This window comes from Malus domestica, chromosome 17 (genome assembly GCF_042453785.1).
Source record: "Malus domestica chromosome 17, GDT2T_hap1".
NCBI lineage: Eukaryota > Viridiplantae > Streptophyta > Magnoliopsida > Rosales > Rosaceae > Malus > Malus domestica.
Window position 1 is genome coordinate 27,676,349 of NC_091677.1, and position 64,306 is coordinate 27,740,654.

The window sequence follows — 64,306 nt, forward strand, 5'->3', positions numbered from 1 at the left end:
GATACTTGTGCAAAATCCTTTTAAAAGTTTTAGTGGAGTCAAGATTCAAAACTAAACTAAAAGTTGGCCCTTTTCATTTTCAGTGATGCTATCCACACACTCATTTTACATTCACAAATCTTCTCAATTTTCGCCGTAGGATTGAATGAATTAAAATAATATTTATGGACAAAAATTAATAAGAATGTGTAAAAGATAAAATAGAGTGTGAATATCATTACCCTTAAATTTTTTTTTATTGATTTGTCAATTTTTTGGTTTTACATGGAAACTGGGAAGATAAACGACATAAGGAGTATAACGCACGACGTCGTCCTCTCCAGCAGCACAGCACGCGCTGGTTTTTTCTTGGGGTCAGTTCGCCAACGCTCTTCTTCTTCTTTTTCTTCCCCATATTGGCTGAAGGCTGAGGATCTGGTTAGTTCTTCTCTCTTCGCTCATGTCAATTTAATTTGGATGTTTATTTGTTTGTGTTTGAAATTTGTGCCATCGGATCCGACTGAGTTTTCCATTTCAATTGATTTGGGGATCTTCTCAACTTTGTAAATCCTAAAGTTAAATAATTGGATTCACTGTGAGTAATTTGCAATATCAATATCATCAATCGAAATCGCCCTTAAATTTTTATTTTTATTTTATTGTGAAAGTTGTGGAAAACCTAATTTTATATGATCGGCAGAGACATAAGTAACCCTAACCCCAGATGGAATGATCCAAAATTAGTACAGAATATAGAGCGAGCTTTGCAATTAGCCCTTTTTATTCAAAAAATTCAACCATTTTCTTTTTATTCAAACAATTCAACCATTTTTCCTTGATTTTATTTTATTTTCTTGTTAATTAGATTAATTTTAGTTTTATAGCTGTCTCTTTGAGCAGCTAAAGATGAAGCTTTTCACTTTTGGAAAGGTTGGTGATTGATCATGCGGTATGAATAGTAGAGGGACTCTAATTTGAATTCTACTTATGATTTGAGCCTTTGCTCGTCCTCATTGTGTTTTGGATAGTCACAGCTTCGTATTGACGTTGAAACGCTAACTGCAGGGTGTATCATCTCCAGGGGAAGCCAACAAACCACTCTCTTCCTACCACTAAAATCAAATCTCGTATCTCTTTCCATCTTAGGAGTATAAAATATGGATGCGGAAACACCTGATCCCCAAACTGTAACCACTAACTTGGAAACCCCAAACCTCTTCACTGACCCATTGACGGACCAGTTTGGCTCCCTCAACGACGTGGCCCATGAGCTCGCTTCGCTCCAGGACCTCGCCACCCGTGGCTCATGGCGTTCCATCCTTGACAAGGTCGCACGGGCCCGAGCCCAATCCCTCCTTCACAAACCCCATGACCACCTTGTTTATTTCACCTACAATGTCCTTGCCTTGACTAAACTACGTAGTTTCCCTGAAGCCTCTGCCGAGATTGATTCCTTAGAAGACCTCGACAGCTCTCGCTACCACTATGAAACCTATCCAAAAGTGTACCCAAATCGGGTTGGCTCCATGGTACCTTTCTCCCTGAGGTGGCTTTATTCCCTATTGCCCATCAAGTTGGGCCAGCGACAAGAGGGACTGGATCGGCTGTACTGCTTGTTAGATTTCGTACGGAGCAAGATCAAAGGAAAAGAAAGAAATGTGAGTGTCTCTGTGTGGAAGAGAAGGGAGGTGTTTGTAATGAATGGTATTATAGGGGTCCATTTGAGTCAGAAGGAGGTATCTGTGTGCTTGAGCTTGATGAACGACTTGCTTAACCGTGATTACACAGACCCCATATTGGTGTCAAAACTGGGTTACATTCAGATGCAAATGGGGGACTTGGAGGGAGCTAAGGGCTCCTTCAACGTGGTCCAAGGGTTGGTGGAGAAGCAGGGTGAAGCGAGCAACGAGTTTAAGAACCTAGTAAGCAGGAACAAGGCCTTGGTGTACGTGGTGGGGAAAGACTACGTGTCAGCAGTGAGGGAGTATGAGGAGTGCATTGAGAGGGAGCAAAACGACGTCGTGGCCATCAACAACAAGGCGCTTTGCTTGATGTACTTGCGTGACTTGTCCGATTCAATCAAGGTGTTGGAGAATGCCCTCGAAAGGGTGCCTACGGTGGCATTGAACGAGACTGTTGTGGTGAATTTGTGCAGTATGTACGAGTTGGCTTATGTTAATCATGCTGATATTAAGAGGACTCTCAATAGCTGGATTGCCAGGGTTGCTCCCGATGATTTTGATTCGTCATCTACGAGGATTTGATTCAATTTATCTTCTTTGTTGCAGATTCCCGTATTATCTGATTGCTAATAGGTTCTGTTAAACAATCACTACTTGTTTGCTTGTTTCAGTTTATAATGAACGATTCGCATTTATGTAACTATTTGAGTGTAATTTTATTCGTTCATCATTCTGTTCCTTGTTCAAGTACCTTCTTTGAAATTTGAGGAAACAAACTGGCTGCAAAAGTCGTCTGCTCGATTTGGAACATAAAATATGAAAGAGAATACGAAAACTTCCAGAAAACGAAAGAGAATAGAAAACTTGCAGAAAACGAAACAAGTTCTTATTTGATTTCAAAAGAGGCTGAAAGATACATCGGTAATAATATTATGCAAACCCTCCCTAATTCCTACAACTATGGCTATGCATTATTCCACACACACTAACTCAACATAACTCATCATACAAAGAGTAGAGTTCAAGCTTAATCAACCTCTTCAATCTTAGGTCCGGCTCCTGATCCACCACCGGAGCTAGCGTTTCCAAATCCACCTCCAGGCATCTGAGCACCACCGCCCATCGGCACATCCCCACCAGCACCTTGATACATTTTGGCAATAATCGGGTTGCACAATCCCTCCAACTCCTTTTGCTTGTCCTCAAACTCCTCCACCTCGGCCAACTGGTTCCTGTCTAGCCACTCAATTGCCTCGTCAATGGCCTTCTCAATCTTCTGCTTGTCTGCAGGGTCTAATTTTCCTGCAACCTTCTCATCCTTGACAGTGTTCCGCATATTGTAGGCGTAGTTCTCGAGTGAGTTCTTGGCATCCACCTTCTTCTTCACCTCCTCATCTTCAGCCTTGTACTTCTCTGCCTCCTGCACCATTCTCTCGATCTCTTCCTTGCTCAATCTTCCCTTGTCGTTCGTAATAGTTATCTTGTTCTTCACTCCAGCTGTCTTGTCTTCCGCCGACACATTCAAGATACCATTTGCATCAATGTCAAAACAGACATTGATCTGAGGGACACCTCTTGGAGCCGGAGGAATGCCCGTGAGTTCAAATTTACCGAGGAGGTTGTTGTCCTTGGTTCTAGCCCTCTCTCCTTCGTACACCTGAATTAGCACTCCTGGCTGGTTGTCGGAGTAGGTAGAGAAGATCTGCTCCTTCTTGGTAGGAATGGTTGTGTTTCTCGGAATCAAAACCGTCATGACACCACCTGCAGTCTCAAGACCAAGGCTGAGAGGAGTGACATCAAGAAGCAACAGATCTTGGACCTTCTCATTTCCTTCGCCGGTTAAAATTGCAGCTTGAACAGCAGCACCATAAGCCACGGCTTCGTCAGGGTTTATGCTCTTGCACAATTCCTTGCCATTGAAGAAATCTTGCAAAAGCTGCTGAACTTTGGGAATTCTCGTCGACCCACCAACCAAAACAACCTCATCAACCCGACTCTTGTCGATTTTGGAATCCCTCAAACACTTCTCAACAGGTTCCATACACTTCCTAAACAAATCCATATTCATCTCTTCAAATCTCGCCCTAGTAATTGTAGAATAGAAATCAATACCTTCGTAGAGCGAATCGATCTCAATTGTGGTCTGAGCGGTGGAAGACAGTGTCCTTTTCGCCCTCTCGCATGCAGTCCTCAACCTCCTCAAAGCTCTGGCATTGCTACTAATATCCTTCTTGTGCTTTCTCTTAAACTCTTGCACAAAGTGATTAACAAGCCTGTTGTCAAAATCCTCACCACCAAGATGAGTATCGCCAGCAGTAGCCTTCACTTCGAAGATGCCTTCCTCAATTGTGAGCAAAGAAACATCGAAAGTCCCTCCACCAAGATCGAAAATAAGAACATTCTTCTCGCCACTCCGGGATCCCTTCTTGTCAAGACCGTAAGCAATGGCAGCAGCAGTAGGCTCGTTGATAATCCTCATCACATTGAGCCCGGCGATGGAGCCAGCATCCTTTGTGGCCTGCCGCTGCGAGTCATTGAAGTAAGCAGGTACAGTGACCACAGCGTTGTTGCAAGGGTGACCCAAATAAGCCTCGGCAATCTCCCTCATCTTAATCAGCACCATTGAGGAAATCTCTTCCGGTGAAAACTGCTTCTCTTCGCCTTTGTAATTTACCACAATCATGGGTTTGTCGCCAGGGCCAGCTACGACCTTGAAAGGCCAGTGCTTCATGTCGCTCTGGACAGAAGGGTCGGAGAACCGCCTGCCGATGAGTCTCTTGGCGTCGAAAACGGTGTTTTGGGGGTTCATAGCGACCTGGTTCTTGGCTGCGTCGCCGATCAAACGCTCGGTGTCGGTGAAGGCGACATAGGAAGGGGTGGTTCTGTTGCCCTGGTCATTGGCTATGATCTCAACGCGGTCGTTCTGCCACACCCCGACGCAGCTGTAGGTGGTACCGAGGTCGATGCCGATGGCCTTACCTTGCGTCTTTGAAGCCATGGACAATAAATCAGTAAGAAACTATAGAATAATTGGTTTGAGAAAACAATGAAAAAGGAAGCAAAATCTGGTTGCTCTGGAAATTTGAATATGTGGTTGGCTGAAATGCTTTTGGTTTGATGGTGAGGTGGGGTTTGGGGGTTCGAATATATATGGGTGAGTAAGGTTCTTGGAGGGCTTCATTGGAGGGGAAGAGAAGGTGGTGGAAGGGACTAGGAGGTTGTGAGAAGAAATCAGTGGGAGAATTAGAACGTCGAAGGTCACACGAGAGACTTCTGGAGGGTGGTTGAATTTTTATGGAGTGGCTGAGTTGGCTTGTTTGCTTTTTCTCTCTTTGGGTGATGGGCTTGGGCTCGTATGTATTCTTATTTACTCTTAGGGCGGTTGGGTTTCTAATTTTTCCCTCTCTTTTTCTTTTTGAAGGAACAAAAGGAAGGAAATTTCCGGTGGTTTTTTATTTTTATTTTTATTTATTTATGAGAGATTAAATGTTCAGAACATAAAAGGATATACTAGGTGTCATGATATAATTGGTGGGATATTTGAAAAATATATCCTCGGATGGTACGTATCAATTATTTTGTTCATTAACTACTTTGGGTGAAGTTAATGAATACTTTTAATTAAAGAGTTCCAACTACTTAGAGCACTTCCAGTGTTTGCTAGGCTTCCCCAGCATACAGACAACCAATCCCTTTTATTGTGGTAATTATATTTTTATATTTTTTAATATTTTATAATTTTTTTATTAGTGGCTAACGTCAACCTTGTGTCACATCCCTTAAGTGCTGTGCTCGTAGATTTCTACCTGGTGGAGAGCCCAAGCTCACCTGGAGCCCAAGCTATATGAATGGGCTAGAGCCAATTGTTGGGGGCATTGGGTCATTCAACGGCCAATTCCCAAGAGAACTGCTACACGTTAGAAATGCTCTTACAACTCTCTTGCAACGATGTTTTTTGTTTTTGGCTAGTACCGTGGTTTATGTGTTCGAAAATATTAGTATTTTAGCTCTATTTAATTATTTGAGTATTTTTGTTAGTTTAGGATTTTGACCTAGTATGCTGGAATTTGTGATTTGTTATGAAAATCTCATCCGTATAGAGACGGGAAGTATTCAAATGCTATTCTTTATAAACCCTAACATCAACATATATGTTTTGTCTGTTTTGACTTTGTTTGCGTCTAAAATCTGCATGGTTTTAGTATCCGAAAATCTACAATCTTCAACGGCAATCTGCATCTGGATTTCTGTTGGCAAACTTGTGTATTTGTTAGATTATAAGGGTTAGTCTCTTACGAGGATAACAAATAATACAATGAGTTCTTTGTGGTCATACAAGTACGTTGTCTTACTGAAGAGACACCAGATTTGGTCGAAATCTTCAAGCATACTTATTGCAAAGGCCAAATCTGGTCTTGGGCATACATTAGACTCCCAACAATTGAAGCATAAGGTATGTTTGACATTCCTTGCATTTCTATCTCATTATTAGGACATTGAGACTTGTTTTACTTTTCTCCCTTGCTCATTGGAACCTCTCCTTTCGAACAGCTATGCATGTTAAACCTTTTTAACACTTTTTCAATGTGAGTCTTCTGAGAAGGACCCAAAAGACATCTCTTCCTAGAACAAAAATAGCCTCACCCATGTCCTTCATTTCGAAGGGTTTTGACAGTAATTTCTTTGTCTCCAGTGACAGATTGAGATCATTACTTGCCAACAAAATGTCATCAACGTACAGTATTAAAAATAAATAAAACTTGAGCCCCATACCTTGAGGTACAAGCAATTGTCAATTTTGCTTTCTAAGAAGCCAAAACTTGTCACTTTCTCATCAAATTTTAAAAATCATTGTCTTGAGGCTTGCTTCAACCCATAGATCAACTTTCTTAGTTTGCAAACCATTTGTTCTCACCCCATTTCAGCAAATCCAGGTGGTTGGACCATGTCAATATCTTCATCTAAAACTCCATTAAGGAATGCAGTTTTTACGTCCATTTGGTGAAGTTTGAGGTCATAATGAGCAATCAAAGCAATGATGATTCTTAGTGAATCTTTGGAAGCCACTAGTGAAAATGTATCGGAGTAATCCAATCCTTCTCTTTGAGTATACCCTTTGACAACTGATCTTGCCTTATATCTCTCAACCTTCCCTGTGAGGGCTTCTTTTGAAAACCCACTTACACCTTATGGGTTTGACAGACTCATTTGATTCCGCCAATTCCCATACTTCATTGGAATACATAGAATCCATCTCTTCTTGCATGGCCATTCTCCACCGCTCAGCCTTCTCACTTGCCAAGGAATACATAGAATCCATCTCTTCTTGCATGACCATTCTCCACCGCTCAGCCTTCTCACTTGCCATTGCTTGCTTGAAAGTAATTGGATCATTTTCAATACCTTCTATATGTTCAGTTTCATTTGCACTTCCTTGCTAAAAAATAACTGAATCATCATCATCTCCCTGGAGTTGCTCACTTTCTCCCACGTATTCCACGAAATCACCTGAAATTGGTGATTTCCTGATTCACTATAAGACTGCCTCCTTGATATTGGAATAGCTTGAATGATTGCTGAACACTGATAGATTCCAACATTGTCTTGTGGCTGCACGTTGGGGCTGCTTGCATGGTTGCTGCATGCTGGAAATTGGTGATTTCCTCAATCTCACTTGGAACCATGGTGTCATTTGACTGGTCTTGTACTTCCAGCGTCCCAAAATCAATGTTTTTGAAAGGCATCGCCTTAGGGTGAGAGAACGAAGATGATACCACTGCCTCAATTTCTCCAAACACAAAATCTCGAGACACTTCATCACTCAGATTCTTCCACCTCTATAAACCTGGCATTAGTTGTTTCAAATATCCTTGTATTCAAAGTGTGAAAAATCTGTACCCTTTGGATCTCTCTGGAAAACCAATAAAATTGCAACTTATTCTTCTGCTTCTGCCTTGCAACCCCACTCGTGAAGGTGATTCAAACTTGGCTTCCTTGAAGTCAAAACCTCAAAATGAGTATTGTTCACTGATTTACTTTGAGACTATTGGATAAGTAATTAGCCACCTTGAGTGCCTCTCCCCACAAAAACGTTCGAAGGTTGGTTCTGCTCATCATACACCTTACCATTTCTTTCAATATCCTATTCCTTCTCTCGGCTACACCATTTTGTGGTGATGTTCCGGGAGTGGTATATTCAGCCTAAATCCCATTTTCTTCCTAAAATTTAGGTATTGCACCCTTTCGTTGTCCGTCATCAGTATATCTGCGATAATAGTCCCCTCCATGGTCTGACCTCAAGATTTTAATTGACATTTCAAGTTGCTTTTCCACTTCATTTTTAAATGGTTTTAAAACAACTAAACACTTGAATTTTCTCAAATATTAGATAAACATATGTATATCTAGAAAAATCATCAATGAATTTCACAAAGTAAATTTTTTTGCAAATCGTTTGGATACGAAAAGGGTTACAAACATCTAAGTGTATAATTTCTAGAAGCTTTTGACTTCAAGTTGATCCTTAACCAAAACAATCCTTTAAATCATCAAGATTCAACATTGGCAAAACGTTTTCCATAACCAAAAGTTCTAATCTTCCTTTATTATTATGTCAAAGCCTCCTATGCCAAAGCTTGGAGGACTGCTCATTAGTTAAGGACCTTTTAAGTGGCAAAACACTACTACAAAAAAATATTTTGCACGACAAAATAAGTTTGTTGCACAAAGTACAATTTCGTCACGCAAAACCTTGCACGACGAAATTTTGTTTGTGCATGGTTCGTCGCGCAAAGCTTATGAAGATAGGGTTTGCACGACAAAAATTAATCTTTGTCGCACAAAGACTAATATCGTGCAAAGATTTTTGTTTTTTATTTATTTTTTTAACTAAAATAAATAAATTTAAAATTTTGCGCAATGAAATATTTTGTCACACAAGGTTTTTGATTTTTTTTTGGGTAAAGTACAAAAAACTACCTTAACTATTGGTGTCACGACACTTTCATACCTTATCTTTTAAAATTAACAATGTCATACCTCATCTTACGAATTTGTGCCAATGTCATACCTTCCGTCAGTTGTCTGTCAATTCCTCAGTTAAATACTGATGTGGCTTGTGGCGTGGCACACTTTATATTAAAAAACTAATAAAATATTATTAAAAATAATTAAAAATATTTTTAATAATTAAATATTCAGAAAAAAAAAGTTTAAGGGATCCGGCCTTCCCTTTCCTCCACCCGCACTACTTCTTATTCTTCTTCTTCTGGGTTGCAGGGGGTTGGGGGGATGATTTTTTTTTCTTCCTTCTTCTTCTTCTTCCTCATTTTCTTCTTCTTCCTTCCTTTCTAGGTTGCAGGGGGTTGGGGGGATGATTTTTTTTTCTTCCTTCTTCTTCTTCTTCCTCATTTTCTTCTTCTTCCTTCCTTTCTAGGTTGCAGGGGGTGAGGGGACGTTTTTTTTTTTCTTTCTTTCTTCTTCTTCTTCCTTCCTTTCTGGGTTGCAGGGGGTAGGGGGGACAATTTTTTTTTCTTTCTTCCTTCGTCTTCTTCATCTTCTTCTTCTTCTTCTTCTTCTTCCTTCCTTTCTAGGTTGTAAGGGGTGGGGGTGGGGATGAATTTTTTTTTCTTTCTTCCTTCTTCTTCCTCTTCTTCTTCTTCTTCTTCCTTTCTGGGTTGCAGGGGGTGGGGGGGACAAATACTTTTTTTTCTTCCTTCTTTCTTCTTCCTCCTCCTCCTCTTCTTCTTCTTCCTCCCCCCCCCCCTTCTCTCTCTTCTCTCCATCATCATCTTTTTCCCCCTTCCTGCAACTGCAACCCAGAAAAAGAAGAGAGAAACAAAAAACCAATTTGTCTTCCCCCCTCCCCACCCCCTCTTCTCCCGCACCCACTCTCCGCACCCAACCTCCCCACCTTCGCACCCAACCTCGCACCCACTACCTACAACAAAAAAAAAAAAAAACCTAGATCCCGTTGAGGTGGAATCGGGAAACCTTCGCCAGGCCGATTTCGAAGGTTGAGAACCTGGGCATTGAGAAAATGGGGGAAATAGGTGTGAAGGGAAGATGGTGGGTGCGGCGGGGGACAGACGAACTGGGTTTTTTTTTTGTTTTTTTGTTTTTTTTCTTCTCTCTATTCTTCTTCTTCTTCCTCTTCTTTTTCCTCCTTCTGTCTGGGTTTGTTGAGGGGGAGAACTGGGTTGGGTTGGGGTTTTTTTTTGTTTTTTGTTTTTTTTTCCTTCCTCCTCCTCTTGTTCTTTTTGGGTTGCAGGAAGATGGGGGGGAGAGAGAGAGAGGGGAAGGACGAACTGACCTTAGGTTTTTTTTTTAACTTTTTATTATTATTTTAATATTTAAAAAATATTAAATAATTTTTTTAGTTTTTAATAATATTTTATTAATTTTTTAATAGAAAATGGGTCCCGGATCAAGCCACATAGCATTTAATTGAGAAATTCACTCCAACCCTAACGGAAGGTATAACATGGCACAAATTCATAAGATGAGGTATGACATTGTCAATTTTAAAAGATGAGGTATGAAAGTGTCGTGACACCAATAGTTGAGGTAGTTTTTTGTACTTTACCTTTTTTTTATTATTTCTCTTATATTAATTTAATTATATTAATTGTTTACGCAATGAAATATTTGGTTGCACAAGATTTTTCGAATTTTTACTTTTTTAATTTAATTTAATTGTATGATTTTATTTTTTTAATTAATTTAATTTAAATTGACATATGAAAAATAGTGATCAAATTATCCAATATATATAATATATTCAAATGCACACATAAATTAACAAAGTACAATAATAAAATCTTAATACAAGTCTATTGTGGTGGTGGAAATGTTTCGATAGCGTCCTAATCCTCAACTTTAGCCATCAAAGTCTCGACAATTCCCTAAAAAAAAAAAATAACAAATATGGTCAAATAACAAAAAAAAAATAATAATAATACCAAAAAATTGGCATAATCTTCCCTAAATTTGGTACACTTCAAACTCCACTCCTCACCCTATACTCAACCCCAAACCCCTCACCAAACTCAAAACTAACTCCAAGAACACATATTAATGAAAAAAAAATTAAAATTTGGGGAGAATATACCTTTTGGCAAGATTGAGAGTGAGTGAGAATGAGAGGGAGGAGTGAGTGTTGAGAGAATTAGAGGAGATAGTGAGAGAGAGAGATGAGAGATTGAGTGAGAGTGAGAGATAATGAAGAAAGAGAAGAGAGATTAAGTGAGAGGAGCGAGTGTTAGAGAGAGGGTCGGATTTGGGGAGAGGGAAAGAGAGATGAGAGGTAAGAGTAGAGAAAGACATTGAGAAAACGGTGGAGAAGTTATTTTGGTTTTAAAAACCGTGCGCGACGAAATATTGGTCTCGCAAAGTCTTAAATTTTTTTTTTTAAATTTCCCAAATCCTATTTTTGGTGCCCGCTAGAGGTGGGTTCGATTCTGTTCGGTTCGGTTTTTCGCCGAAATCGAAAACCAAACCGAAATTACTGTTTGGTTTGGTTCGGTTAGGTTTTTCTTCGGTTTTGGGTTTTTTTGGTTCAGTTTTTCCATGAATTTTTTTTTTCTTTTTAAATCTGGAGGTAGAAGAACCCAGAAGAGCAAAGGAGGAATTGTTGCCATCTTGGTCTGTCAGAGAGCGAAATCCCAATAAGGAACCGTGCTTGCTCTTCGTTCATCATCAATTTCAATTGGTTTTCTTTTCTCACAAAGAAATCATCAAACAATAATTATAAAGAAAATCTAAAGGAAATTTGCTACCAACAAATCATCAAACAATAATTATAAAGAAATATGTTCTTGCTTTGTTCCTGAGATCCCTCTCTTGCATCAGGAATAAAGATGGTGGATTGGGGGCAGCTTCCTCTCCTTGATGCCAAATTGAAAGATTATAATATGCAAAACCCCAACAAAATAATTAAAAGAAAAACCAATTTTAATTCAGCAAAATCACAATATAAATTATATTCGTTTTGATTCGAAAATTACTTGTGAAAGATCGGAAAATCCGGATTAGAATCTTCCAATTTATATGGGTTCCGATTCGAAGAGGGCGAGGGAAAATCATAGTTTGGAAGATGGAATCTGCGAGGAGGATAGGAGAAGATTGGAGAGAAAGTGATTTGGAGGAAGAGAGAAAGGAGAGAGAGACTGAGGAATAGAGGAAGCATAGACGAAGAAAGTAGCGGAGGGGAGAGAGAGTGTAGAAGAAAAGTGAAAGCTAAAATGGAAGTCGGCTAGGGTTTGTAAACTTTAAAATTTTTATAAAGCATAAAGATTAGAATACCTATAAATAACTTAGTTGTACAATTATCGTATCATAAAGCCAACAACAAGTTGGTTTGAAGCAACTATCCGAACCTAGAGGGAAGGGGTTTGAATCCTCAAGCCACCAGGTTTTGACGTATTTGTATATGATTTTCATATATCGATTTGGTTCAGTCCGGTTCTGTTTCTAGACCTCAAAAACCAAAATTGAACCAACCAGATTCGGTTCGGTTATGTTTGACAGCTTCGGTTCTATTTTTTTCTGTCTCGGTTCGATTTTCAGTCCGATTTTGTTTGGTTTTCGGTTTTTCCAACCTACCCCTAGTGCCTGCCCAAATTTTTAGAGTTTTGCACAACGAAAAATTGATCTCGCAAAGTCTCAAAAAAAAATTTTTAAAAAAAATCCTGCGTCCCATTTTTGGCTCCCGTCCAAATTTAAGGATTTTGCACTACGAAATATTGGTCGCGCAAAGTCTGAAAAAAAATTCTGCGTCCCATTTTTGGTGCTCGCCCAAATTTTGAGAGTTTTGCACGATGAAGCGTTGGTCGCGCAAAGTCTTAATATATATATATATATATTTTTTTTTAAATTTTCGCGTCCTATTTTTGGCTCCCATCCAAATTTAAGGATTTTGCACGACGAAATATTGGTTTGTCGCACAAAATGTATAAAAATAATTTTTATAAATAATAAAAAAATAATTTTTTTACAATTTAAAATATAAATAAGATTTAGACGACCAAATATGTATTCGTCGTGCAAAGAAAATAATAAAAAAATAATTTAATTTAACAATATAAAATATAAAAATAAATAAATAATAAGTAAATATTGGTTAGGTGACAAAATATTGATTTTCGTCGCGCAAAGTTTAAAATAAAAATAAAAATTTATGAAAACAACTATATTTTAAAATTTATAATATAAAATTAAATAAAAAACAAAAATAAATTGGTTTGCGGGACGCATGTATACATGATGACGTTGTGCTATTGGTTTTTGCACAACAACCCCATTATGGTGTCGCACACGTTATATTTTAAAAAAAAATTATTATAAAGTTTACTGAAATATGATTTTACTCCCTTCAAATTCAATTTTTTTACATAAAATCCACAACAATATATTTTCTAACAAAAATCCGATCCGAACTACAATAATAAATTTAAAACTACTTAATAAATATATATAATATTCAATTTTTTAAGTGTTATACATACAAAATAAATAAATTTAAAGCTACTTAATATATATACACACACACACACCATTCAACGATCCAACCGTCAAACTTGTTTGTATACACTTCGAGATCGTATACATCAAAAATCACAAAAAGCAAATATTCAAAGATCAAGTAACGGGACAAAACTTTTTAACAGTTATAAACGAAAAATCATGATTTAACGGTTATTTTAACTCCGATTTTGATGATTTTTTATAGCTACACTCCTTGACCGTATATGAATACAATGAATGAATTTGATCTTCAATTTAAAATATTTACACTAGTGTATGTTATTGTAGACATCGAAATTTCGGTAAATAAATGTTGACCGATAAATCAAAGTGTCAACGCTCATGTATTACATAAATTTTACACGTAGCGTGTGGCTCAACGAAAATTGAAATGAGTTGGAAAAGTCATCAAATAGGACACGTGTCAACACCTGGCAGAAACGACCTATTTCATCTGGAATATTATATTCAAAATTAGGCCTTGGAAAATTCTATAAATACAAGCCCATTTCATTCATTTGAAGGACCAATTCATATTACACCTTGAAGCTCTGAAGCTCTGAAACTCCGAAGCTCTCAAGCATCCAGGTTCCCGAAGAATCAAGAAAGCCTTCTTCATTCTTCGTCCATCGTTCTTCCAAGATCAAGTCCCAACGGCCCTTTGGATCAACAAACAATCACCAACTCAAGATTAAGCCCCGACGGCCCTTGAAGAAAGTGTTCTTCATTCTTCGTCCATCGTTCTTCCAAGATCAAGCCCTAACGGCCCTTTGGATCAACAAACAATCACCAACTCAAGATCAAGCCCTGACGGCCCTTGAAGAAAGTGTTCTTCGTTCTTCGTTCATCGTTCTTCCAAGATCAAGCCCCGACGGCCCTTGGATCAACAACATCAACAAATCCACACATCCAACCGTTCTTCAAGATTAAGCCCAAAAGCCCTTGAAGATTCGTTCATCACCGTTATTCAAGATCAAACCTTAGCGGCCCTTGAAGAAACACTCATCCTCAAGATCAAGCCTCAACGGCCCCCTTGAAGATCCGCTCAAATCCACCTTCAAAGATCAAGCCCACGGCCCTTTGAAGAAACTTCCAACAGTTCATCCAAGATCAAGCCTCAACGGCCCTTGGATCAACGGAACATCCACGAATACACACCTCACGGAGATCGAATCAGAGGATCAAAATTTGAGAGAGATTGTAACCCAAAACCATCAAAATACAAATATTTGTTTGTGCACGTTGTTCTTGTCTCTTTCGTTTCAGGAATTTTCCGTGTTCACAGTTATACTTAATGAAAGTATAAATAAACCAAGTGTTAGTGAATCTATTGTTTTGATGAGATACGCATTCTACAAAACTAGTTTCAACGATTCACCCGTCAAACTTGTTTCGAGATCGCATACGCCAAAAATCACAAAAAACAAATATTCATATATCAAGTAACGAGACAAAACTTTTCAACGGTTATAAACGAAAAATTACGATTTAATGGTTATTTCAACTCCAATTTTGATAATTTTTTACAGCTACACTCCTTGACCCTATATGAATACAATGACTAAATTCGATATTCAATTTAAAATATTTACACTATTTTATGTTATACTTAATGAAAGTATAAATAAACTCTAAGTGTTAGTGAATCTATTGTTTTGATGGGATACGCATTCTACGAAATTAGTTTTAACGATCCAACCATCAAACTTTTTTGTATATACTTCGAGATCGCATACGCTAAAAATTACAAAAAACAAACATTCAGAGATCAAGTAACGGGACAAAACTTTTCAATGGTTATAAACGAAAAATCACGATTTAACAGTTACTTTAACTCCGATTTTGATGATTTTTTACAGCTGCACTCCTTGACCCTATATGAATACAATGACTGAATTTGATTTTCAATTTAAAATATTTACACTAGTGTTATGTTATACTTAATGAAAGTATAAATAAACTCTTAAGTGTTAGTGAATTTTTTGTTTTGATGGGATACGCATTCTACAAAACTAGTTTCAACGATCCAACCATCAAACCTTTTTATATATACTTCGAGATCACATACGCTAAAAATCACAAAAAACAAACATTCAGAGATCAAATAACGAGACAAAACTTTTCAACGGTTATGAACGAAAAATCACGATTTAACAGTTACTTTAACTCCGATTTTGATGATTTTTTACAGCTACACTCCTTGACCCTATATGAATACAATGACTGAATTTGATTTTCAATTTAAAATATTTACACTAGTGTTATGTTATACTTAATGAAAGTATAAATAAACTCTAAGTGTTAGTGAATTTTTTGTTTTGATGGGATACGCATTCTACAAAACTAGTTTCAACGATCCAACCATCAAATTTTTTTGTATATACTTCGAGATCGCATACGCCAAAAACCACAAAAAAAAACAAACATTCACAGATCAAGTAACAAGACAAAACTTTTCGATAGTTCTAAATGAAAAATCACGATTTAATTGTTATTTTAACTCCGATTTTGATGATTTTTTATAGCTACACTACTTGACCCTATATGAATACAATGAACTAATTCAATCGTCAATTTAAAATATATTTTTCTAACAAAAACCCGATCCGAACTACAATAATATATTTTTCTAACAAAAACCCGATCCAAACTACAATAATAAATTTAAAGCTACTTAATAAATATATATACCATTCAATTTCTTATGTGTTATACGTATAAAATAAATAAATTTAAAGCTACTTAATACATATATATATATATATATCATTCAATTTTGCAAGTTTATATTAATCATCATCCGAACTACAATAATAATTCTCGCTATCCTCACTACTTAATAAATATATATACCATTCAAATAGTCTTTGCACAACGGTGAACCAGAACGTAGCTCAAAGGCCATTTGCGCGACGTGGTTGGTCCGTCGTACAATTTTTTGGTGCCAAATCAAGGCTTTTACCGTTTTTTTTCTTCAACATTTGCGCAACGCGATTGGTCCATCTCGCTCAATTTTCTGGCGCCAAACCAAAACTTCATAATAAAAACTTATGAAAATAACTATATTTTAAAATTTATAATGTAAAATTAAATTAAAAAAACAAAAATAAATTGGTTTAGGTGACTAAATATTTGGATTACATCGCGCAAATATTTAAATTTTATTTTATTTTTGTAAAGAATTTGCACGAAGTTGAAAGTTTTGTCGTGCAAAGTGACTTTGCGCAACGATATGTGTTTCGTCAAGCAAAATGTTTTTTGTAGTAGTGAAACCGACTCTATTGTTAAGCAATTAGGATTTACAACGATGTCACAATTCAACCGCCAAAGATCATTATTCAACAAACAAGTACCAAGCAATTTATTAAAATTATTTTTCTTAAAAAATCGTTATACTTTTTTCATCACCAATAACTGCATAACCATCCTTTACAAGTTTGGAAGCTGAAATCAAACTTCTAGTTAAAGACGAAACATAAAGAACATCAAATACTCTAAAACAAATCCAGTTGACATCTTGAGCTTGAGGATGCCTATTACCTCCACAACTACTTTATTTCCATTTCCTACATGGACACAATTTATTGTAATTGTCATTTTTGTGAATCCCTGCAAGGAAATGATAATATACACTTAACAGTAAGTGTCAAACCACCAAGAATTTGGAGGGAGCTCAACAAGATTAATGTCAACACAACAAAAACATTTTCAATGTCACCTCCTTCAGTTGTCCATTTCTTGCGTTTTTCACAATCTCTCTTCAAATGACCATAGCCTTTGCAAAAATAACACATTACATTTTTCATGTTTTCCTTATAACCTTGAGGACCCTTATAGGAGGATGGAGTATCACGCCCCAGCAGAGTGACTAAAGTTTAAAGGGTTTGTTTGGCTTACCAGAGATCGGGACATATTTCTTTGCAGTTTCAGCCTCCACAAAATTCACAGCTTCATGTGTTACTTGCTTCATCCAACTCTCCTCTTGAACACATATTTATATGAGTTCCTTAAGGCTCCACTTCTCTTTCGATGTGTTGTACGAAGTCTTCAATTGCTCATAACTCTCTGGGAGGGAGTTAAGAGCCATGTGCACGGCAAATGCATCCCCAACTGGTACTTCAAAAGATGTATAAGTTTTGCAGCGGCTTCTACTAGCTTCAGAATATGTTATCTAACAGTGACTCTCCCATCGAATTTTAGAGTGGTCAGAGTTGTCATAATGTTGCCCATTTCACCCTTCTTTTGGTCACCAAGAGTGCCATGTGATTAGCTTTTTTCCATTTTCGAACTTTAGCCTCTGCTCTGTTGGCATTCAGCGCTGGTGGTCAATCCTCCCTAAGAGTGAGGTCATAGTCCATGATCAGTCCCAAGATTATCTCCACGTCGTCATGCCTCCATTTCTTATAGTTTTCTCCATTCAATGACTCGATGGAAAAACTCAGTGCAGTAGGGTTCTCTGAATATGCATCTTACAATTGTTAGAATGACCAAAATTTTCAAGAGGTAACACAGTAAAAATGTAACATCTTTGGGCAAGAAACATTTATTGTAGAAACTTAATTCACGCATAGCTACTTAGTTCAATGTTAAACTCTCTTACAACTCAGGTCTTTGAACAAGAATTTGAACTTATTTAACATCTTTCCAAATACTATGCTCTAATTCATTAATCGAACCATTCACATGTTGTCTACTTTAAAAGAACTTATATGTATTTTGTAATTGATGAATTACAATGTCATGCAATTATCATGCTGGAACAATATTATCATGAACCCATTTTGATGTGGTATATGCAATAAATTTTCCCAAGAAATAATCACACGGTCTTTCTGAGATCCTTGTTTATTCTACAAACACACAAGAACACAGTGATGTATGGATATAAATTGGAATGATCGTAAAATACCAATCCAAGCGAGACTAAAATGGCTCTGTTATCAAATGTTAGATTATAATGGTTAGTCTGTTATGAGGATTACAAATATTACATTTTTATTTTTTATTTTTTATTTTTTTTGAGAAACCTAGATGGTACGAGGAAAATTTAATTGATAACGAAAAAATAAGTTACACCTAGTCAGATGGGAGATAAACCTTACCCCTCAGAAAACAAAGACAAAGGAAAGGAATACATGAAAAAGAAGGGGGACATAAACCTTACCTTTCTAGAAACAAAAACAAGAATGATACGAACAAAAGAGGGGGAACATAACACCTAACCCCTCTAAGACCAAACCTAAAGGTTTAAACATGCAAAACAAGTTGAACAACATCATAAAGTTAGGAGAGATAAAAAAAAAAGTGAGACAAACCTACTGCTGACATGCACATTAATTTGAGAAGCAGTAGCCAGACAAACCAACATAGTCTGCAAACACAGTAAGTAGCATGAGCCGCCATCGGAGGAGAATCATGTCATGTTAAAGATGGAGAAGGCAAGCCCATTGATGAGTAGATTTTATATTATATATTTAATCATATTCTTAGTATATTTTGGTTATTATTTTGGAAGAATTTTGATACTTTGAATTGTATTTTCAATATAGAACTTTCTACTTCCTCTGGAGCAAAACGTAGTCAAATGGACGAATTTTGGAGTAATTCTAGTTGGAGGACATTCGTGAGTCAGTTAGCTTGATCATGTCAAAATATCAGATTTTTCCATTAGGCGGTTATTTTATGGAAATAGAATAAAGTAGTAGTGCGCGGTACTGGAATAGTGATGTTTTGGGCTTGAATTACGTTTTTAGAGCCCAAGATGACCTCAAATGGGTTCGTGGCCTTCTGGAGATATGTTCAGAACGTCCCGCTCTTCAAAACAAGCTATCATGGGCCGGATTTAAAGGATATTTGAGACTAAAACGTGGCTGGACAATTACTTGGCAGATTTTCCTAGCTTAATTCAGATTTTATTTTCTAAGATATTTTATTATTATTCTTCGTTTCCTAGCTGGAATAAAGGACCTGGTTTTTAGGGTTTGTGCGATGGCATAGCAACATATATTGTTTTGCCGTCCACAGTTTTTCACTAGGCTTTCTTTTATGCAACTTTGGATACAGAGAAAATTGCTAGGGTTCTTTGAGATTTTCTACTTTAAGGTGTTTTCAATCATTTTCTTAATAATATTTTCTATGCTTTTAATTATGAATATGCATAACTAATTCCTTTTGCTAGGACTAAGCCTTGAGCCTTAGCATGAATATGTGATTTTTATTTAATTGCTTATAATTGATTGCATGCACACTTGAATTTTTAATCACTGTGATTAAAACTATCTAATTGTTTTAATACCTGATCACCATTAGGATCTTTAGACAAGTAATTTGATGCAACTTTGGTCGAAAGGTTCCCTAAAATTGATGCTGGCTTCTTGTGATTAATAATTGTAATTTTACTTAAGATGAATATCACGTCTTAAGGGTTGCAAGGTTTTTCAAAGGCTTTTCATAAAGCATAATGAGTCTCTCATGTTCAGATTTGATTCGAACGTCCGGACGGGTTGCATGTTAGATATATGTTCTATGTTGGAGGTTCCAAATAGAATATAAATTAGGAAAACCTCACCTTCAATGTGGCATGTGTAGATCATAAGTAATTGGTAAAAATTCATAGGATTCCTAGGTGATGGTGGAACCCTAGTGCTTTCTTAATTTGATTTCTCCAAAACTGGTTCCTTTTTCTTCATCTTTAATATTGCATATTAGTTTATTTTTATTAGTTAAATTCGTTTTTATTAAATTAGGTCATAAAAATCAATCATCTCAAATTTCTATTTTACAATAATCAATTGGAATTTGGTTTGCTTCGAATTATTTAATAATTCCTGTGGAGAACGACCTTACAATATCTGTTTATAGTACAATAACCTTGTCATTCTTGCAAGTAATATAGGAGTTTTTATCCTTACTTTTGTAGGTGGTAAAAATCCCTATCACCTATGTTAGCAAAATTGTCCGCAACAAGATTACCTTTGCTATATATGTGAGATGTGTAAAAAGTTATTTACCGAATGCAATCCAAACAAATAAACCATTGTGTACGAAGAGGCCAAGAAGGATCAAAATTAGACGATTGAAGAGCAAAAATAATACTACAATTGTCACTTTCCAACCAAAGACAACGTCAACCCCGCTGATATGCAAACTCTACACCAATAATAATTGTTGATAACTCTACAAAAAAAAAATTGAGATGACCAATCCATTGACAGAAACCTCTAAGAAAACGACCATGGCAATTCCTGAAAACTCCTCTACAAGCAGTAAGACCAGGATTTCCTTTAGATAAACCATCTGTATTAAGCTTAACCCAAGGAAACCAAGGATGAGACCGAAGGACAAGAAGAATAGTAGGCGCCTTGCGAGGGATAGGTCGGATCCCCAAAGAAGAAATGGTCCGAGTGTCAAAACCCTGAGAGTAACAGGAATAAACTTCTCACAATGAACAATCGCAGAATTGATAGATATGCAAAGACGATGAAAATAGATTGGACGACCCTAAAAAATAAACTTAGTTCGAGCCTTCCAAATAGCTGAAATAGTAGAAAGACCTGTAAAAATCCATAGATTGTGCAACTGTTTGAAAAAGAGCTTACAGACGTAGACATCCCAAAAAATAGGAAAAGAATATGAAAGAGGCAAAGAGGTACCAAATTGACATACTAACCACCTCCAAAGTTGCCTAGATATCCGACAGCCGAAGAAAAGATGAGCAGTAGATTCTTTAGAATTACAACATAAACAACAAATGGATGCCAAAGAAATATCATGTCATTGTAGCGCACCCTCTGTAGGAAGTTTATCATGAAAAAGCCTCTAGGCCAATATAGATAGTCATGGCGGAATAAAATGTTGCCAAATAATTGTAGCCCAAGCACAATCACTATGTCTCCTTCAAATACGGTGATAACCAAAAGAAAAAAGAAAACTTCCTAGTAAGTGAGGGCTCCCAAATCAATTTGTTATCCTCAATATTTAAAGGCAAAGGCATACGTAAAATCTGTTGCGCCATAGAAGGGAATAAATTTATTGAATAATCTGGCAAAGAACAACTTTGTGCTTCAATAATCTGAAATCCGATGAAGAACCTTAGGAGAAATGACCGAAAATAAAGAAGGGCTAATAAAAAGATGGAAAAGACAAGCCCATGTTAACATCTGAAACCCGAGGAAGAACCTTAGGATTACAAATAATACAATGGGTTCTTTGTGATCATACATATATATAAGTACATGTTGTCTTACTGAAGAGACACCAGCATAAATATTAGAGATTGTAAGGTTGTGCACAACTGGTGTTTCTACTGAAATACAAGTACCTGAAGATGCCATTGGAGTTGGATGAATGCACAGGGAAACACACGAGAGAGGCTTTCCACTCACGCAGTGCCTTATGCTCAATACTAGTGATGGGTGTGTGATCAAGTGAATGTATAAGCTTGTGTGCTAGGTCTAGTGATCGACCGTATAAGCTTGTGAGCAGGACCGTCCCCTTAGCATATTCCTAACTGAATTCCAGCTATCAGTCAGTGCCCTAATAATCTACATGACTAACAGGTTGTTTAACCACAACCTAATCACGTCACCCTAATATCCTGTAATCAAGGAAATCAGTTCTTCCACACGGTTCTTATCATGATCTGAGAGAGTCCAAATAGAAACCTAATAAATCAGTACATTCTTTGAAATTTGAGGAAACACGTTTTAATTCGATTCCAGAAGACGCTGAAAGATAAATCAGTAATAATATTATACAAACCCTCTCATAATTCCTATGGCTACAGCCTACAGCTCTGCATTATTCCGCATCTACTAACTCAAGATAACTCAGTACACAAAGAGCAGAGTTCACAAGCTGTACGTCACTTGGAAACCTCTTCAAGCTTAATCAACCTCTTCAATCTTAGGTCCGGCTCCTGATCCACCACCACAGCTAGCGTTTCCACCTCCAGGCATCCGAGCACCACCGCCCATTGGCACATCCCCACCAGCACCTTGATACATTTTGGCAATAATCGTGTTGCACAATCCCTCCAACTCCTTTTGCTTATCCTTAAACTCCTCCACCTCAGCCAACTGGTTCCGGTCTAGCCACTCGATTGCCTCGTCAATGGCCTTCTCCATCTTCTGCTTGTCAGCAGGATCTAATTTTCCAGCGATCTTCTCATCCTTGATGGCGTTCCGTATGTTGTATGCGTAATTCTCGAGGGAGTTCTTGGCATCTACCTTCTTCTTCACCTCCTCATCTTCAGCCTTGTACCTCTCTGCCTTTTGCACCATTCTCTCAACCTCTTCCTTGCTCAATCTTCCCTTGTCGTTGGTATTGGTGATCTTGTTCTTCACTCCAGCAGTCTCGTCTTCCGCCGACACGTTCAATATACCATTTGCATCAATGTCAAAGCAGACATTGATCTGAGGGACACCTCTTGGCGCCGGAGGAATGATAGAACAGACAATACACCAATGGCGCTAGATTCTGGTTCCATGTAAGTACACATCTAGAGGATCCTCTTTGTAGGATGCTGAAGATCCTCATCGTACAATCGTGCGGCCAACTTCTGTTAGGTATTGTTTGCCTTTAATTTAAATAAAAAAAATTAAAATGATTTATAACCTCATGATATACGATAAATTGATAGGATGTAAAAATCCGAATGGGATCCAAATCTTACATCTTAGTGCATTTTTTGGAGCAAATTACGGGGGTACCTCTTAAAACATTTGGCAGTGGAACCACCACAAATGAGTGGCTATGACAGACCACCATAAACCCTAAATCCTAATGAACATGTAGCAATCAAATGAAAGTGTTAGATAAGACTAAGCAACCATTGCACCAAACAACTAATCGAGCAATAAACATAATATGCCAGGAAAAGAAAGTTTACATCATTGTAAATCTAGGACATTAACAAAAACATTGTATATTTGTAGGCAATTATTCAAGCAGTCACAAACAGAGAAGAAATAACCAACTAAACCAAACACTTAATTTCAGTCAACTTCCTCAATCGTAGGCCCGGCTCCTGATCCGCCACCGGACGTAGTGTTTCCAAATCCGCTACCAGGCATCTGAGCACCACCGCCCATCGGCACGTTTCCGCCAGGACCCTGATACATTTTGGCAATGATCGGGTTGCACAATCCCTCCAACTCCTTTTGCTTGTCCTCAAATTCCTCCACCTCGGCCAACTGGTTCCGGTCTAGCCACTCGATTGCCTCGTCAATGGCCTTCTCAATCTTCTGCTTGTCTGCAGGGTCTAATTTTCCAGCAATCTGCTCATCCTTGATGGTGTTCCGCATGTTGTATGCGTAGTTCTCAAGCGAGTTCTTGGCATCCACCTTCTTCTTCACCTCCTCATCTTCAGCCTTGTACCTCTCTGCCTCCTGCACCATTCTCTCAATCTCTTCCTTGCTCAGTCTTCCCTTGTCGTTGGTAATAGTGATCTTATTCTTCACTCCAGCAGTCTTGTCTTCCGCCGACACATTCAAGATACCATTTGCATCAATGTCAAAGCAGACATTGATCTGAGGGACGCCTCTTGGCGCCGGAGGAATGCCCGTGAGTTCAAACTTGCCGAGGAGGTTGTTGTCCTTGGTTCTAGCCCTCTCTCCTTCATACACCTGAATTAACACTCCTGGCTGGTTGTCGGAGTAGGTAGAGAAGATCTGCTCCTTCTTGGTAGGAATGGTTGTGTTTCTCGGAATCAAGACGGTCATCACACCACCTGCAGTCTCAAGACCAAGGCTGAGAGGAGTGACATCAAGAAGCAACAGATCTTGGACCTTCTCATTTCCTTCGCCGGTTAAAATTGCAGCTTGAACAGCAGCACCATAAGCCACGGCTTCGTCAGGGTTTATGCTCTTGCACAATTCCTTGCCATTGAAGAAATCTTGCAAAAGCTGCTGAACTTTGGGAATTCTCGTCGACCCACCAACCAAAACAACCTCATCAACTCGACTCTTGTCGATTTTGGAATCCCTCAAACACTTTTCAACAGGTTCCATACACTTCCTGAACAAATCCATATTCATCTCTTCAAATCTCGCCCTAGTAATTGTAGAATAGAAATCAATACCTTCATAGAGCGAATCGATCTCAATGGTGGTCTGAGCGGTGGAAGACAAGGTCCTTTTCGCTCTCTCGCACGCAGTCCTCAACCTCCTCAAAGCTCTGGCATTGCTACTAATATCCTTCTTGTGCTTTCTCTTAAACTCTTGCACAAAGTGATTAACAAGCCTGTTGTCAAAATCCTCACCACCAAGATGAGTATCACCAGCAGTAGCCTTCACTTCGAAGATCCCTTCCTCAATTGTGAGCAAAGAAACATCAAAAGTCCCACCACCAAGATCGAAAATAAGAACATTCTTCTCGCCAGTACTGGATCCCTTCTTGTCAAGACCGTAAGCAATGGCAGCAGCAGTAGGCTCGTTGATAATCCTCATCACATTGAGCCCGGCAATGGAGCCAGCATCCTTTGTGGCCTGCCTCTGCGAGTCATTGAAGTAAGCAGGTACAGTGACCACAGCGTTGTTGCAAGGATGACCCAAATAAGCCTCGGCAACCTCCCTCATCTTAGTCAGCACCATCGACGATATCTCTTCCGCCGCAAACTGCTTCTCTTCGCCTTTGTAATTTACCACAATCATCGGCTTGTCGCCAGGACCAGCAACGACCTTGAAAGGCCAGTGCTTCATGTCGCTCTGGACAGAAGGGTCGGAGAACCGCCTGCCGATGAGTCTCTTGGCGTCAAAAACGGTGTTTTGGGGGTTCATAGCGACCTGGTTCTTGGCTGCATCGCCGATCAAACGCTCCGTGTCGGTGAAGGCGACATAGGAAGGGGTGGTCCTGTTTCCCTGGTCATTGGCTATGATCTCAACGCGGTCGTTCTGCCACACCCCGACGCAGCTGTAGGTGGTGCCGAGGTCGATGCCGATAGCCTTGCCTTGCGTCTTTGCAGCCATGGACAACAAATCAGTGCGAAACTATTGAATAACTGGTTCGAGAAAACAACGAAAAAAGAAGCAAAATCTGGTTGCTCTGGAAATTTGAATTTTGTGGTTGTCTGGAATGCTTTTGGTTTGAGTATGAGGCGGGGTTTGGGGGTTCAAATTTATATGGGTGAGTAGGGTTCGTGGAGAGCTTCATGGGAGAGGAAGAGAAGGTGGTGGAAGGGACTGGGAGGTTGTGAGAAAAATCAGTGGGAGATGTCGAACGGTTCTGGAGAGTTCTGGAGAACACTCGAACCGTCGAAGGTTACACCAGAGAGTTCTGGAGAGTGGTTGAACTCTGAGTTGGCTTGTTTGCTTTTTCCACATATGTATGATCCAATTAAAGTAAAACACGCAGCTAGTTCTGTTTTGAATGGTAACGTTGGATTTTGTCTTCTTGTGGTCTGAAAGCGAGAGAAGGGGGATTTGAAAAGGGATCTTTTGATAAGGGTGTGCCTTTTTTACCTCTCACATATTTCTTGTTTATTTTTGTCCGTTGATCTTCTTTAATTCATCTGGTTCGATAATTGAAAATTAAAAATATGTAAGAAAAGTAAAAAGAAGTGTGTGGATATCACACCCTTTTGATATGGATTAAAGTAACGAAAAATTAAACCTATTTCAAAAATTAAAAATCACTAAAAATTAAATCTATTTCAAAAGTAGGCTTATAAAATTAAACCTATTTCAAATTTTTCCATTTGAAAAATTGCTCTGCGATGTCTCCTTTAATTCTTTAACAAGCAGGTGTACCTGCGCGGTGTTGAGGGTTTGAAAAATATTGAAGGTGTAAAAAGTTCTGAAAAATATATGTGCTTAAGAGTAGATTGTATATAGGTACATTACATCCTCAAATAATGACCTCAAAAATGCTCTCCGAGGACGACCTCGGAGTCATCTTGACACAACACTCTTCCAGACGTCAATATGCTCAGCTTCAAAACAAAAAAAAATTAAATTAATCACAAAATTAAATTGTTTTAGAAACATAAACTTAAGAACACAAAAAATCAAAACATTTCGAAAGCACATATTCTTAATCATATATCAAAATTAAATTCAACCTTTTTTATCATTTTCGACAAAGATCAAACCTTTTTTATGAACATTTCTTTCTCCTTTGATTATCATGGGACAATGAATCCTTTCTTTTGAATAAATAGAATCAAATGGATTGATATTGGTACGACATGACCTATTAACAAAGATTCATTCCAATACACCGAACATTTCTTTTTAGGATATACGAAGTATGAGATTTCAGTAAATTGATTCTTTTGAAATCTTTAATCCATTTTGATCCACGCCCACTCATTCTTTCTTTATTTCTTTACTTTTTGCAGAGATATTTGCTTCTTAATTAAGCTAATATTGGTGCAGCCCAAACATGACTCTCTGAATCCAATTCCTAGAATTAGTTTTGTGTAGAAAATACAGCCTAGTAGAGTGAGGGGGTACTTTATAATGAAGAAAATTTTCTTTGTGTTCGAAACACGAGTAATATACCACTTGTCTTTATATAAGCAGAGAAAAGTTTTATTTTTTAAGTTGTCAATTTTTTAACACAGGTATCTCACAACTTGTACAGTGACACCTATCTCTCCTCCGAAGGAAGTGTTTTCCTCCATTAATCTCCACTCCTACTAACTCAACAAAATATATATATATATATATATATATATATATATATATATATATATATAGGAATTGCTTAAGGGGAGGGATCCCCATTTTTTCAAAAAAATGGGGACACGCTCCACACCGTTGGATTTGAATTAAATGAAATCCTGTGGTTGAGATTCTATGGCCTGTGTTTTAATCTCAACCACACAATTTCATTAAAGTCAATCTAACGGTGGAGAGCGTGTCCCCATTTTTTCAAAAAAAAATGGGGATCCCTCCCCTTAAGCTCCCTGTATATATATATATATATATATATATATATATATATATATATATATATATATATATATATATATTTACTCTATGTCCTCAAATCCATAATTTGACTTTGAAAAAGCTTAATTACATTTAAACTTCTTAAAATTTTACTGGTGTCTCACTTAATTCCTTAAAAGTCAAATTATCACTTAACCTCTTGAATCTCAACTCATCAATGTTGATGCTGAGAAACAAGTGGCGATCTAAAATGTACAAGAAATTGGTGGTACAAAAAACAGAGGTATTTTGGAATACCTCATTTGGTGCAGAAAGGTCCTTGTCGTTGTTACATACACATTCATCCCCACCAAGCTTCGAACCCTATCCTTGTAGGTACCACCCATGCAAAAGCACTTAACCACAAGGCTAGGAAGAAGCATGGTGCCTTCTCTTGAAAAACAAACAATTTATTATAATCGAACATACTTGAATTGGATTTGGAATAGGGTGGTGCTATTAACACAATCATTTTTACATCTCACACAGGCCTTGTTAATTTTGTTATTTGATTCTCTTCAATTTATTTGATGATGTGAACTTCCGACAATGGTAGGTGACTAAGGGACTAGAATGGTCTCTGCGCCATCCTGCCTTTTTTTTCTTCTTGCTACTACAAGAGATGTTGATGTTGCATATTAGTCTCATACCCTTAAAATTTAAGTGTTTCCTCAATCCAAACGCTTTCTGTTCCAAGCAACGCCTCATTTTTCTCTCCATCTCTTTTACTACAGTGCAATCTTCACTTGCCTTCCTCTTATTCTATCAACTTTTCTTTGGCTTTAACTTATATATTTATTTTTTAATTTTGATTACTCTTTACCTCATATTTGAGATTGTGTAATGTTTTTAGTTTTCTCTATTGAATTTAGGGTCTTTCAATTTTTATACAAATTACTCCAATCTTGCATATTATGAGTTCAAATTACCTATGTATATGAAAGGTTCTTCCACACATAAAATTTTCTAGAACTCCGCTACTAACTGTCGATATATCGTTAACTTTCTACTATACAATACACGGTATGGTGTCGACTGTAAATACACGGTATGTTGTCGACTGTTGAGTGATTGGGTCTCCCGCTCCACAACAATGGAGCTAAAGCTAATGGTCAATGGATGGAGGAGTTAACACACTGAAACAATATACAAGCTATAAATGAACCATGTACAGAAACAATACAAAAGCTATAAAGTTAATTTCTACTATTCTTAAGAATTTAAAGTTTGTCAATCTCTTTTGAAATAACTAGAGGTGCAACTCGGACGAGTTGGATGGTCAATCCAATTCTAATCTATTCTTTTATAATTCGGGTTGGGGTTGGGTTTCATCCAGATTTAGTAGGGTTTGGATTTTAATTGAGTCCGGATATTCTAGATGGGTTCAGATTCGTCAACCTTATCAAGTCCAATTGTATAACACTTTGTTTTGCATGATTTTTCAAGTTTTGAACCATACAACGTCAATATTAGTTAAAATTTCATTTACACATCATCATCCGCACAAAAATTAAAACAAACAACTTGGAGATTCTTTCTAATGTTTCAACTATGCAAATTTGAAATTAAACAGAAGGCGTACACCAAAGAGTCAATCAAAGAAATATAAAAGTAACACTATAATTCATTATCCATATGACGACGGACTATAAAGAAGTATAGTCATTCCAAAACTTATACATAACTCATATAATATGCAGTGGGATGGTAATATGTGCATGGGTAAATTCGAGCTCAAAATCGGGTTGTGTTTGGGTTGACATGGGTGGGTAAGATATCAAATCAACTCAACCTAATAAATGATCAGGTTGATGGAGGGTTTTTCCTTTATTCTAACCCGCCCCATCTATTTTAGAAATCAAGTTGAGCATGAGTGGATTTAGGTTGACCCAACCTAGGTTGCACCCCTAAAAATCATCCATATTTTTCCTTTTGCTGTCATTACTTGCACTAAACAACAATTACATAAAAAAAATTAAAAAAAAAGAGATAAACTAATAATTTTAATTGATAGTGGGTATTAAAATTAAATAAAATTAATCCTTCATTGGTTATTTTAGCAGGTCGGGTTTGAGTTTGGATCTTTCAACCCGTCACCTTAACGATATGACACAACACATGTTAACACGAGTACAATAAATACGACCTATTTACCAAATAAACCATCAACCCTCGGGTGGTCCAAAGGAAGTTCCGGCTGGGTATAGTTTTTCTCAGATTTTGAATTGTTCAAAAAAAAAAAAAGTTTTATATTCACAAATCACAGGGTAAAAGAAAAATTAGAACTAACAAAAATTGGTGCTACGAGCACTAAATTTGTGCACCAAAGAATGCGTACATTCTTAATATATATATAATTAAAATAAAATAAAACAGACCAGCTGATGACTTCAAGACGCAGTCCATTTTTTTGAGAGCCGAAAGACTCACAAAGACATCGAACCCAGAATGTGCCTTGTAGAATATTTGCCTAAACTTCGTCCTCAACCATTTGACCACCCCATGATACATTAAATTCTAATATGAATTAATTATAAAATTAATTGGTGGCACATTATTTGACCAACATATTACGTATACATAATAATAATTAAAAAAAAAAAAAAACGATGATGCACAATCAGCTAATTAGCCCAAACGTGTTGATTAGCCCAATTCCCACTCCCTCCCAAACCCAAATCCAAATGTAGGAAGTTGGACACATTGGTTCAATGTTTCCAGATCTCTCTGGTTCCTTCCTTCTTCCCTCTTTTCTTCTTCTATACTTCTACATACCTCTCGAAATTTCTTGCCCTCCTCCTTCGTACTAGACACCCAATGCCTGTATATATGCATTGCCATGGTCTCCCAGGCAGACCATCAGGCAAACAACAACAGAAAAGCTCACTTCACCCACTCAACAACCCTAATCCTTCTTTTAAATTTTTTCGTGATTTCTTCTTTTCTTATTCATGGCTTCAAAGACGCAAGGCAAGGCCATCGGCATCGACCTCGGGACCACCTACAGCTGCGTCGGGGTGTGGCAGAACGACCGCGTTGAGATCATAGCCAATGACCAGGGCAACAGAACCACCCCTTCCTATGTCGCCTTCACCGACACCGAGCGTTTGATCGGCGACGCAGCCAAGAACCAGGTCGCCATGAACCCCCAAAACACCGTTTTCGACGCCAAGAGACTCATCGGCAGGCGGTTCTCCGACCCTTCTGTCCAGAGCGACATGAAGCACTGGCCTTTCAAGGTCGTTTCTGGTCCCGGCGACAAGCCCATGATTGTGGTAAATTACAAAGGCGAAGAGAAGCAGTTTGCGGCGGAAGAGATATCGTCGATGGTGCTGACTAAGATGAGGGAGATTGCCGAGGCTTATTTGGGTCACCCTTGCAACAACGCTGTGGTCACTGTACCTGCTTACTTCAATGACTCGCAGAGGCAGGCCACAAAGGATGCTGGCTCCATTGCCGGGCTCAATGTGATGAGGATTATCAACGAGCCTACTGCTGCTGCTATTGCTTACGGTCTTGACAAGAAGGGATCCGGTACTGGCGAGAAGAATGTTCTTATTTTCGATCTTGGTGGTGGGACTTTTGATGTTTCTTTGCTCACAATTGAGGAAGGGATCTTCGAAGTGAAGGCTACTGCTGGCGATACTCATCTTGGTGGTGAGGATTTTGACAACAGGCTTGTTAATCACTTTGTGCAAGAGTTTAAGAGAAAGCACAAGAAGGATATTAGTAGCAATGCCAGAGCCTTGAGGAGGTTGAGGACTGCGTGCGAGAGGGCGAAAAGGACTTTGTCTTCCACCGCTCAGACCACCATTGAGATCGATTCGCTCTACGAAGGTATTGATTTCTATTCTACAATTACTAGGGCGAGATTTGAAGAGATGAATATGGATTTGTTCAGGAAGTGTATGGAACCTGTTGAGAAGTGTTTGAGGGATTCCAAAATCGACAAGAGTCGGGTTCATGAGGTTGTTTTAGTTGGTGGGTCGACGAGAATTCCCAAAGTTCAGCAGCTTTTGCAAGATTTCTTCAATGGCAAGGAATTGTGCAAGAGCATAAACCCTGACGAAGCCGTGGCTTATGGTGCTGCTGTTCAAGCTGCAATTTTAACCGGCGAAGGAAATGAGAAGGTCCAAGATCTGTTGCTTCTTGACGTCACTCCTCTCAGCCTCGGTCTTGAGACTGCAGGTGGTGTCATGACCGTCTTGATTCCGAGAAATACCACCATTCCTACCAAGAAGGAGCAGATCTTCTCTACCTACTCCGACAATCAGCCAGGAGTGTTAATTCAGGTGTATGAAGGAGAAAGGGCTAGAACCAAGGACAACAACCTCCTCGGCAAGTTTGAACTCACGGGCATTCCTCCGGCGCCAAGAGGCGTCCCTCAGATCAATGTCTGCTTTGACATTGATGCAAATGGTATCTTGAATGTGTCGGCGGAGGACAAGACTGCTGGAGTGAAGAACAAGATCACTATTACCAACGACAAGGGAAGACTGAGCAAGGAAGAGATTGAGCGAATGGTGCAGGAGGCAGAGAGGTACAAGGCTGAAGATGAGGAGGTGAAGAAGAAGGTGGATGCCAAGAACTCGCTTGAGAACTACGCATACAACATGCGGAACACCATCAAAGATGAGCAGATTGCTGGAAAATTAGACCCTGCAGACAAGCAGAAGATTGAGAAGGCCATTGACGAGGCAATCGAGTGGCTAGACCGGAACCAGTTGGCCGAGGTGGAGGAATTTGAGGACAAGCAAAAGGAGTTGGAGGGATTGTGCAACCCGATCATTGCCAAAATGTATCAGGGTCCTGGCGGAAATGTGCCGATGGGCGGTGGTGCTCAGATGCCTGGTAGCGGATTTGGAAACACTACGTCCGGTGGCGGATCAGGAGCCGGGCCTACGATTGAGGAAGTTGACTGAAATTAAGGGTTTAGTTTAGTTGGTTTTTTCTTCTCTGTTTGTGACTCTGCTTGAATAATTGTCTACAAATATACAATGTTTTTGTTAATGTCCTAGATTTACAATGATGTAAACTTTCTTTTCCTGGCATATTATGTTTATTGCTCGATTAGTTGTGTGGTGCAATGGTTCCTTGGTCTCATCTAACACTTTCATTTGTTGTGGTTCCACTGCCAAATGTTTTAAGAGGTACCCACGTAATTTGCTCCATCATAAAATGCACTAAGATGTGGGAATAGGATCCCATCCAAAGAGAATCTTAGGGACTCACAACCTATTTGTTAATCTTACATCATGCGGTTAGAAATTATTTGGACTTTTTTATTTAAATTTAAACATAACAACATCTAACGAAAGCTGATCGAACGATGCACGATGAACTAATAGAATGTGAGGATCTCTAGCATCCTCACAAAAGAGGATCTGGAGAGGGTCCTCATCCCTAAGATGTGTAGTTGCTTAAATCGAACCAGAATGTAGTGCCATTGGTGTATCGTCTGTTCTATCATTCCACAAGTGAGATGCTGGAAGCCACTCCAAACAGTATATTCTCGGGGAGATGATATGATTGTGGAAATGGCCGCACTCACACACTTTTTAGTTGACGTTTGACAATGAGTGAACATAAACCTTCAGGACTTAAGGCCTTCACACATCTTATCAAATATGTTGACAAATCTGTAAGTTGTGTGATGGCGAGGAGTGGGCGTAGGAAACTCGGTTGGAGGCCGAGTCACTGAGCACAATCATGTATTCCTTCCTTATCATTGTGTTTTTGATTGCTTCCTCTCTCCACGGTTTTCACAAACTGTTCATGATGTTATGCATTATCTCCCTAATATTACAACATTTGTATGCATTAGAGCTGCACTTTGCTTCTTAATCATCACGTCTTGAAGACGAGATGATGATTAGTGGGTCAGTCCTGCAAGAGAAAGGACTAAACTTGACTAACCCTAAATTATGTTAGATCAAATCAAATGTCAAGTGTATAATATATAACAATTGCACAGTTTATCTTGAACAGAAATTTCACGATATATCTTACAATATGAACAATTTAATGAATTTGAATAACAAATCACAAAAAACACACTGACTTGTTTTCGGAAGATAGAGGCTTGCAGAGCAATCTCCTAAGACAGAAATACGCCCCTACACCAGTGCAATAGTTCAAAGGATGTCTATCTGGCAGGATACAACTATCTAATCCAAGTTCTTGCACACGAACTTGGATTCTAGGCGAATTTGTTGTGATGGTTCTCTCTAAAGTATAAAAGGAATTGATGGAAAATTATCTCTTGTTTCTGATCTTATGGCCATATTTATAATGGCGTAGTGGAGCAGTTGAAACCGTTTTTAGAATGGTTGTAACTGTTCGTCATCAGTTTTATCCTTTTGAAAAACTGAATGCAAAAATCAAAAACGTAAAAATTTAAACTTGTGTTTTCGTCAATCCAAGCCTGATGCCCATCTTTGAATATAATATATACACCCAAACCTCTATTTGTAAGGCCCAATGTCCATAACTTTAGCTCAATTCTTTTCAAAACATAAAGGAGAGAAGAGACTTATAAAGTGGACTTCCACCATGTGTTTGGGCGATGTGGGACTAAGTCCCACTCACAAGTTCCAACAAATTAGTGGTGCAGTACGGGAAATGAAAGATGCATTTGGCATGGAGCACAATAATAAATGATTGGAAGATGAATTTATGTGCTGGAATAAAGAGCATTTTAATACATAATGGCTCATCAGATTAATTCCAAGGCGTTTTTGGCTAATCGTAGCAGCTAGGACGTTTTTATGGCTGATCATAATCCTTTCTTTATGTAATTTTCAGTTTTAGTGTTTTTAAGTTTATTGCCCTTTTAAATTCTGAATGTATGTTACAAATTTGATATAAAACCAATTTCTTGCTGGAAGGTGGGGAGGTGGGACATTTTTTGTTGATAAATGAAATATTCAAAGAGATTTCTATCTTATATTTGTGCCTTTCTCTTGTTTAAAAGTATGCAGCTTTGTTCTTTCTAGTGTCTACGTCATAAACTGGTACTAGAACAAAAGTTTATAAGGTTTTTAGGTCTCTCCTTGAAGATAGTGGACTCTGCCTTTCGTTTTCTTTTTAATCATATTTATCAGTTCATATCACTTTATTTTGTTTCTACCCACTGCGCCCTGCATCAATTATTAGCATCTGTCTATTTGTTTTTATTTTTCTGCTCTATGTAAAACATATTTAGGAAATAATTGTAAGAAAATTGCATGGTGCCAATGTTGCAGAAGCTTTTGAATCCAACTGTGATCATTGTTCTTACTGTTGATCGATAAGAATGTAAGATGTGGAGCCAAAAAAAATCACAAGGCGACACGTGGATTTTTGACAAAAAAAGACAAAACTACCCTTGAGGTATACCGGGATTCCTACGCTCAAGCAGCAGACAATTATCCTTCAACCAAGTCAAAAGTGCCCAAAATAGGTATCAACTTAAAACCTAATTTATTCATATATTTCCCATTTCATTATTTAGCTAATCAATTAGCTAAATAATATACTTATTCCTTTCATATTTCCTAAAATTGACTAATTAAAGGATTAATTACCTAATCAATCCCTTAATTATCAACTAAACCTCCAAATTATAACCAAAAACCCACTAGGCCGGCCATGCCCTTTATTTTCTGTTTGTTGCTGCCATTTTCTCCCCCTTTTTATGACATTCAAATATCTAGTTAATTAGGTTATTACTATTTGCTAATTAACTAGCCAATTATTTCCATAACTCCCCAAAATAACTAGCCCATTATCTCCATAACCCCCCAAAATAAATCATCCTTTTCCTCTCCTATAAATTGGGTCCCATTTTCACAAAACACTAGTTCTAATTCTCTTACAAAAAATCCCAAATATTCTAAACACTATTTTTCTCTAAAATTATAACTTTGGCATCGGAGGTTCTTCGGCCAAAGCACCCCCATTCATCGTGGGCGCGTGAGGCTCTTGGTCTTAACCTAAGATGCTAGTTGTTTTGTAGGTGCAAAATCGTCCAAGCGGAGAAAATTTGCATCCACATAAGAGATTCTATGCTGATTGCAAGACAAGTTTGACATAGAGCTAGAAACAGAAAGAAAGCATTTCGTTAAAAAAGTATACGGGATCCGAGATGCTAGTCATCGTCTAGGGTAGAAGAAGAAATTCCGAGTGAAGGGGCAAATGTTGCAGTGGTATCCCCACAGAGATATCTCTTCAGTCGATCCAAGTCATCCGCAGCATCGAGCATTGTCGGCCTAGTGGAGGGGGACTCCTGCGTGCAGAGGATTCCCAACTCTATCAACTCTCCAATTGCAACATCCCACATCTTTCTCACCTCGGCGGATTGATCTCTAGAAGCTCTCATTAGGGAGAAGTCAACCACTTTTTCAACCCTTCCATGACAATGGTTCTTAACCCACCTGTGCAGGTTTAGCCCTCCAACAAACATGTCATCTGTTGGCCTTTTTCTTGTCACCATCTCTAGAACCAGAACACCGAAGCTGTAAACATCACCTTTTGTAGATGCATTAGAACCATACCCGTATTCTGCACAAAGAATCGAGCGTGTGTTAGGCCTTATTCTAAGTTATTGAACAAATAATTGAGTTCTATCATCGCCGGTCTTTAAAAATGGCTTCAAATAGAGAAATTGGGGAATTGTTTTCATTTTTTCTGAAGAACGAATGATCTTTGTTACCATGCTTAGATTTATATGTGTTCAGAAATGCTTGAAGTTCCAATTACTGAGAATCTAGTTATGAACAAAACTCGTATTCTATCTGTTTGGCTTTGCGAATGGCTAGCTTAAGCAGAGGATAGATCGTTACCTGGTGCTATGTATCCAATGGATCCGAATAACATATTTGCAGTAGAGTTTCCCATGTTCTCAAGAGCTGAATTTCCACCTCCAGCTATCAGCAATCTTGCGATCCCAAAATCGGAAACTAAAGCTGTCATGTCATTGTTGAGAAGAACATTGCTCGGTTTTAGATCACAGTGTATAACTTTGACTGGAGAGTGGTGATGTAGATATGCCATCCCTTCAGCTATGTCACTGCAAATGTTCACCCTTTGGATCAGGCTCAAATCAGAAGAACCTGAACGCAGACCTGTCTTCGAATGTTGATAGAGACAGCTTTCTAAGCTACCGTTTGCCATATAAGGAAGAACAATGGCCTTAAAGTCCGGTAGACTGCATGCTGTTATAATCCTTATAAGGTTTCTGTGCCTAATTCTCCTCAAGACTTGGCACTCTCTGGTAAAACTCTTTGTTGAATTTCCAGATTGCAACTGTAAGACCTTGACTGCTATTGTTGTCCCATTTGGAAGAATTCCCCTGTACACGCGTCCATAGCTGCCAGTTCCAATCAGTCTCTGATCATCAAATCCGTTAGTGGCATCCGACAGATCTCGATATGTGACTCTTGGGAAACTGTGAACCAATTCTGGTTGTGTTGGTTTTCTTGCTGTCGCAGTCCTCTGAGCTGAGATTAGTGCCTGAATGTGCCAGATTGCAATCACAGAGCATAGTATTGATAGGGATGTTGAAATGAATATGACTAAGCTGAATAGGATTAAGAAAATGTGCGATCGAAACGGATGCATTTTGTGGGGGCAAGCAGGTCTGAAGGAAACAGTACCACAAAGGTGCTGATTGCCCAAGAAAGATGTATATGAGACAGCTTCAAAGATGCCACCAGAGGGAATCATTCCTTCAAAGTTATTGAAGGAAAGATTTAGATATGTAAGCGTTCGGCTGTTGTTGAGGCTTAGTGGAATCTTTCCAGAGAAGCGGTTTCCTGAAATATCAAGGGACTCAAGATTCTTCAGCTCACCTATGGAATCTGGAAGTTTCCCCTCCAAAGAATTGTGTGAAAAGTTAATCAGGGTCAATGCAATACAACTTGATATCTGTGGGAAGATACTTCCACTTAGGTTGTTCGATGAAAGATCCATCTCTTGAACATCTTCCAGTTTGCTGAGTTCAATCGGTATAGGCCCTTCGAGTTGATTGTGTGAGAGGTTTATAAAAATTCTGATCTCACTCAAACCCAATAATTGTGGGGGGATGCTGCCTGTCAATCTGTTGTATGATAAATCAAGCTTGTACAGTTGTATGCAGTGTCCTAATGTTGGAGGTATTGATCCGGAAAGGAGGTTGTTGTTGAGGAACAGATAATTCAGGCTGACCAAATTTCCTATACCGCTTGGAATATCACCGGAGAATGAGTTATCAGAGAGATCAAGCAGGCCGAGGTGAGTCATCTGACCCAATGCAGCTGGAATTGCGCCGGTGAACAGGTTGTGTGATAAGAAAAGCTGTTCCAAATTTGACAGCTGACTGATGTTTGCTGAGATTGTTCCATTCAGACGATTGGATGTCAAATTCAGGACCACAAGCTTAGAAAGATTACCTATATTCGGAGGAATTGATCCAAATATCTGGTTTTCTTGCAGCAAAAGATTCGTAAAATTGATACCAAGTCCACCGATGGAAGTGGGCAATATTCCTCCGAGGCCCATACCAGCCAGCTCAAGCTCCTCTAGAGAAGTGCAATTTGTGATGGCAGAGAAAAAGGGGTCAAGATTGGTGTTGCCATCGTGGCTTACCATATCATTGTTAGATAAATGAAGATAGAGAATATTTGGCAACTTGTGTACAAACTTGATGGGCAGCTCGCCAGAAAGATGGTTATATTCGACATCTAAGTTGACCAGTGAGCTATTGGTCAGAAAGAGAGGAAGTTCTCCAGTGAACTGATTGTTGTATAAATTGAGGCTCCATAGTTTTGGACAATTTCCAATCTCTATCGGAATTTTTCCGGAAAGAAGGTTGTTGGAAAGGTCTAAAACCGCTAACATACTGCAGTTGGAGAAGAGTGTAGGTGGAATGGCGCCGGTTAAATTATTTTGCAATAGACTAACTGTAGTGAGGTCTGAAGGAAGGGCTAAGGAATCTGGTATTGAACCATGAAAGTTGTTCCCCTCTAGCAGTAGACGATGGAGGCGCCTGAGTGAGCCAATTTCAGCAGGGATAGTTCCATAGAAGTGATTTCCAACTAGCACCAGGTTACGGAGGCCTGTAAGATTTGAAATGAATGGTGAAAGCCTCCCTGCAAGTGCATAATCCTTCAGAATGAGATCTGATACGCGATAATGCTGTGTGTTGCAGCTGACACCCGTGAAGTTGCAGCTGACATCCGTGAAGTTGCAGCTGACACCCGTGAACTTGCAGACATCAGTAGCTTCCTTCCAATTAGCCAGCTTGGAATACGGATCATATACAATGGCCTTCTTGAACTCCAGCAGAGCAGCCTTGTCTGCAATCAAAGAGTGATGAGGACTCTGGAGATGACCAATAACTGCATTACTAGATGCCGAGACCAAATGCTGGATTAGAAGAAAAAACATGGTTTCGACGAAAGCCATACTTGATAAACTGAAAGAGCCTAAGAAAAATATTTGTTTGTGAGATTCCCTTCGCTTCAACTTTCATCGTGCTTCCTTCTCATATCATTCAACAGTGGTAAATGATTTGTGGTAGTAAAAGAGAGACTGGAGAGAAGGTGGAAAGTGATATTTTCGGAATAAGAAGTCAATCAAGGCTATGATTTTGTTGAAGAACCGAGGAAACTCTAGTATCTTTGGATGCAAACGCTGAAAGCATAATCGAGAGGAGAGAGGGAAAGGAGTTGACATTTTATAAGTTGTCTATCTCTAATGCACTGTCAAGTTTAGTTGCAAGTAACGATAGACAAATACTCATCGGTTATGGGTAACTGCAGTTATCTATCTATTTAAATTTTACTGTTACGATTATAGGTAACCGTTTAGATAAATAAACGGCTATGGGTATAACCGTTTACTCGCAAAATTTCAATGGGCGGTTATGGGTGTGAACCACGGTTATAAACGGATTACCGTTTACCTATTTATCTTATATATGTAAAATTAACACAAACCATGTTCCCTATTGGACAAAACTTTGATCAATGCTATTGACTATAGTGTATGATTTATGTAGCTAATATAATATAGTTTTCCTTAACCACTTTTAATTTCATGGTCCATTATATATATTATGTTAATACTTTACATTCCGAGTTAAATAATCTAAAAATACTTTATTTTAACAGTTTTCGTAAAGAATACTTAGCAATTATTGTTAACAGTTAAAAATATTGTCCGTAAACTATTATTTCAATTATTGAAATGGTATAAGGACTTAAAAAAATTAAATGCGAAAATGTATGATGAATGTACTTATAACAGTGTTTAATTGTTAGAAAAAGAAAATTATGACAAATTTTAATTTTTTAATTTTCAAGTTGTTAAAAAATACGTAGACGGATAAAAAAGGAGTAATGGTAAAAAAGAAAGGATAAACGGGTTAAAAAATGATAAATGGGTAAACGGGTACTAAACGGTTACAATTAAATAGGTACACGGTTATGGGCATGGTTAACTATTTATAAACAGTTATGGATATGGGTATAACCGTTTAGGCAATTACCCAACTGGTAAACGATTATACAGATATGAAAATAAACGATTATGAATATATAACCGTGGTTATCTATCCGTCGTAACCATTGACTACCCTGTGTGAGGGCACTGGAAACTTGAATGATGACAGCATTCCACTCAAGTCTGTACTCTCTCTCTCTCTCTCTCTCTCTCTCTCTCTCTCTCCGGATGGATGTTCTTTTTACAAAGGCATGCATGCTTATTAGGGATCCACCATTAATATCAGCACAGTGAGCTAAGAGGCCCCAGTTTTGTTATATGAATTTGGACTAAGCGCACTCAAGTTTATTTCTTACTCCAAAAAAAAAAAAAAAAACATGCTGAGTTTTTATTTATTTATTAGATTTTGGTACTCAATGCAGAAAAACTATACTTCCATTGCTTAGTTTTTTAATTTAATTTTTAACTTTGGATTATATTAGATATTATTTTATTTTCCTTTCAGTTGGTGCAGGCAAAACAATGAGACTATTATAACGAAAAGTTGTATTTTTATCTTTAGCATTTCTCTCACTTTGAAACTTTTCACCTTTCAAAATTTAGGACGAGCAATTGTATAATATTTTGGTGTGTAAGGTTTAACGAGGCAACCGATATTGATATATGGAACACCTAAAGAGGAGTGTTGTGAAATGAGTGGGAATATCTCTATAAAACAAGCACATATAATGGAAAAATGAAAGTAAAAAATTGTACAGTTGAATAGTAGAAGTTTGGTTTTTAGTATTTTGGCGTGTAAGTTTTCTTGGTACGTTAAAGGATGTGTCGGGTAAAAACCTCTCTATGTAGAGGTATGCTTGTATCATGCTAGTACAACGCACAAAATCAAAAGCAGAAAGTGATATACCAGATTGTACGGGGTAATCGATAGCATGACAGAAAATACATGATCAAACATTATAGTGACGTCCCTGCAATTGCCATAATCACAAAACTTGAAATCCTAAACTACAGAAAATGACTTAATTAAACATTAAAATCGAATCATGAATCATGATTTATATTTTGCATCCACCAAATCATGTTTTAAACAAGTGGATGTGTTACGTGTAATTAGGATCAAGACCAACCAAATGCTAGGCGTCCCTCGCTGCGATGTGATCCCGCAAACCCAAACAAAAGGTAGCAACTGAGAACTAAATGGGCAGAAGGAGATATTAATCATTCCTTAATCAATGTTTCTTGTATATTCCAACTTGTCCAACTAAAGCACCTTTTGCATGCACGAAATATGTGTTATAGCTTTGCAATACCACAATGATTAATGCCATCTAATTATTGACCAAAAGAATTAGAAAGTAGTTAAACATACTAAGCAATGTTGTTTTTTATCATCAAATCTCAGTGATTAATTTCAAAATGATGGTCAAGGGTGCAACTATATTTGCGTCTATTCTGAAGTCCAAGAACTTGTCTTATCTACAAAATGTTATCATGATCTAGTTTTCTGAAAGTGTGTAAAATTAACTTGGATTGTTGAACAAAAGGTTTAGCACCTAACCAAACGGGTGTAATTAAGTAAAAAATTCAGTAAAAAAAAAAAATACCAGACAGTAGAAGTTGGTCCAAAAGGCCAGTTAGATACGTCCAAAATGACAAGGAGAAGGCCGCTATCATACTCTAATCCCGAGATACGTCCAGAATCAACATGTGCCGTCCGCGCCGTATTGAAACAGCCACATAAAATCAAGCTAAATTCATTACTTCAATAAAATACATACACAAAGCACATCAACAAGACCAATTGTCCCACAAAGCGAAGTACCGAAAACACCAATAATTGAGCAATGGAACATCCTTTCATATATTGTATGGCTACATCTAACCCTTGTGTTAGACTGTCTGCCTACGTACCTTAAGACGGGATCAAGCCATTCGTAGATCATCATTTTGTTAAGCTCCGAAATTTCTCATGGCATTAATTGGCTAGAAACATAGGGTTACATATAACTCCCAATATGAGTGATGCACCAACATGTCATTACATCATTCACATATATCACAATTGTTTCCTAACCAAGATGCACAATTAACTTTAACCACATTGATCAACTGATCAGATCAAATATTATTTCGCGAAATTTACTAAAGCAAGTCTCCGTATTTCCCTCTTATATTCCAAGCAATAACATGGTAATTCCAATAACAAACACAAGAGTACACCTTAAGCAACTTCCATTCACAACAATCTAGGGTTCTAAATAAACTCAAAGGAACCGAAAGGAAGTGAGATTCTGCACCAAATCAACATAATTCAGACGAATAAGGGTTTTAGACCAACACAATGGAACCAAATAAGAAATGGGATTCCGAACAACCTTAACAAAATCAAGACGAAGGAGTGTTCGGACCAATCAACAGAAATGAATAAGAAATGAGATTCCGGGCCAAGTCAACACAATCCATACACAAAGGAAGGGTTTAGCCACTAAAAGGAACCAAATAGGAAATGGGATTCCCAACCAACTCAACAAAATCCAGACGGATGAAGGTTCTAGACCAACTCTGTGAAATCCCGTTCCTGGATTTCACTGTTATAATTTACGTATTTGTATTATTAAGATTTTATATTATTTTCGAGAATTTATTTTAATTTGTTTGAATTTAGATTTTTTATTAAACTAGTTACGAAAAGTGAAGTTCGGAAATTATTTATTTAAAACTCGTAGGCATTTCGAGGTCACAATTTATATCTTTGGATCGAGCTCGATTGATGTGATATAAACTAGCACTCAAACTTAACCCTCTTTTTGACAATTGTAGTATGGATAAGTAAGGATCGTTCTTGGCCGAGGATTAGTTAGGGATGCTAATCAACACAAATTAAACTTAAAAACTGAAAACTAGACTCAAACAACTCAAAACAAGCTAAACTGACTCAAATAACACAAAACTAAGTTAAATTGACTCAAAACAAGAACTAGAGGGTGATTTGGACGAAAATTAAACTAAAAAGACTCAAAACAATGAAAAGAAACCAAATTGACATATTCTAACCTAAAGACACGAAATATAAAGGGGAGTTGGTTTTTGACGAATTTAAGACTAAAACTAAACAGATTTAAGACTCTAAATAACTTTGGACGAAATTGGTGATTTAATGGGTGAATGGCTAGTTAGAGGGTTCTTCTCCACACATGACACATATGCATACAAATCGATCTCCAGTTATTCTTCCTATAAACCATGAATGACAATGCACCAAATTAATCGTGAGAAGCACAAATTAATTTTCAGATTTTCTTAAATTCATTGAATTGGACTTAGCGACGCAACCAAATTATTCTTATCATGTTCCCTACATGAACAACATAATAGAGATACATATCAAATATCATTAAGTTCTATGAAAATCATAAGCATTGACAAGACATTCATAACTATGAACTGCATGATACTCCTGCCAAGAATTCACTTAACATAATAATGACTAGTGACTTTTACTACTTGTGAATATAAGTTCATAACGATTAGGTGAAATTCCCTTATATCCTAGCATCAAATTCATGCATGCAAACTAAGTAGGCCTCATTAATCAACACACAAGAACAAGTTATCAATCAAACAGATAAGTAAATTGCATTCACGATTTATGAAATCATATTAGATGTAATCAAATCATATCACATATATGTTCATGGCTTTGAATTCACCTCTAACTAAAACGAAATTAGTTCCATATGTTCATCATAATTGAAAACCAAATTAAACTAAACATTGGACTAAAACTAAGGATAGTAAGATCCCAGAAACGCTCCAGCATTCCATTGGCAGATTTGGCACAATCCTTGGCTGCAGGGGCACGACACAAGTCCTTCTTCTCCTTGCAAGCACGGCACAAGCCTCTAAAAACCCTTAGAAACCTGCGGCACTCTTTTATTTTCTGATTTTTAGGCTCTTATGTGTGTGTTCCGAAATTATGGTCAGAGATATGTATTTATAGGCTAGGGTTTCGGCACAAAGGTTGTGGAGGAGAAAGATTACACAATCCTAGGGGAAAAGGACTAGGGAATTCGGCACAAAGCTTTTAGAAAGGGGTGTTCTGGCATATTTCTAGAAGCTAAAGGATAAGAGGGTGCGGCACCAATGTAGGCAGAGGATAGGGCTTCTAGAATTAGGTATTTAGGTGATTTAATGTGAAATTGATTCCCTCTTACAGATGGAATTAGGTAGGATAAGATTATGATAGGATAAGATAAGATAAGGTTAGTTTGGATAATGTTGGATAAGATAAGGTTTTTGATAATATTCCTTCCTTTTAGCTGATTCCTTATCTTCTTTGTCTTGACTTTATTTTCTTCATCTCATCAACATATTCCTAGCCTTTTGAACTTCAAAAACATCTATCCACCTTGCTCCATGCATGTGCTATCCATTTTTGGCCCAAAACTACTCCAAAATGCTCCAAATTGCACTTTCTTGCCAACTTTGTCATTTGAACCTGAAAACACACGAAAATAGCTTAAAACACTTTAATAAGTAGAAACTAGCTATGAAAATGCAAGAAAACAAACTAAGTCGCATAAATATGCTCCTATCATCGATCTCACGAACGCATAGGGGTAAACCATTCGTGAAATAGAGCTATAACAAAGAAATTAGAGACGTTTTGGTTTTTTTTTGTAAAGAAAAATAAAGAAATGAGGGACTGGATACTGCCAGGTGGCAGCAGGAGAAAGAAGAAGATGAGGTTGCGGGAGAGAAAATAAGGGGAGGAGTGACCAATGGGAAGGGAGCTGGCCAATGGGCAAGGAAAGCAAGGAGGAAAGGGAGAGAAGGGAGGAGCACCGGATCCTAAAGGATCCAGTTTTGACCCGTCGGCCAACCGAGTTTTGGCAACCAATTACGGTGATTTTCATCCCTTTTTTCTGATGAATTGGGCTGATCACCACTCCCAATCATCATCTTGACCCTTCTTCTACCATTCCCACACCAAATTTGGGGAGTTTGGGTTCAAAATAGAGGAGAATTGCACCGTTGGGTGCGACGGCTTTGGGGCGGCGATCCATCAAATTTGAAGGTAACTCCATCAACCACCACCACCACAAGGCTCTCCTCAACCTCAGGAACAAAGCTCGTGCATTGGTCAAGGCGTCAGAGCAGTTTTGGAGTCGAATCAAGAACACCCAAAATCAAGGGTTTACGCGGTTCAAGGGCAATTTGAGGTGTTTTCCAGCCGAATTGGACTTTGACCCTGATATGAAAGTTGTTCCTCTCATTGAACTCTACTTGCCTGTAAAATTTGATAATTTTTGGAGTTAGTTGAATTTTCGGGCAAGGCGGGGCGGGCAGCCGCCGTGTGCTGCAGCGCGTGTAACGGTGGACCGACGATGTCTTTCTAAGTCCAATTAGATGCCTTGATTTCATATTTGATATCCGAATAATGTGATTTGATTAATTGAACCTAGTTTCATTATGATACATCACTTGATCATTATACGAATCGATGATCCGATTGTTAGATCGTCTCCAAACTGTAATGCATTATAGCACATAATATTTGAGGACATTAGAAACTGACGGATCGGGAATCTGACATATGAATTTTCCTGAATTGAATTTCTAAGTTTGTAAAGCTAATTGTTGACCTCCACCTAATTCTAGAATTGGCGGAGATCCGGCCGTCGGATCTCGATGAGAATTTAGTATGTTGTTCTATGAGCATAATGTGAACCCTAGGAAGTTACGGGGCCGAAAAACGTGTGTGGATCTTCCGGATTAAATTACTTGGGTGTGGACCCCACCTTTGACTGAGAGTTGACTTTTGGTCAATAGGTATTGAACCATTTGAATTACTAAAATTAGTATTACTAGAGACTCAGTGAGGCTTTGTGGTCTTGTCTCAGTGAATGACTTTAATATATGTGATATGGTTATTACCCTGTTTTTTTATATATATTAGTATCCTTTGTGGGTATGACTTGGTTTTATAAATGTGTTTTCTGTTAAAATGTGATTTTATAATTGGCCATCGATCTATTCTTATTAAATATGATTTGACTCATGGATTGGAAATATTTGTGAAAAGGTGATTTGAAGTGCATATTGAAATGTTTATGAATTGTGTTATAAATATATATTTGAAATGTTGAGAAATGCGAGGGCTAGTAGGCGACCGTTACCCTAGTGTCACGGGGTTATGTGACACCGAATCCGCACCATGTAGCAGTGGTACATGGATGGTCCCTCTTGGTTAATCCGCAATGGGGGACCATATTATTTATGGATCGCACTTGGTTAATCCTTGATGGTCGATCCTTATAGCCATGTATACTTATGAGTGATCATGCTTGGTTAATCTGCAATGGGTGATCACTGCCTAATAGTTCTGTAGGTGTAACTCTGCTTGGTTAATCCGCTATGAGGGTCACTACCTACTTGGTTATCTTGACCCTGCTTGGTTAATTCGCGATGGGCGATCCTTGTGGCCATACATACTTAAGGGTGATCATGCTTGGTTAATTTGCGATGAGTGATCATTGCCTAACAGATTCGTGGAAGTGACTTTGCTTGGTTAATCCACAATAGGGGTCATTACCTACATGGTTACTCAGGGGTGGCTCTACTTGGTTAATCCGCTATGTGGGGCCACTTCTTGTTTGGTTACTTATGTAGGCTTCGGCCGAACTGCGTCCTTCTAGCCTTAGATTTTAGTGTATTTATGAACAATAGTTTTTTAGAGTCTTTGTGGTTTGAATTGGAAAAGTCGTTGGATGACTGGGTGACTCCTTCAGAGTTTTAGATACTTGACTATGTTTTCATAATTATGAACTTATATTTGAGGTTTATAAATTGTGATCGATGCTCTTTCTTTTTATTGAATATCACATACTCGTATTATTGTCACTCACTCGAGCTTCACAGCTTATCCGAGTGTCTAAATTGCTCAGTGTGCCATCTCCTTGATGTAGGCATGATTGTACATCTTACAGGTTTGGGGTGATTACAAGAAGCAACTTGGTATTTTAGTTACGTTGAGTGGTCTGGAACCCAAGATTGTTGGATTCCATTGAATGGTCTGGAATCCTTGCTCTTGCTCATTTCCATATGGTTAGTCTAGAACCTTAGATTCGAGTGAATGAGAATTATCCCTAATAGACGTTGTGAATATAAATTAGAATTGCTATGTTTATTACTCATAATCCAAGTAGGGAATTATATAGAGTTCCTTAGTTAAATTCGTGAAATGATAAGTTATCGCATTGATTGATTAATGTAAATAAATGCTAAGATCATGCATTCTTTTATTCATCGATTGATTAATTGACGGGATTGTGGAATGACTTTGGATATGGTTGTTATTATTATGATTATTTAGTTGATCAATGTGGCTTGAAAAGAATATTGTGTTTCGTCATTGGTTTTTTGACATATCGCATGGTATGTATTGTGATATATTGTTGAGACATAGCGATTTATGTGATGGATGTTTGAGTGAAGTATACGAATGACTTAATCCCTATTGAGGGTACGTAGGTAGTCTAACGAGGAGATTAGATGCAGCCATAAAGTATACGAAAAATTATTACGCAGTTGGATCTCGAGTTATGCTTTGCCCATATCCTGGAGGCAGGGTATGTTAGAGATTCGTGTATTTGGTGACGTCATGTGTCGATCTTGGACGTATGTCGGGATCGAGGCGTGACAAACGCAATGAAACTGAATAGGAAATGGAATCAGGACCAACTTAACAGAATCAAGAAGAAAAGGGTTCCAAACAAACTCAACAAAATCAAGTAGGAAATGAGATTCTAGACCAACTAAATGGAATTCAAATGGAGCACAATTCTTAACTAACTCAATGGAACCGAGTACGAAATGGAATTTCGGACCAACGTAACGAAATCTAAACAGAGGAGGGTTCCAGACCAACTCAACAAAACTGAGTAGGAAATGAGATTCTGGACAACCTCAACCAAATCCAAACGGAGGAAGGTTCCAGACCAACTCAATGGAACTGAATATGAAATGAGATTCCAGACCAACTCAACGGAGTCCAAATAGAGCACGGTTCCGGACCAATTCAACGGAACCGAGTATGAAAAGGGATTTCGAACCAACTCAACGGGATCTAAATGGTATACAGTTTCGGACCAACTTAACGAAACTGAATAAAATTATAGGAACCTAAGGATAACTCAATGGAACTAGATATGACAAAAGTTTGATGTCACAACTTCCCAATAACCATGGTTTAATAATTCTCTACTAGCCCTTTCATTTCACAAACATTTCAAATATGCATTGCAAAACAAATTTCATTACTTTCACTTAGAATCACAATAACCACATAAATCTAGTAAGGTGCCACTTGCACGCAAGCTGAAGTGCACATCCCCCAAGATATCACATTGACCAAGGTAGGGCCACTAGACCATATAGGGTCTTTACTAACGTTAATTTCTATATTTATGAACGATTTAGAACATGTTGACCAAAATTCAACCCTCTGTCAACGGGAGATCGGGACCTAGAATCTCCTCATGGAGTCGAGATCTACAACTAATGATGGTGGTTTGCGTTTGTGGTCTGTGAAAATTCAACATGTTTCCTCATGAAGATGGTGTTGTGTATAAACTAGGAACTCAATTAACTTTTTTATTTTAATATAGGGGTAGATTGTTGCGGCCAATGTGGCAAGAGAAAGAGAGAGTGGAGAGAAATTGTATAGTACATAGCAATTTTGTAATTCTCTATATGACAGTGTCTTTATTTATAGTAAATTACTAGCAGGAATGCATGTGCTTTGTTACGAGTATTCAACCCATGTATAATATTCATAGGAAAATTAACTAAAAATGCTACAGCAATACAATCACATTCTTAAATGTATCAATTTAGATAACGCGCATTTTACATGAGTAACCCTCACAAAACCACACATTTAGACAATCATCTCCAAATCAAAGAAAAAGCAAGAGATAGGTGAATTGATACATAAAATAAGCATTTCAATTTACATTACTACTCTATTAAGTCGACATCGAGAGCCAATATACAATCGAAATTACTTTAAGGAATGTTTACGTTGACAAAAGTTGCAATGACATTCTATAGTTACACCTTTAAACCTTTAAAGAAAAGACATTCTATAGTTATGTTCGTACCATACTTGACCAATCCCGAAACTACCGAGCACCGGCCAACGCTATACTGTCAAGGACCCAGAAGAGTTCCCCTCCGACCAGGAGGCCAATCACTACTCGACACGTGTCAAGATTAGAAGCCAATCAGAGCGCAGCACGTGTCAACATCAAGAACCAATCATAACATGACACATGTCAATGTGACAAAGCTACAAGTTTTTCTATAAATAGGGGTCATTCCCCCACAATATGGCCTAATGCCATTTTGTGTTAAATCATTCACAAGAACTCACTAAATTGAGAGCTTGATCCTTTGTACTTGTGTAAGCCCTTCACTACTAATAAGAACTCCTCTACTCCGTGGACGTAGCCAATCTGGGTGAACCACGTACATCCTGTGTTTGCTTCTCTGTCTCTATTCATTTACGTACTTATCCTCACTAGTGATCGAAGCAACCAAGCGAAGGTCACAAAACCTGACACTTTCTGTTGTACCAAAGTCTTCGCTGATTTTGTGCATCAACATTTGGCGCCGTCTGTGGGAAACGACACTTATTCCTACTCTCTTCAGCTGTGTCAAGCTGGTTTCTATCATTCGTACACTTTCTTTTGATCAGGCATCCCTCTCCAGCATGGGAAGCGAAGGAAGCCACATCACACAAAATGACACCCCCCTTGCACATAGTGCGAAACAACGAAAGAAGGAAGGAAAACGAGTTCTTCTTCAAGCTAAAGTCGATGAGTTGGAAGCTCAGAACAACAAGATAGCAATGAGGAATGAGGTCCTCCAGGAGCAATATGAGAAGCTCTTCGAGACACTCCACGAAGCTAGGCAAGCTCAGACACGCGAGCTTGTTGCCCCCGTGGAAGTCAACCATCAACTGGGTGCCCTCCAACATGGAGGGTCACATGCATTCGACATAGATATCCCTGATAGGGAACAGATTACCCCTCGATTTGATAATCAACATGAGGCTTCTCTTAACCCAGTTGCTTCGACCCGAACCATGAGAAGCGGAGGGAGACACCTTTTTGCTGAAGGGGCAGAAGGATCGAAAGCCGTCTTTCGTGATTGTCGGGATTTCCTGAAGCAACGTCGAGAGAATTCCATCCATATAAGCTCAAAGATCAATGACCCAAGGATTTCTGAGAGACTCGGTCCCCTGCCACGGCCCGAGCCGGCCACCAATTTGGGGAAGGGGCAACAAGTCCTAGAGAGACATGAGGGTACAGGGGACTCAGAGGTGTTCCGACAGACATACCCTGGAAGCCAGTACAGCGAGTCCAGGGAAAAATCACATGCCCTTGATCAAACCTTCCTAATTCCAAGATGAGATGGAGATTTACGAAAGAAAGCTCCAGTGGCACATAACTCCGCTCAGGACCCCCTTGTCCTACAACTTCTTGAGGAAGTAAACAAGTTGAAGGCTGAACGTCAGGCTGAAATACCTGACTGGAACCAACCCAGGCCTGGCCCTCTTACAAGGAGGATCCTCAACACCCCCCTTCAAGCAAAGATAAAGCAGAAGCTTGGCTTGCAACTTTATACTGGAAAAGAGGACCCGATTGAGCACCTTAACCTCTTTGAGTCCACCATGGCATACCGGATGCACACCGACGAAGAGCGATGTCTTCTCTTCCCCTCCACCCTCTCTGGCGGAGCTCTAAATTGGTATTGTCGTCTTACACCTGAGACGGTAGACTCATTTGAGGAATTGAGGAAACTATTTGTTTCCCAACACATTTTCCAAACCGATCGCTTGCACTCTGCAGATGACCTGTACACTATCCGCCAGAAGCCAGACGAGTCATTACGTATGTATGCTGGCCGCTTCAGCCATGAATACTCCCGGTGTGCCGAGGCAGACGACAAGACTGCCCTCAAAGCCTTCACGGCAGGCCTACGTGATTGTTTCTTTAAATACATGATCAATGCCAATACTTGGAAGACTTACTCTGAGGTGATGGCGCAGGCTTATAACCATGCCTCCGCCGAGGCAAAGACATATCAGGAGAAACCCCCTACAACCATCCTTTATCAATAAGTGGGAGGTGGAAGCCAGACTCACCTAAATGAGAAGACCTCGACTTTCCAAACAGCAGTGGCACCTCCCCATGCCTTGCATAATGCTTCGCCGAATCAACAGACATATCAATTTCAAGGCAAGAGGAAGGATTTCCATCCTCACCACTCTCCTTTCAGTAAAAAGAGTAAGGGACACTATCCCGATAACCAAGGGTATCGCCACAATAACGCTCGCCCCCAGGCAGTCAATGCAGTGGGTCAAACCCGCGTCAAGATACCCCCTACCCCAAGGTATGAGACATACACGCCCTTGAATGCCACATGCGCGGCCATTTACCCCAGCATAGCTCACCTGATACCAAAGCCAAAGCCGAGGCACCCAGATTACACGCCCCCGAATAACGCGGGCATGTTTTGTTGCTACCATGAGCATAACGGCCATGATAGCGAGAAATGTATCATCCTCCGTGATCGTATTGAAGCTTTGGCACGAGAAGGAAAAATTGATCAATTCCTTCTTCACCCTCAAAGGGATAACCGTAACCAACGCCAGGTGAATGTCATATATTCCATAAGCGGCGACACACCCATATCTGAATCTTCCAATAGGGCCATGAAAAACAGTGAACGAAGTCTGAGGCCTGGTCACCAAGTGTTTCACGTGGAAGACATCAGGGGAGGGAAGTATCAAAAACCTAACTGGGATCCGATATGTTTCTACCCTGAGGAAGAAAGAGGCATCATCTACCCTCATAACGACCCATTGATCGTGGAGGCTCACATAGCCAACTTTGATGTTCGACGAATCCTCGTAGACACAGGGGCTTCGGTCAATATCATGTTTGCCGAAGCTTTCAGGGCACTCAGTGTAGCTGAACACTTGCTCGATCGCTCGATTTCTCCTCTGATAAGCTTCTCTGGTGATATCGTGCAATCCTTAGGGAGCATACATTTACCCTTTACTATTGGTACAGGCTCTTACACGGCTACCATTACCACTAACTTCCTAGTGGTTGACTGCCCAACGGCATACAATGTCATCTTTGGGCGCACAGGCATCAATGATCTCAAGGCTATGGTATCCACGCATATGTTGTTGATGAAATTTCCAACCCCCCATGGCAACGGCTACATCAGAGGAGATCAGCTTAGTGCACGATCATGTTACAACACTTCAGTTAAGCAACAACACTTGCCCGGACCCAAGGAAACCCTGTCTGTACATGACCAAGTCACAAAGACCAGCCTAGATGAAGCGACCTTGGATCTTCCTGATAGCAACAATCAACCCGATGATCCTCGAGATGACTCTTTCACCCAGCAAGCCCAACCTGCTGAAGAGTTGGAGAAGGTACCTATCTCAAGAGATCATCCAGACCGCATGGTGAATATTGGCACCACATTGTCACCCCCCCTTCGGTTAGCATTGATATCTTTTTTGAAAGAGAACACTGAAGTCTTCGCCTGGTCATACGAGGACATGTCAGGCATCTCTCCCGATGTCATCTGTCATCGTTTGAGTATTGACCCCAAGATCAAGCCGGTGAGACAGAAGCGAAGATCTTATGACGCTGAACGATACGAGGCAATGAAAGCAGAAGTTGAAAAACTCAAAGGCATAGGCTTTGTCCGCGAAGTCAATTACCCGACATGGGTAGCAAATGTGGTCCTTGTTAGGAAAAATCCGACCAAAGAAAGTCTTTCGCTTCAAAAGGTCTTGTGGAGGATGTGTGTTGACTACACCGACCTAAACAAAGGGTGTCCAAAAGATAGTTTCCCTCTTCCTCTTATTGACAGGCTTATAGACTCTACGGCAGGGTGTGAGCTCTTGAGCTTTATGGACGCTTATTCAGGATACAACCAAATCCTCATGAACCCCTCAGACCAAGAACACACGGCCTTCACTACTGACAGGGGACTATATTGCTATAAAGTCATGCCTTTCGGCCTAAAGAATGCAGGAGCAACTTATCAGAGACTGGTCAATTCAATGTTCGCCGAACAAATTGGGAAGAACATGGAAGTTTACGTTGATGATATGCTAGTCAAAAGCAAACATGCTGACCAACACATCACCGACCTATCTGAAACTTTCACCATTCTAAAGAGGTATCGAATGAGGTTGAACCCCAACAAATGTGCCTTCGGCGTGGGCTCTGGCAAATTCTTAGGCTTCATGATTAGCCAACGAGGCATTGAAGCTAACCCTGAAAAGATCAAAGCAATCCTCGACATGAAAGAGCCAATAACTTCAAAAGACATCCAAAGCCTTACTGGCAAGGTGGCAGCCTTAACCAGATTCATCTCTAAGGCCACAGACAGATGTGCTCCTTTCTTCAAAGCACTCAAGGGAAATAAGAAGTACATTACATGGACGGAGGAATGTGCCAAGGCATTCAGGAACCTCAAAGAGTACATGAGTAAAGCCCCTCTGCTCTCCAAACCAGAAGTTGGTGACACTCTCATCATCTATCTATCGGTTTCGGCTTCAGCAGTCAGTTCTGTTCTTATTCGAATGGACAGTGGTGTCGAACGGCCCGTCTACTACGCTAGCAAGGCCCTACAAGATGCGGAGACACGATACTCCAACATTGAGAAATTAGCTCTAGCATTGGTCATGTTTGCTCGGAAACTTCGCCCTTATTTCCAAGCACACGCCATCATCGTGCTTACCAATCACCCTCTTCGACAGATACTCCAGAGTCCTGACACGTCTGGACGAATGATCAAATGGGCGATAGCATTGGGTGAGTTTGACATCTCCTACCAACCCAAACCAGCCGAAAAAGGCCAAGCAGTAGCAGATTTCATCGCCGACTTCACATATCCTGTTGACATTGCTTCTACACCTGAAGCAGTAGCTTCATTACCATCGGAAGCTCAGAAGGTAGAATCAACGACCTCAGCATGGAGTTTGTATGTTGATGGCTCATCCAACCAACAGGGCTGTGGAGCGGGACTAGTCTTGACTACGCCCGACAAAGTAGCAATGGAGTATGCTCTTCGTTTCAAATTCAAGGCATCAAACAATGAGGCCGAGTATGAAGCCCTTCTAGCAGGATTACGTTTGGCCAAACACCTCGGGGTTAAACAAATTGATATTTTCAGTGACTCCCAATTAGTGGTCAACCAGGTTACCAACAACTTTGATGCTAAGGACAGCTCCATGGCAGCATATCTTGCGCAAACACAACTTTTGCTCAAGCACTTCCACTACCAGATCACCCAAGTTCCTCGAGCGGCAAACAGTCATGCAGACGCCCTGGCTCGCCTCGCCTCAGCTGTGGAAGACAAGATTGGAAGAAAAATTCATGTCGAACTGTTGGCAACACCAAGCACCATGGCCGCAGAAGTATGCAACTTACAACAGGGGGATAGTTGGATCACCCCGATCTATAATTTCCTTGCTCATGGCACCCTCCCAAATGATAAAGTCCAGGCTAAGCAAATTCGATACAAGTCTACCCGCTACCTGATCATCAATGATCAACTCTATAAGCGAGGTTTTAGCCTGCCATACTTAAGGTGTCTTACGCCTGCCGAGGCGGAAATCGTCCTTCGGGAAATACATGAGGGAGTCTGTGGAGATCATGCTGGATCTCGGTCCCTAGCACACAAGACTTTTCGCCAAGGATATTACTGGCCAACACTCCACCAGGATGCCATCAAAGTATCCCGCTCATGTGACAAATGTCAACGATATGCAACTATTCCTCATTCCCCTCCAGAGCCTCTTACTCCTATGATCAGCCCTTGGCCCTTCGCCCAGTGGGGACTTGATTTGATCGGCCCAATGCCGGCAGGGAAGGGCAAAGTCTGTTACGCAGTCGTTGCAGTGAACTACTTCACAAAGTGGGCCGAAGTAGAACCCTTGGCAACCATTACTGAGGCAAAGATAGAAGACTTCGTGTGGAAGAACATCCTTTGTAGATTCGGCATTCCCAATGCGATAGTCACTGACAATGGGCGACAGTTTGACAACAAGAAGTTTAGGTTGTTCTGCTCTAAGTTCAACATCAACTTATGCTTTGCCTCTCCAGCTCATCCCCAGTCTAATGGACAAGTTGAGGCCATCAACAAAATAATCAAGCGCACTTTGAAAACCAGCTTGGACAAAGCTAAAGGCTGTTGGCCAGAATTTGTACCCCAAGTTCTTTGGTCATATCGCACTTCATATCGGACTTCAACAAGAGAAACTCCATTCTCACTTGCCTTTGGCACAGAGGCGGTTGTCCCTGTTGAGCTCGAGCAAGCAATATTCCGAGTCCAGAACTACATTCAAAGTGAAAATGACAAACAACTCACCCTCAACTTGGATTTAGTCGAGGAACACAGAAACCAAGCTCACTTGAGGAATGTCGCCTACAAGCAGCGCATCTCCAACTATTATGACTCTAGGGTCAAGCCTCGTTCTTTCAAAATAGGAGACTGGGTCTTAAAGAAAAGATTACTCTGCGACAGAGTCCCGAGTGAAGGCACACTTAGTCCAAACTGGGATGGACCGTATGAAGTCATTGGCATCAGTCGCCCTGGCTCTTACACACTTAGAAGCTCCGATGGCAAGACCCTTGGCCATCCATGGAACGCTGATCACTTGAAGTACTACTACAAATAGACTCACGATGTACAAGTGTTGAGCTATAGCCGTTCGGCATCCTATGTAATGAAGGCCATTTGGCAATGAATTCAATAAAGAGGTAATTTAGCCAACTCAGCCCTCACTCTTTTACATTCATAGCAAGCGATGCCGGAACCCTTCTCAATCAGAAAGCAATCCGTCTTCCACAGTCACTACAAAACAAGCAAATGAAGACCGTGTCAAGCGCCAAAAAAAAAAAAAAAAAAAAAAAAAAAAAAAAAAAACAGCTTCATCCAAAAAGCTTCACCCGAAAAGCTTCACCTCCAAAGCTTCACCCACAAAGCTTCACCTAAAAAGCTTCACCCAAAAAGCTTCACCCGAAAAGCTTCACCTCCAAAGCTTCACCCACAAAACTTCACCTAAAAAGCTTCACCCAAAAAAAAAAACTTCACCCGAAAAGCTTCACTTAAAAAAGCTTCACCTCCAAAGCTTCACCTAAAAAATCTTCACCTAGAAAGCTCCCTCTACATACTTTCACCATCAAAGCTTCACCATCAAAGCTTCACCTAGAAAGCTTCATCTACAAAGCTTCACCATCAAAGCTTCACCTAGAAAGCTTCATCTACAAAGCTTCATCTACAAAGCTTCACCATCAAAGCTTCACCTAGAAAGCTTCAACACCAAAGCTTCACCTACAAAGCTTCAACACAAAACCTTGCTCCAAATAAACAAATTTTGTTCACAAAACCCAAGATGCCCTTGAACTTGTACAAAAACACTTGGGTAAACATAAACATTTTTTGTTTTACACCCACAAGGGCCCAAAATTTTCCTTCTTATTTATTCACTTATATATGTTCCCAAACATATTATAATAGATCCAACAACAAGCCAAAGTCCCAAGTTTCATAATGGACAAAAGTACAAGCAATTCATCAATAATGAAGGTGCTACAAAATTGGAATCTGCCCCAAAATAGAAATCCAACCCAAGAGACTTTTTCTCTCTCTCCCTCTTCCGCCTCCTTTCATCTATCAAATTTCTGCAACCTCTGCTCTTCTCCAATGGAGCTGAATTTTGGACACCCTATAGTTCTTGAGCATATGAACAACTTTCAAGAAGGAACCATTTCTGTTTGAGCGACGGAAATTAAAGTGTTGAAGCTCCAAACATGATAGTCGGCTTCTTGCAGATTTCGAAGCTGTTGTGATGTTTCGAAGATCTGGAAATATTTAACCGTTAGTTCATCCTGAATTTTTGATATGTTATGAAAGAGTCGATGAGGAACAACTTCAATGAAGAAAGCATACCGATCTGAACAAGAGAAAATGGAGTTTCGAAGCTCACAACAAATCTGACGGGTTGACAGAAAAATAATAACCAGTCATTCATCATACCTGGATTTCTGGAGTTATACTGCTCCGAGGGATCTCAAATTTGGATATGTTGTAGTTCACGAGCTGAGGAACAACTTCAATGAAGAAAGCATACCGATCTTAACAAGAGAAAATGGAGTTTCGAAGCTCACAACAAATCTGACGGGTTGACAAAAAAATAATAACCAGTCATTCATCATACCTGGATTTCTGGAGTTATACTGCTCCGAGGGATCTCAAATTTGGATATGTTGTATTTCACAAGCTGAGGAACAACTTCAATGAAGAAAGCATGCTGATCTGAGCAAGAGAAAATAGAGTTTCAAAGCTCACAACAAATCTGACGGGTTGACAGACAAATGATAAACAGTCACTCATCATACCTGGATTTCTGGAGTTATACTGCTCCGAGGGACCTCAAATTTGGATATGTTGTAGTTCACAAGTTAAGGAACAACTTCGATGAAGAAAGTATGTTGATCTGAACAAGAGAAAATGGAGTTTCGAAGCTCACAACAAGTCTGACGGATTAACAGAACATTGATGAACAGTTACTCATCATACTTGAATTTCTGAAGTTGTACTACTCCGATGGATCTCAAATTTGGATATGTTGTAGTTCACAAGATAAGGAAAAACTTTCATGAAGACGACTTTTCAATCTGAGCTATAGAGAAATGTGTTATCTTGCATCCACTCAAGCTGATTAGTGGAAACGAAAAGCAATTCCACCAAAGAAAAGATGAAAAAGAGAGAAAAGCTACTAATTGCACTTGATCTTGTCTAGTCAATAGCATGCAGCATCAAACACACAAAAGTTGGAAATATTTTTAGATAAAGCATATACGAATGTGTGACATCGAAACAAGAATTCGTTACTTTGACAAATTAGTAACACGCGAGACACCTCATTCGGCAACTCTCTTCGCCTGAAGACTTGGGGGACTCCCACCATATGCTACTGCACCTTGATACTCGGCAGTCTCACAACCACTCAGTGACTTGGATTTTTCAAGTCTCCAACCGAGAAGTTTTCCTCACTCGGGAAATTAAGGGAACACTACCTCAAACTACATGCTTCACTCACAAAGCTTCAACAATACAGGTTTCAACAAAAGCAAAAATTCAAAGAACTTTATGAAGAAGGCTTTGGTGTATTTAACACAATATGTTGAAATGAAGCAAAGCTTATTTATTAATATTTTCGATAAGCCACAAATATGTACATATACATGAGTCAAAATAAACAAACAAAAGGGAGCCTTCACAAAGGTTGCTTAGGGGAAGTCTCAGCAGTCGGTAGAGCCCCAGAAAGAGAAAGCACCGGAGGGTGGTTATCCTGAGCCTCAATACTTGACAAAACCCCAGAAGGAGGAGGCATTGGAGGTTCATCATTTGAAGCTTCATTACCAGGTACAGCCCTAGAGGACGAAGGCAATAAATGCCTTTGGAACAAACCCACAAACCGCTGATGATCAAGTAAAACCTTACCATCAGATTCCTTCATCTGGTCAAGCTTCATCTTCATGTTTGTAGCATAGTCATGGGCGAGCCGGTGCAACTGCTTATTCTCATGCTTGAGCCCTCTAATCTCCTGTTTGAGACTCATCACTTCAGCAGCCAATGATTCAACTTGGCGGGTTCTAGCAAATAGGCGTTGGGCCATATTAGACACAGAACCTGCACACTGAACACTAAGAGCCAAAGAGTCCTTAACAGCCAACTCATCAGACCGTTTGGAAAGTAGTCTGTTATCTTTGGGAGTGAGAAGGTTCCTGGCCACCACTGCAGCGGTCATATCATTCTTCATCACAGAATCCCAACGGTAAGAGGACCAGTAGGGGATATGAAGGATGGGCGCCATATGTTGTCTGGAGAAGGCGTGGCTGTCTCTTCTCCAAGGTTCAAGTCAAAACGACGGTCGGAGGGTCCAGACATTTTCAAATGTGTTGAAGAGGGAAGAGGTCAGACAAATCAAGATCTTAGAAGTGCAAGAAATGAGCTTCTACTGGTAGAGATTCAAGTGTGCTGTGGAACTTAATGCCAGCCTCTATAAAAATCTGCACTCGACGGAGCTTCAGAAATCGAAGAGGCGTTTGCTTTCTCAAAAGCTGGACTGCTCAGAGACCACGAGGGCCGATCTCAGAAATCGAAGAGGCGTTTGCTTTCTCAAAAGCTGGGCTGCTCAGAGACCACGAGGGCCGATCTCAGAAATCGAAGAAGCACCTGCTTTTTCAGCCTCGTCAGCACCTGTCACATGCACAATCAGCTTTGCGGAAATTACGGGCACTCTGTCGAAGATTTCTGGTGAAGTAGAAAGCACGTGAATCTTACTGATCAATCACCGCTCTCCATATGCACCATCAACTCCTCGGGTACCACATATAACTTTGTCAAAGATCTCTGACAAAGTTTAGGCACGAGAATTTCGAAGTTCCAGCTACCCTACTATTACCCATAAGGGTAAAGGAACAGCACCACTGCTTGACAACTGGAAAGTCCCTATGTGTGTCGACCTCCGTGTTTTGCGGCAAGACAGGTTGGCAAGAACGTCCAACCTTTACTCACATTCGAGAAAAGACTCCCAACATAATTACTTTCTCAAAAACCGGAGTAGCACCGCTTTCCGAATCTCGAGAGTCAGATCCTCGACGGGATTGCTTGTTCGAAAACCGAAGAGGCACAACTCTCAGAACTTCGAGAGCTAGATTTCCTTAGATAAAGCTTGTCTGTAATCTTCACACGTAATATCAGCTTTCCAGATACCACATACCACTTTTTCAAAGTGCTCTGACAAAATTAAAACACGTGAAGCTGGCAGCTCCCACTACATTGCTGTGACCAAGAAGGGTAAAGGAATAACATTACTACTTGTTATTGGGAAATCCCTATATACATTGACCTCCCTCCTCAACGGACAGGCAAACCTGCAAAAATGCTCAACCCTTTCTCGCATTCGAAAAGGCACCCTCAACATAACCTCTCGAAATACTCAGCTTTATTTCCCCCCGATAATACCTCAGCAAATAAGCCACACCAAGAACAAGAGTATCTCATATCATCAGGGTCGAAAGCAAGAGTATCCCATATCATGCTTTCTCCCTGTCTTTGTCTTTGTCCTTGTCCACACCTGCAGGACAAGGAGAAAGAGAGCAGTCAGTCGGAACCTGAAATCAAACCTCCAATTTGGAACTGACTGCCTGGAGCCTTTACCTGGTTGCTTACTTAGCATTGCTCTCGAGTACTCATCCTCAACTGCTGTCAAGGTCACGAATTCCACCGGCAAATACCTCATGACAGTTGATCAGATATTGGCTCTTTACACTGAAGCTGCCAAGCGTGGATGAGTCACTATGAAGGAATGTTCTGAAGGACCATTTAAATGCAAAGGTTGCACACCACTTCTGCCATGCAAAAGATTGAAGCAGAAGGTTAAACGGTGAGCTGAAACAGATCACTACAGCACGACACCTTTCCATACCACATTCATTATTCCGTCAACAGCAAAAGTATCCCATATCATCAAGGTCGAACGTACTCTAGATTTGATGGACTTGTTTTGACCCTCAAATTTTTGAGTCGGCCTTATACTCTGAAGGGCACCAGAAAACCCTCCAGCACAGTTCAAGAATAAGCCTGTGGAAAGTTACTTCTTCAAAAGCAAAAGTATCTCATATCATCTCTTATCCATTTGCTTCTCCTTATCCTGGCAGTTGAATGAGAGACAAGGAGAATGAGAACAATCAACCGGAAGCCGAAGTCAAACCTCTGATCCTGGGTTGCTTACTTGGAAGTTTGACTGCTTACCTTGTCTGTCACCTCTTTCGGCAGATCTCCTAGCTCGGCGACTTGGGGGACTCCTACTATAGGGTTTGTATCACACTTGACTAAGCCCGAAACTACAACTAAGCTTCAAGTGAAATTGATACATTACCTTGTGCGTCAACATCAGCTAAATACACCATTCCCGGATGGAGGAAAGGTACTTCCAGAGAAGGGCAGATGAAGATCAGACCACACTTCGGTACTTAGAAGTTTCGTGATTACTCAAGGGATTGGATCTTGCAAGTCCCCAACCGAGGAGTTTCCCTCACTCGGGAACTTAGGGGAGCACTGTTCGTACCATACTTGACCAATCCCGAAACTACCGAGCACCGGCCAACGCTATACTGTCAAGGACCCAGAAGAGTTCCCCTCCGACCAGGAGGCCAATCACTACTCGACACGTGTCAAGATTAGAAGCCAATCAGAGCGCAGCATGTGTCAACATCAAGAACCAATCATAACATGACACATGTCAATGTGACAAAGCTACAAGTTTTTCTATAAATAGGGGTCATTCCCCCACAATATGGCCTAATGCCATTTTGTGTTAAATCATTCACAAGAACTCACTAAATTGAGAGCTTGATCCTTTGTACTTGTGTAAGCCCTTCACTACTAATAAGAACTCCTCTACTCCGTGGACGTAGCCAATCTGGGTGAACCACGTACATCCTGTGTTTGCTTCTCTGTCTCTATTCATTTACGTACTTATCCTCACTAGTGATCGAAGCAACCAAGCGAAGGTCACAAAACCTGACACTTTCTGTTGTACCAAAGTCTTCGCTGATTTTGTGCATCAACAAGTTACAAAACCGCTATGAATGAATATACCTCAAAAAGCCAAAGCCCCAAGTGTTCCCTTCGAGTATCCAAATTTCTGAAATTCACAAACATAGAAAATCCATCACCACTAATCCTGTAACAGTAACTAACTTCGAAATTTTCCCTAAATATTAAAGACCACTCACTCCAGACACAAACTATCTAAACCCTAAACCTTACATATACACACATCTACATGTACATACACACACACACACGCACACAGATGCATGCATACATACATATATACATGTACATACACACACATCATGCATACATACATATACATGTACATACACACACAAATGCATGCATACATACATACGCATGTATGTACAGAAACAGATGCATATATACAAATGTATGCATGCACATACACACATAGATGCATACATACACATACATGTGCATACACACACAGATGCATACATACATATATACATGCACACATATATACATATATTTATACAGATGCCTATACATATATCTAGACATATACTTCATATATACTGATACATAGACTTGCACTTACATTTATACACATGCACACATATAAACTGCACTTTTCAGCAAATGGGAGTGTTTCACACTTGTAAAAATGTGTAGTTAGTTAAAGAGTTTTTTACATGTACACAGACATACATATAGATGGACACACTCTAAAAACATGTTTAGTTAAAGGGTTCCAATTCAAATCACAAAACAAAAACTTCTTGAAAAAAAAGAAGTTTTTAATGCTAATCACCAAAAAATGGCAGCAACTTAACAACAACTAACAACACTCTAAAATTCATTGGCAAAAGATAATCACATACATTTATAAAATTCATTAGCAAAAGATAAACACATACGGAAAATGAAACCTAGATTAATCAGCAAACAGTTAAAGGAGCAACGTTTTTTAACGATTTTTGAAAGAACCCTAATTAATCACATCGTTGTCAAATAATCAACACCAAATGAAAAACGTTTTGCACAAACCACACAAAAATATTTTGGACAACACAAATAAGTAAGCCACAAACAGTTATTGAATGAAACCTGTAATGCAAAATCCCGAGTTGGCGGTACATTTCCTGCAATCCATAAAAAAGATAAGAACAATTAGTTTTCTTGTTCTCAAACAATCGAAATAAAAACATCGCATTCAAATTGGTCAAAGGGTTTTACACACTAATTACCAATTCAAATCACAGAACAAAAACTTCTTAAAAAAAAAAAAAAAAAAAAAAACTTTTTAACACTAATTACCAAAAAATGGCAGCAACTTAACAACAACTAACAACAGTCTAAACAGAAGCTAACAATACAGTCAACGGGTTTATTATAGGCATAAATATTTGCACACACACACAGATATGCACATACACAAACATAGAGGCACAAATACAAATAATTTAAAATAGAGCTCAATTTAAAAATGGCATTCTTTTAAGAAAATCAAGATTGTAAATTAGTCTATTGTGTTTATTGATTTTGTTCCAATTCAAATCACAGAACAAAAACTTCTTTAAATTTTTTTTTAATACTAATTACCAAAAAATGGCAACAACTTAACAACAACTAACCGTCTAAACATAAGCTAACAATACACTCAAAGGGTTTGTTACAGCCATAAATAATGTAATCAAACACGAATGGCAAAGCTTCGATGAAAAAATTGAAAACACAAAAAAAAGTGTAGGAACGAACCTTGGAAAAATGTTCAGACAGAGAGGAACTGAGAATGAGAAGAAAAACTCAAAAGCAACCAAGTATATAGAGACCCAAAAAAATCCCCAAATTGATTAAAAAAACAGAAGCCTAACCTAACCAAACATGGAAAAAAGATTTGCAATTGTTTTTTTGACCTTTCAATCACCACATGCACGCAACCATAAATGCAAGAAACAATATAAAAAAGTAAAAATTTGGTACAAAATGTAAGTTGAAACAGAGCTTATCTGACAATGCAACAGAGAATGAGCAGTGATCCCGACCTCTACCTCTCCCATCCTGCTCTCTTTCTTTCTCTCTCTCTCTTTCTCTATTTGTCTCTATCTCTCTGTCTCTTTGTGACGGCATAAGTTGAACAAAGAAGAACGAAATAATGGGTAACAACCTAACCCCAATCCCTCTGAAACCCCAATAACGAAATGACGACTCCACCCTTTAACTTGTAATCCTCATCGTGCGATCTGAAGCATAGATGGGCAGTCATCCCGACCCCTACCTCTACCCTCTCTCTCTCTCTAGCTGTCTCTATCTCTCTGTCTCTCTGTAACAACTTTATCTCTCTGTCTCTCTGTCACGGCTAGGTTGAAGAAAGAAGAAGGAAATGATGGGAACAACCTAACCCCAATCCCTCTGAAACCCTAAGAACGAAATGACGATTCCACCCCTCTAACTTGTAATCCTGATGGTGCGATCTAAAGCCCAGATGGGCAGTCTCGTCATTTAGACTCCCAAAGGGCTGGCCTCACACCAACAAAAGAGAAAGCCCAAGGAAAGTATCATGAGAAGCCCAAAACAACTCAGCCCCAATACCAACACAAATGAGATGAGTTTCTTGTAAATAAGGTGAAATTGGATGGCAAACTTGTGACTGTAGCTAAGCTACAGTCAATTCCTTCCTCAATTTTAGAATAGATAATGTTCAAAAAAGTAAAATTTTAAGAGCTATGTTTAACCCTTATGCTTCTTCTCTGTGTTTTTTTTTTTTTGCCAAGATTTAACCCCTTATGTTAGAAATGATATATGAATATGATCTAATATTGTTCAACAAAAAATAATTTCTTGCTCTATATGCAGCTATGTTTAGCTCATTCGGTTGAAGATGACCTTAAAAATTGTGTGATTCTCCTTAAGCTAGTGCTTTATTTATAATAAACCATGAAAAAAGAGTAACTTGTTTTTTAAGTAAATACAAAGTCTAATAAGAAAGAATCAGTAAAATAATGAATAATTTGAAATCCA

General features: G+C 39.2%; 6 protein-coding genes and 1 long non-coding RNA gene across 8 annotated transcripts; 2 read left to right on the plus strand and 5 right to left on the minus strand.

Annotated features, from left to right (window-relative positions):
- The first annotated feature begins 249 nt into the window (after positions 1-249).
- LOC103405587 (uncharacterized) lies at positions 250-2,361 on the plus strand. Of its 2 annotated transcripts, XM_070816625.1 has the most exons (3): positions 379-417; positions 880-909; positions 1,045-2,361. In XM_070816625.1, the coding sequence occupies exon 3, from the start codon at positions 1,137-1,139 to the stop codon at positions 2,241-2,243; it is 1,107 nt and encodes a 368-aa protein (XP_070672726.1). In that variant the 5' UTR covers positions 379-417; positions 880-909; positions 1,045-1,136; the 3' UTR covers positions 2,244-2,361. The 2 variants fall into 2 exon arrangements, with proteins under 2 accessions (XP_028952852.2, XP_070672726.1); XM_029097019.2 differs by lacking the exon at positions 880-909 and having other exon boundaries at positions 250-417.
- Positions 2,362-2,525: 164 nt separating this feature from the next.
- On the minus strand, positions 2,526-4,837 carry LOC103405593 (heat shock 70 kDa protein-like). Its single transcript, XM_070816624.1, has one exon. The coding sequence runs from the start codon at positions 4,657-4,659 to the stop codon at positions 2,689-2,691; it is 1,971 nt and encodes a 656-aa protein (XP_070672725.1). The 5' UTR covers positions 4,660-4,837; the 3' UTR covers positions 2,526-2,688.
- A 17,006-nt stretch (positions 4,838-21,843) lies between these two features.
- On the minus strand, positions 21,844-22,751 carry LOC139193538 (heat shock 70 kDa protein-like). The gene has a single exon (XM_070816626.1). The coding sequence runs from the start codon at positions 22,463-22,465 to the stop codon at positions 22,070-22,072; it is 396 nt and encodes a 131-aa protein (XP_070672727.1). The 5' UTR covers positions 22,466-22,751; the 3' UTR covers positions 21,844-22,069.
- A 265-nt stretch (positions 22,752-23,016) lies between these two features.
- LOC103405590 (heat shock 70 kDa protein) lies at positions 23,017-25,491 on the minus strand. The gene has a single exon (XM_008344600.4). The coding sequence runs from the start codon at positions 25,148-25,150 to the stop codon at positions 23,180-23,182; it is 1,971 nt and encodes a 656-aa protein (XP_008342822.2). The 5' UTR covers positions 25,151-25,491; the 3' UTR covers positions 23,017-23,179.
- Positions 25,492-29,802: 4,311 nt separating this feature from the next.
- LOC103428963 (heat shock 70 kDa protein) lies at positions 29,803-32,202 on the plus strand. The gene has a single exon (XM_008367098.4). It carries the CDS (start codon positions 30,067-30,069, stop codon positions 32,035-32,037), a length of 1,971 nt encoding a protein of 656 aa, XP_008365320.3. The 5' UTR covers positions 29,803-30,066; the 3' UTR covers positions 32,038-32,202.
- Positions 32,203-35,130: 2,928 nt separating this feature from the next.
- LOC103405586 (putative leucine-rich repeat receptor-like serine/threonine-protein kinase At2g24130) lies at positions 35,131-38,638 on the minus strand. Its single transcript, XM_008344597.4, has 2 exons — positions 35,938-38,638; positions 35,131-35,656 (listed from the first exon to the last, which is right to left on the minus strand). Exons 1-2 carry the CDS (start codon positions 38,537-38,539, stop codon positions 35,244-35,246), a joined length of 3,015 nt encoding a protein of 1,004 aa, XP_008342819.3. The 5' UTR covers positions 38,540-38,638; the 3' UTR covers positions 35,131-35,243.
- Positions 38,639-56,146: 17,508 nt separating this feature from the next.
- On the minus strand, positions 56,147-57,349 carry LOC139193291 (uncharacterized). The gene is made up of 4 exons (XR_011577684.1): positions 57,088-57,349; positions 56,907-57,004; positions 56,726-56,823; positions 56,147-56,550 (listed from the first exon to the last, which is right to left on the minus strand). It is a non-coding gene; the product is annotated as an uncharacterized lncRNA (long non-coding RNA).
- Positions 57,350-64,306: the final 6,957 nt, after the last annotated feature.

What these genes read in the sequence shown, in the direction of transcription:
- LOC103405587 (XM_029097019.2), top strand. Translation starts at nt 1,137, where the DNA reads ATGGATGCGGAAACACCTGATCCCCAAACTGTAACCACTAACTTGGAA.
- LOC103405593 (XM_070816624.1), bottom strand. Translation starts at nt 4,659, where the DNA reads ATGGCTTCAAAGACGCAAGGTAAGGCCATCGGCATCGACCTCGGTACC.
- LOC139193538 (XM_070816626.1), bottom strand. Translation starts at nt 22,465, where the DNA reads ATGGTGCAAAAGGCAGAGAGGTACAAGGCTGAAGATGAGGAGGTGAAG.
- LOC103405590 (XM_008344600.4), bottom strand. Translation starts at nt 25,150, where the DNA reads ATGGCTGCAAAGACGCAAGGCAAGGCTATCGGCATCGACCTCGGCACC.
- LOC103428963 (XM_008367098.4), top strand. Translation starts at nt 30,067, where the DNA reads ATGGCTTCAAAGACGCAAGGCAAGGCCATCGGCATCGACCTCGGGACC.
- LOC103405586 (XM_008344597.4), bottom strand. Translation starts at nt 38,539, where the DNA reads ATGGCTTTCGTCGAAACCATGTTTTTTCTTCTAATCCAGCATTTGGTC. An exon ending in CATTGGATACATAGCACCAG is followed by an intron (nt 35,657 to 35,937) that starts GTAACGATCTAT and finishes TTCTTTGTGCAG; the next exon opens with AATACGGGTATGGTTCTAAT.